This window comes from Sinohyriopsis cumingii, chromosome 9 (genome assembly GCF_028554795.1).
Source record: "Sinohyriopsis cumingii isolate HCF-2022 chromosome 9, ASM2855479v2, whole genome shotgun sequence".
NCBI lineage: Eukaryota > Metazoa > Mollusca > Bivalvia > Unionida > Unionidae > Sinohyriopsis > Sinohyriopsis cumingii.
The window spans coordinates 87,149,891-87,221,979 of NC_142969.1; the positions used below are offsets into that span (position 1 = coordinate 87,149,891).

At 35.4% G+C, this 72,089-nt stretch overlaps 1 long non-coding RNA gene across 5 annotated transcripts; it reads left to right on the forward strand.

The window, feature by feature from the left end:
* Positions 1-9,655: 9,655 nt before the first annotated feature.
* Positions 9,656-42,824, forward strand: LOC149792179 (uncharacterized). Of its 5 annotated transcripts, XR_016423504.1 has the most exons (10): positions 9,656-10,219; positions 17,133-17,231; positions 17,749-17,870; positions 22,773-22,887; positions 39,692-39,817; positions 40,163-40,252; positions 41,105-41,301; positions 41,802-41,959; positions 42,155-42,261; positions 42,714-42,824. It is a non-coding gene; the product is annotated as an uncharacterized LOC149792179 (long non-coding RNA). The 5 variants fall into 5 exon arrangements; XR_016423501.1 differs by lacking the exons at positions 9,656-10,219; positions 17,133-17,231 and having other exon boundaries at positions 40,136-40,252; XR_016423500.1 differs by lacking the exons at positions 9,656-10,219; positions 17,133-17,231.
* Positions 42,825-72,089: the final 29,265 nt, after the last annotated feature.

A 72,089-nucleotide genomic window follows, 5' to 3' on the forward strand; every position in this document is an offset into this window, starting at 1 on the left:
CCAAGGTCTGTCCCAATTAACCGAGATATTTCCTCCTCTACTTTATTTTTAATTTTAGAGGTTAAGTTTTCCCTTATCCAATTATATGTTTCCTTAGTTTCAATTCCCCAAAGTTCCTCATTTTCCCTATATTTACATAAAAGTTCCTTTATACTTCTAAAGGTCCTTGGTTTTTCTAGTCTTTTTACCAGTTTATTATTTTTGTAGATGTCACTTATGTTTTTCATGCTAAAACCAAACCCGTAAATGTATAAAGCTTCCTAAGGGGTTTTGGGTTGGATATTTACTTCTTTTACATTATAAATGAAATACTAGAGAGGAGGCCTAACTCGAATTGGGAGAAACACAAATAATTAAAGAAAGTGCAGACCCTGACTCGAATACAACCTGCCTCATTTTGAAAATAGACTTTAATGTGAGAAACGCCACACCATAGTCACTCACATAAAACAATAGGTTTTATTTTAATTTCAACTGGTAGTATACCGTTCATCTCGCCGGAATTCTAAATTGAAATTAATTCAAAAGCAACTAAATTTATACCAGGACAAACAAATAAATTTGAAAAGTCCATAGAAAAATATATATTAAGACAACAGGGACAAATTTGACATAGTATTGCTGTCCCTATACACAGACTATGTAGCATACACACACCATAGCATTGATACACATAGCATACACGGAACATAGGAAATCCTTGGCAAAGATCACTAAAAATCAAGGATATGAAATCTGAAAATGGGAATAAGACCCATGTTTCAGACTACTACCCTTTAGAAAACACTGGGACTAATTATAAACTAAACGTTTGATCAAAATTCCTTTTTTAAAACTTTAAACAAGCACACACATCTTGGGGTATACAAGAGTACATGAAAACACTTTATTTTTTGTGGTGGGGGGTGCATCTGTCTGGTGCGTCCCCCCCAAAAAAAAATAAATAAATAAATAATAATACTTTTGTAACCCATACTAGCGAAAGATTATCATTTGCAGTCACATTGTATGTTCTTTAAAATAATGATTTTTTTTTTTATTTGCGAGATATCGTCGTATAGTTAACCTGGATACAATATAATCTTGGTCCTTTTGCACCTTGTGACTTATCATGCGTGAATGGCAGGCGCCTTCAAGCAATCTGGTGATATTTTCGTTTCTTTTGCGATATTTTTTTTTATTTGACATTAGCGATACACACACAGTAAGGATGCATACGCATGCCGGCATCCGCTACATTTACGGAGTTCGTTGATATATTTTGTTCTCTAAATTTCGCATGATGAAAAAAGAAGGAATACATTATAACAATGCAAGGTTAGTTTCTTTTATTTTATTTTCAATCAAGTGTTTGTTTATTGTACCGTGCCGGGGTGGGGTGGGGGGTGGGGGCACAAATTCAACACAAAATTAGTTCCTTTCTTATCTGCATGGAATAATGGAGCAAATATGATTGACGATATTGACTAGTAATAACAAGCTTTCAATTTACACACACGAAGACAACTTGAAAAATAGAAACAAACAATAAAATTAACTGGTAACTTCGCACTTGTTCAAGGTTTTGTAGTTACAATGGGGGGGATTTTCTTTGCTATTCTTTGGTTAGGCATGACTATTTCGCAGAAATACAAACAAATCTTTTGAGATGAGCATAAAAGACAATCTCTTTTCCTCCATACATTTACGATGCTCTCAAAGGACCCACATATTTAGGTAAAATTATGACCGTTACCAGGCGTTACTGAGTTGAAAAGATGCCGAGTAAACTTACGAATTACGCCACGTACAATGTATAAACAACACTTGGCAACTTTTAATGATAAAAGTTGGTGTTTTTATTTATTTACTTTTTTATTTAGTTATCAGAACTCTTTCAGAATAACAATGTAATTGCCGATTATACAGCTCGCCTCTAAGAAGATTTTCGTAGTTTCCAACTGCCATGCATAAAATAAGTTTATGCCAAAGTGATCGTGACCTGCATAATGTTGGCCATTGTCACAGGGCATAACATTCATAAAACAATAAAGAGCATTCCTTTTTGTTCTATCAAAGCAGCGGAACCATAATGAGTTGATAAAACACAAGGATATTTGTTGTTGTTTTGCAAACCATTGCTAATAAAATCAGCTTCAGAAACTATTATTATTGTCCGCCCTAGAGGAAAGATTTTACAAGGTGGAAATCACTGACTGTCAGTATCCCTGGAATGACAACCAGTATGACAACTCTAACTAGTTTGTGCATCAGTAAATAATCTTGAGTAGCCACTGCACCTGAAATGCATGCAGTCCATTCATCGAATACCTCCTATTCATTTATTGTATAATACACATTTTACTTACTAAGAATACCCTATCACAGTATAAATGTTTAGTCATAAATCGGGAAAGTTTACAACTGGATATGCATATTTATTTCTATTTTAACCGTACTGTCATAAAAGTACTTCTGTGGAGGCTAGTGTGTATATGTCATGATGAAAGGTTATGTCATCAATAGTTTTCTTTCTTTGCTCTTTACAAAAAATCAAAATAATAAGACTTTCGTTCATCTTTTGTTAGATTTCATATTTTCTTGAGAAATTTTTTTAAAATGTATCTGGAAAGTAAACATAAAAAAATACGATAATTTAAAAAATGAAATTTGGGTCTCCATCTAAAGAATTTATATATTCTTAGTTACTACTCAGTAATTTTTAATTATTCATAAATGATTGTAAGAGAAATTAGTTTTACAATGTAAAAGTGCGAGTTTGCTCCGTTTACAGAAGGGTTTACTTGCTTTTCTCTTTGTATAATTCTCCCAGCTTTAAACTGCAGAGACAGAATATTACATAAGACAACGAATTTCAGTCTTAACCTAAAGCTCGATGCTGAAGAAGAGGTCACTAAATTACCGTTTCCATAGTTACACACTGATCAGATAGAGCAGTCTCCCGCAGGTATCATTCCCTATAGATGAATTAGAGGCCAAGTAAACTGCCTTCATTTCATGAGCTATACTAGTGTAGTATAGATGAAATAAGTTTTAAATTGCAAAAGTTGTCTCTTTTGTAACAAAGTTGTCTCTTTTGTAACAAAGTTGTCTCTTTTGTATGACCAAAGTGCAAATCAATAAAGGAATATGATGACATGTAAAATTACATGAACAACAATGAAGGATCTTTTACGAGAGTCGCAAAAGATTGAAACTATTTAATGAATTTCATAAATTTCATTTTAAATAATCTTAAATATAAGATTATGTTATGTGTATCACATGACAGAAATGATATTCAATAAAAAGCATAAAAATAGGTTACATAATTGACTTTAAATTACATTCGTCATTACACCTTCAATTCATATGTCGTCATGCCGGCATTTGCTGAGTTATTGGGTGTTATTAAACGTATCATATAGTTACGTATGATACTGGAAAATATCATATGGGTATATTAATCTTAAGAGGAGCCACATTGGCTCAGTGGTTAGCGTCTCAGACCTGCGACCGAAAGGATGCAGGTTCAACCCCTGCCATCGGATCAAATCCTCGACCTTATTGGAAAATAATGAGATAACAAGTACATTCTACAAAGACATGGAACCTATTACTTCCACTGAAACGTACGAAATGATCATCTAAATTTGCAAAAAGTGATCAGGAGAAGTGCGATCTGTTGAACTCGCAAGTTTGATATGTTACACGTTTAAAAAATTATGATAAACAGTTGCCGCATTTTGAAGTTAGAAATCAAACTTTTATTTCTGCGATCATTATATATAAACAAGAAATTATTGATGTAATAACTAGTCTTGACCTAAACAAAACCGCTGGAACCAATCCAATAAGTAATAAACTTGTACAAGTATAGTTGAAGAAATGTATGTTCCATTGCAAATACTTTTAAATAAATCACTCCCAGCCAGCGTGTTCCTAACATAGTGCAAGCTAGCGTATGACATACCGATGTATAAGAAAGGAGATAAAACACTACCGTCTAAATACAGACTAATTGTTGACTTCGGCTAAATTATATACACTATTCATAAGTCCAACCTTAGAATATACTTCTGGAGTCTGAGATAATTGCTCTATTGAAGATTCGGAAAGATCAGAATAAAGGGGGGAAAATCAGATGGAAGATGCACGGATCGTTCCAGATCTATACCCATTAATTCTTCTAGATAGTCTCTTTATGCGGAAACTGTTTGGTTTGCACAACGAAGGAAAAGGAAGAGATTATGCATTATGTATTCGATTATAAATACTCAAGTACCTAACTATTTAAGCGAACTTCTTCCACAAAGGAGATATGAGGCATCTAATTATCGTCTACGTTACTCTCAAAGTATCACACCAATCTCTACCAAACTTTATATTTTCACACGACCTTTTACCATATACGATTCGTCTTTAGAACTCTCTCCCTGATGCTATCCGAAATCCTCCAAATCTTTCTATTTTTAAGAAACGTTTCTCTAATTTAACTAACGGGTCATCACACAAGCAGAAAGACATCTTATTGTAGCTGGGTAGTCACGTCACTTTTCAATGATAAATCTAGACTTAACCAAGAAGTGTGTTGAAAGGTAGAGCGAAAGAGCTGGGATCTTTGGCATTAGGTAAGGGGCAATAGACAAAGTGCTCAACTTCTTCATTATCATAAGCACATGCACACGTGAAAGAGTTAACTAAATTCACCATGTAAAGGTCGGAATTCAGGAGACTACCTGCTTATCTAAGTTTAGTATGTAGGATATTAAGATGACATTTGTCAGTAGCATAATTTTAGCGTGATGACCCGTTAGTTGAATTAGAAAAACGTTTCTTAAAAACAGAAAGATTTGGAGGATGAGAAACCTATAAATTGATATCAAATGTGTTAACATCGGTGGTTCTTTACAATTGGCATGACTTATTTGATTATATACAAACCATCAAAAAACGGCAAGGGTAGAAGCGGGTGGCAAAGATATGAAGATCGGTAAGTCTCAAGCAATACCGAGACAAAAAAGGCAACTTTCAAGGTAGCATTTTCACACATTTATATTGACACGGGTCGTTTTAGACTAATGAGAAACCAATAAATGGATATCAAATATGTCCAAATCTTTGGGGTTTTTTTACGATTAACATGACATATTTAGCCTTATAGAAAACGATCATGTTGCAAGGATATAGGCGCACGGACAGAGAAATGAAGATGTACTTAAGATACATACACATAACTTTTACTGTTTTATTGCTTAAGTATATGCTTCATATCATTAGTATCAGCATCGAGATATGTGATACCATCGCAAAACATCAATGGTAGAGGCACGTAACAAGAATATAAGATTGGTAATAGTAAAGTCGCAAAGGATAATGGGCAAAATATATTAACTTTTCTAGGTTGCATTTTCACACATTTCTGTAGGCATAGATCAATTTAGACTGATGAGAAACCTATCAAATAATACCAGATTTGTCAAAATCTTTGTGTGCTTACGATTGGTATGACTTATTCGACTCTAAGATAAACGTTCGTGTTGTAAAGATCTAGGAGCACTAACATTCAAATGATTATCATCGAACTATATGGTACCATCTCAAAGCGGCAAGGGTAGAGGCACGTAGGTAGAATATGATGATCCGTTGATGATCCGTAATATCGCAAGCGACACCGAGTAAAAAATATCAACTTTTTTACTTGCATTTTCACACATTTATATATTTCACAGATCAATTTAGATTGATGAGAAACTTATCAATTGATATCAAATTCGTCTAAATCGCGTTTTTAAAAAAATTACTAATGTTGTAACTTATTTGCTTATATGGACAACGCACATTGAGAAAGACATTGAGCTGACATACAGACACATAAAGATGTACTTTATAAGATGCATACACATATTATATACTGTTGTATAGCTTTCCCTATATGCTTCAAATCTATACTATTAACATTGAAGTAGGTGGTACCGTGGCAAACGGCAATGGTTGATGGACGTATCAAGGATATGAAGATGGTTAAGTCGCAACCGATACCGAGCCAAGAATATAAACTTTTTTATTTTGCATTTTCGCACATTTATGTTGGCACAAATCGATTTAGACTGATGAGAAAATATCAACTGATATCAGATTTGTCTAAATCCGGGTTTATTTACTATTGTTATGACTTATTCACCTATATGGAAAACGATCGTATAGGAAGAGAGGGCGAAAGGACAGACAAATGAAGACGTACTTAATAAGATACATGCACATATTATTTACTGTTGTACAGCTGTAATTACATGCTTCAAATATATAGTATTAGCAACGAAATATGTGGTACGATCGCAAAACGGCAATGGTAGATTCACGTACCAAGGATATGAAGATCGGTAATGTCGCATCCAATATTCAGTAAAAAGAACAAAACGATTGATTTTGCATTTTCACACATGTCTATTGGCAGATCGACTTAGTCTCATGAGAAACCTATCAATTGATATCAAACTTGTCAACATCGCTGGTTGTTTGCGATTGCTATGACTTATTCGCCTATATGGAAAACGTTCGGATAGGAAGGCACTGTGCGCACGGAGAGACAAATGAAGACTTACTTAACAAGAAACATACACACATATTATTTACTGTTGTACAGCTTTCATTATATGCTTCAAATCTATAGTATTATCATCCAAGCATGCGCTATCATCGCAAAACGGGAAGGGTGGAAGCACGTAGCAAGGACACGAAGACAGGCAAAGTCGAAATCGATATCGAATAAACATATACCAATTTTTTAGTTTGCAATTTTACACATTTCAATTGGCAAATATCGATTTAGACTGATGGACAAAATATTAATTGATATTAAATTTTTCACCATCCGTGGTTGTTTATGATCGGCAGGACTTATTCGCCCATATGGACAATGTATCGTTCGGATCTTGGCGCACGGACAGACACATGAAGACGTACTTAATAAGATACACATAATATTTACTGTTGTATTGCTTTAATTATATGCTTCAAATCATTGGTATAAACATCGAAGTATGCGATGCCTTCGCAAAAGATCAAGGATAGAGGTACGTATCCAGTTTATGAAGATTGGTAACGTCGCAAAGGATACGGGGTAAAATATACCTACTTTTCTAGGTTGCATTTTCACACATTTCTATAGGCATAAGATCGATTTAGACTGATGAGAAACCTATCAATTAATATCAAATTTGTCAAAATCTTTGTTTGCTTACGATTGGTATGACTTATTCGCCTCTAAGGTAAACGTTCGTGTTGTAAAATGCTAGGCGCACAAAACAGACAAATGCTTATCATCGAATTATATGGTACCATCGCAATGCGGCAAGGGTAGAGGGCACGTAGGTAGGATATGATGATAGGTAATGTCGCAAGTGACACCGAGTGAAAAATATCAACCTTTTTACTTTGCATTTTCACACATTTATATTGGCACAGATCCATTTGGACTAAAGAGAAACCTATCAATTGATATCAAATTTGTCAACATCGGTGTTTGTTTATGATTGGTATGACTTTTTTGCCTATATGAAAAATACTCTTTGAGGAAGGCATTGGGCTCACGGACAGACACATGAAGACTTACTTAATAAGATGGATACACGTATTATATACTGTTGTATAGCTTTCCTTATATGCTTCAAATTTATAGTATTAGCGTTGAAGTATGTGGTACCGTGGCAAACGGCAATAGTAGAGCAAGTATCAAGGATATAGATCGGCAAGGTCTAAATCGAAACAGTAAAAAATACCAACTTTTTTATTTTGCATTTTCACACATTTCTATGGCACAAATCGATTTAGACTGATGCGAAACCTATCAATTGATATCAGATTTGTCAACATCGGAGTTTTAAAACTATTATTATGACTTTTTTGCCTGTATGAAAAAGTTCTTTGAGAAAGACATTGGGCGGACATACAGACACATAAAGATGCACTTTATAAGATGCATACACATATTATATATTGTTGTATAGCTTTCCTTATATGTTTGAGATCTATAATATTAAAATTGAAATATGTGGTACCGTGGCAAACTGCAATGGCAGAGGCACGTATCAAGGATATGAAGATCGTTAAAGTCGCAACCGATATCGAGTCAAACATACAAACTATTTTATTTTACATTTTCACACATTTCTGTTGGCACAGATCGATTTAGACTGATGAGAAACCTATCAATTGATATCAAATTTCTCTAAATCGGGGTTTATTTACTATTGTAATGACTTATTCACCTGTTTGTTAAACGATCGTATAGAAGACATTAGGAGAAAAGTCAGACAAATGAAGACGTACTTAATAAGATTCACGCACATAATATTTACTGATGTACAGCTTTATTTATATTCTTCAAATTTATAGTATTAGCATCGAAATATGTGGTACAATCGCAAAACGGCAATGGTAGTTTCACGTAGCAAAGGATATGAAGATCGGTAATTTTGCACGCGATATTCAGTAAAAAGAACAGTCTTTTTTATTTTGCTTTTTCACACATGTCTGTTGGCAGAGATCGACTTAGTCTCATGAGAAACGTATCAATTGATATCAAACTTGTCAACATCGCTGGTTGTTTGCGATTGGTATGACTTATTCACCTATATGGAAAATATTTGGTTAGGAAGGCACTAAACGCAAGGACGTACAAATCAAGACGTACTTCATAAGATGCATACACACATATTATTTACCGTTGTGCAGCTTTTATTATATGTTTCAGATTTATAGAATTAGCATCGTAAAAATGTGATACGATCGCAAAACGGGAATGGCAGATGGACGTAGCAAGGAATCGATGATCGGTAACGTTGCAAGCGATACTGAGTGAAAAATATTAACTTTTCTATTTTGCATTTTCACCCATTTATATTGGCACAGATCTATTTAGACTCATGAAAAACTTGTCAACTGATATCAAACGTATTAAAATCGTTCTTTGTTTGCGATTGGTATGACTTATTCGCCCATATGGAAAACGTTCGTATAGGTCAGATGTAGGCACACGGAAAGGCAGATAAAGACGTGCTTAATAAAATACATACACATATTTTATAATTATGTACAGCTTTAATTCTATGCTTCAGATCTATAGTATTAGCATGGAAGTATGTGCGACCATCGCAGAACGGGAACGCTGTATGAACGTAGCAAGGATATGAAGATCAGTAAAGTCGAACCCAATATTCAGTAAAAGTACACTTTTTTGTATTTTGCATGTTAACACGTGTCTATTGGCACAGATAGAGTTAGACTGATGAGAAACCTATATAATAATATGAAATTTGTCAAAATTGGTGTTTGTTTACTATTGGTATAACTTATTCGTTTATATCGAAACCGTTCGTATAGGAAGGCATTGGGCGCACGAACATATATATGAAGACTTACTTAATAAGATACATACACATATTATTTACTGTTATACAGCTTTAATTATATGTTTCAAATCTATAGTATTAGCATCCAATTATGTGCTACCATCCTAAACGGCAAGGATGGAAGCATCAAGGATACGAAGATCGGTAAAGTCGCAAGCGACAATGAGTCACAAATAGCAACTTTTTATTATTCATTTTCGCCATATTTTTTTATTGTGTGTGTGTGTGTGTGTGTGTGTGGCATAGATCCATTTAAACTGATGAGAAACCTATAAATTGATATCAAATATGTCGAAATCGGTGGTCGTTTACGATTGGTACAACTTATTTACCTATGTGGAACATGTTCGTGTAGGAAGGCATTTGGCGCACGGTAAGACAAATGAAGACGTACTTAATAAAATATATTAACATGTTATGCTGTTGTTTAGCTTTAATTTTATGCTTGAAATCAGTAGTGTCAGCATCGAAGTATGTTGTAAACTCCCCCTCCCCTTAGTACGCTACTGCAAGCACACTTTGTCAAATTCTAACAGGCACTAACTTTCTTGAAAATTATAATTATCAAAAAAATTCTGGATTCGTATATTATAACCTTATAATGCGCCTTCATTTTCCCTCAGGTAGGTCTCCAGGTCGAGTTGTCAAGAACAACAGGAACCAATATCGTACATTCTTTGTTAAGCGATCGCTCCGGTGGTGCAGTGTCTCTACAGAGCGTCCGCCTTGGATGCGAGAGGTCGCGGATTTAAACCCCGGCCGAATCATACTAAAGACTTGTAAAAATGGCACTAGCAGCTGCCTCTTTTGGCGCCCATCATTAAGAGGTTAGTGTTCGGATTGGTCGGACAGGTGTCAGGATAATGGGATTGGGTGGGACAAAATGCTGTATGTTTGTGGCATGATGCCACATTGCTACACATCATTATAAACTGTCACAATGCAGACATGGTAGCGATATGATTGCATTTTTTTAAAGCTAAGTAAAAAATTCCACACACACACACTTTACTAGGGTATTTGCTATTTAAAGAGATGGAATCTTGTTCATATTTCAACCGCTTTTTATTAATGATCATAGCTGTGACCAACATATACGATAATAATAATCCCGATGATGATGATGATGGTTGCTGTTCATGATTTGTTTTATTACTACTGCTCCATGGTTTTATTATATATCGAACTTGAAAACAGAAGCACTACCAGCAATAAAGTAACTTTGAAAACAAATCGCACTTAGTCGATATAAATAATATTGACATCAAAATGAACGTCAAATGCTCTTGTGCAAATGTATCGAAATGAACTATCACAAGCCGGGTTTTTATTTCATTTTTATAATTTTTTTTTTTTTTTTTTTTTTAATTTACATTTCTAAACCGAAATAAGTAGTACTTCAAGGCTCTGTCTATGGTATAAATATGTTCATGTACACTTTTCCATTGTAACTTTAAGTGTATAGACTGCAAATACGATGAAGCACAAATCGAGGACGTCGAGTGGTAACATTGGAACAATATTACTACTTCGGTCCAGAAGGATAGCGACCTATATATATATTCCTGCCCACTACCATGTAGGATGTATCAAACTGTATATTACTCAAGCGCTCTTTGTCGAGCGTGCTGGTGTGTGTGTAAATATAATAACTTTAACTGAAATATATACAATTAAATTATATTTAAAAGTGATGCGGCACCTGGGAGTAAAGCAAAAATGGAAGAAACAAACTTCCGGATCGCTAATATCAACAGCAAGGGGATATACAAAGCGAAAGCAGACAAAATAGCCAAAGAAACAAACTTTGAGATAATAATGATACAAGAAACACACTATGGAATTAAGCCAGAATTCAAAATTTTAGTAGAAGACAAACTTAACGCAATAAAGATATGCAACAATTTTACAAACAATGATATTAGAGTGGGTTGCAACAATAATATTTTTTAATAAAACAGGCAGTAAGCTAGTAAAGGTTTGAGGTGGGGGAATTTTTTTAAGGGACGGTTGCTACATGTTAAAATGTTGAATTGCCATATTATAAATGTGTACATGCCAGCTAATAAAAATAAGAAACTAATTTTAAAGAAAACTTACATACCTACCTACAACAATATTCGATGGAAAATCTAATCATAGGGGAAGATTTCAACTGGGTAGGGGACGAAATTGACAGAACGGCTGACCTAACAAGTGACAAAATATACCGAACTGAAATGGTAAATTTATTAAACAAACACAATTTACATGACATTCATAGTAAACTGAACATTTTAAGAAGAGAATTTACCTTTAACTATAAATAAAACCAGTCTAGCAGGTTTTATAAATTTTACGGGAATTTTTATGATCCATTAATATATATTAATGCTGCAATAACCAACCAAAAACTATCAGACCATTTCATGTTCACTATTGACCTAAAAATGAAAAAAAAAATAATAGAAAAATATGGGCCAAATAATAAAATAAAAAAAGAAATTGAAACCTTCAAAAATGAAGAAAATATTAATATAATAATTGATTGGGATGTTTTTGAAAAACATAATGAAAAGAATATATATTCAGTACTCAAATAGAGGGCGGAAAAACAGAAAAAAGACAAACACGAACTCAAATTTGAACTAAGCAAAACAACAAACGACGATGGAGAAAAAAAACGATTGACAGACAAAATTATAATCGTTGAAGAAGACGAAAATCAGGGGGGAATAATAAGGGCGGGAAAATTTATAGAGATCTACAACAAGGCAAAAAACTTATATAAACGAGAAGAATTTAGAAAAGGGGGTGATACAATTTTAAACAAAATCAAAATAAACAATGTAACCCATACTGTAAAAGAAGATATCCTAAATAATATTTCCCAATATTATAAAGAACTATACACCACACAGAACATATACTTCAGCACAATCGACAGCTACTTAAAAAATGTCGACTGTGAGATGACATCAACAGAACATAGAGACCAATGTGATGACGTCATCTCAGATGAAGAAATCACAAAAAGTATATCTACACTCACAACAATCGCCAGGGAACGATGGACTCACCGTGGAATTCTATCAAAAGTTCCACGGTGAACTGACCCCGATCTTAAACGCTTTGTATAACAATATATTTTTAAGTAAAAATAAAATGACTAAATCTATGAGGGAGGGAGTTATCACACTTATATACAAAGGGAAAGGGGATAGAGACGAGATTAAAAACTGGAGGCCCATATCACTTTTAAACACGGACTATAAGATTTTAAGTAGTATTTTAACAAATAGAGTAACGGGTAGGATAAACAAAATAATTATTGTAAATCAAACTTGTGGGGGAGGGATATACAAAACAAAATTTTAAACATTAAAACTATAATTAACTACATAAATGAAACATGTATGATGAGTGTTATGGTACTCTTCGACCAGGAGAAAGCTTTCGACCGATTTGAACAAAACTATATAAAGAATGTTTTTAAAAAATTTGGTTTCAGACCCAGTTTCTGAAATGGACCAAAATCCTACAAACTGGGATAATTTCATGTGTACAATTAAACGGGAAATGCACGAAATAATTTGAAATAAAACGATCAGTGAGACAAGGATGTCCACTATCAATGCTACAATACGTAATGGCAATAGAAATCCTAAGTCACACGATAAGAAACAACCCAGAAATACAAGCAGGGGCGTATTAACCATTAGGCAGACTAAGCACTTGCTTAGGGCACCAGGGCCAAAGGAGGCACCACAAAGTTGAGAAAAGGGTGAAAAGAAAAAAAAAAGCGAATGAAGATTTGTAAAAACAAATTGATAAAACTAGTGCCAATTGATCATAATGTTCTGTTTCTTGATCATGGTACACCCTAGGGTTATCTTCCCAGGTGTACGTTGAAAGGAGGGGGTCACCAAGATTTGTCAGTGCTTAGGGCACCAGTGAGCCTTAATCCGCCCCTGAATGCAAGGCATACAAATACCAAACCTAAAAAAGAATAAAAAATGCTCTAACATGCATATGATTGCACCAACTTTATAAGAGAGGGGAAATGCTATATGCATCTAGTAGAAGAATTTGAAAAATTTGGTAAAGCGTCGGGTTCCAAAATAAACCACAACAAGCACGAAATCTTAAAAATAGTTAACTGGAGGGGCAACCACCCTGGATTGCCCCCCCCCCCCCAACACACACACACACACCTACTGAGAGACACGGTAAAGGCTCTAAGGGTTTACTTTGGTAAAAAAGAAAAGAAGCTGTAGAAAACTATGAACATATTATCAACAAAATAAGAGAAAATATGAAAATCTGGCCATGGCGCCATTACGTATCATGGAGCGGGCCCAAGTGGCCAAGACTTATTTATACTCAAATATTAACTACATAATTAAATCCATATATACGGATAATACTATTTTAAACAAAACAGACAAGGAAATAATAGATTATATATGGAATCATAAAATGCATTATGTAAAAAAAGAGACATTATATAGGGCCAAAAGTAAAGGGGGCTTGGGGTTGCCGAGCCCCCTACTACTATAATTAACTAACATAATCAATAGATTAAAAAATTGCAATCAGACCCGGCTACAGCGTGGGAAGCACTGTACATCTACTGGTTCGGCTTCACCTTGAGAAACCGACCAGAGATATACAAAAATAACAAATTAATATAAAAAATTGAAGTGCCACGCAAATTTAAATATATAAGAGAACTAATTTTAAAATATAGAGACAAAACAGATTTATGGAAAATAGAAATAAGTAAAAGTGACGCTTGGATTAGAGAGGAGGTAACCAAAAATATAAAATGTAGATTAGAGCAGGACAACTGGGGGGTAAATTGGACAAACACTTGGAAAAATTGGTGAAAATAAGATCTGTCAAACACAAAGTATAATTTTTTAAATACCTGCACAACACCTGGCTAACAGACGAAGAAGCAATCAAACGTCGTATGCTCAGGATAATGCCGAAATGCCCTTTATGTAAAACAGCGAACTTCACCAAACTACATACGATTGCCCAATGTGAAAAAACTAAACATGATAGGATAAAGTTAATAATGGAAATTTGCAAAAAAAATATAAGTATAACAAAAATAACATTTTATTCATAGATGTAGACTACGAAAACAAAATCGTTCTAAAAATGTATAGACTATATAGTAACTACGATGATATCCTGTGAACAGGTGATACAGATTTTTAAATAGGATACGCCGTAAAAATAAGAATATTAACCACAATACGAACTCAGTACGTCTTACGACGAACAGATACTTACCGTCAGGCTGATATAACGCAATTTATGTTGGAATTGGGGGAGAGAGGAATAGGTATGACAGACCGAAGGGTCGCGTAGCGCAATTGCGAGCTGATGCCATACCCATACCCCCTCCTCGCACCCCACAACAGCCATATTTTAAAGAAAATTTCAAATTATATTTCAAATATTTCAAAGAAACCCATATAACTTTTTTTTTAAAAGAGAAAAGGGAAGAAAGGAAGAAAGAAAACAATAAAAGAATTTTGTAATTTATTTTTTTTTTCTTTCTATAAAAAATTTTTTTAAAGACATATATAGTAAGGGATACAGGGAAAATATAAGGGGGAAGTAAATAGCGATGACATCATGGGGCTAAGTCACATGGCGCTAAGCGAAGTGGACAGGCCCATCAAAAGTCTTTGAAAACACGCCATGTAGAACATAAACAGACAAAACAGAGACACAAATACATACTGTATAACACTTAGTTTAAAACCCTACTAACTTCTTCTATATCTTAAAATCCATACAGCTCCCGCACTGCATGGTTGACCACTGCACAATAATGTGGTCTCATACATACGTTTGGATCTTTCAATAAAGCATAATCAGATAAACTAAATGAAGGAAGCCTAACGCGACCCAGGAGAAACATATAAAGAATAAAGAAGCGTGAACCTTGGATCGAGCGTAACCTACCTATCAACATCTTTAAAACCTATTATGAGGAACGATCATATTATCACTCGAATAATAAAATGAGAAATTATTTTTTTTAAAACAAAATCTAAATAGTACACCATTCCATCGTCAAAATTAGAAAACCATAAAACAAATTAAAAGATACAATATAACATCATAAAGGAAGAAATACAACTGGGAAAGATAGTTGATCTATACTTGCTGTCTCAAACATAAAGAAAATATAGCATACATACAATATAGCACCATTACATATAGCAAACACTGAGACCTAGGCGACATATAGCAAAGGTCACAAAATATTTCAAGGGAAGGAACTTCGAGCAAGGTGAGGGAAACCAGACTCGGACGAACAACCCTTTAGATAACACTATGGAAACATAAATACCCCATCAAAATATCTACAAACTAAATTTTTTTATATAAAATTTTGTTTTAAATAAAACATACAACACATCTGAGGGGGAAAGACACAAACATAAAATACTTTTTAATTTTTTGGAAATGGGGGGGGCATATTTCCGGCGCCCCCCCCCCCAAAAAAAGTGTGTTTGTGTGTGCGTGTGTGTGTTACTATACCCATTACATTACTTGCAAAATATATATGGTGCTGACATTTTCGGCAAGAGGGAGACATACCGATATTCTGCATATAATTATTTTAATGTTTGTCAGAGCGAGAGTATTGGGGCCTGATCTGTTCAATATATTTCTCAACTGATATAGCGGGTATAATAGAGCCCCCCCCCCCCCCCGCCCGAGTTCGCCACAGAGCGCTCGTGTAATATACGGTTTAATACAAAATACATGATCGTGGGCAGGAATATACAAATTTTGGTCGATATACATGATCGTTGTTATCTATTCAAACGAGGGCCATGAAATACATTAGCAAATCCCTACAGTATTTAAGGCAGGCGATTACGAATTATTTAAACCACATTCTTCATCTGTCACAGATTTTATAATCATTTTGAAGTGGCTGCTTTATCTCGAGGAAAACGAGCGGTAAGTGTTATATAAAACAAAATCTTAATAGCAATTTGATCACTTTTGCGTCATTTTACAGTAAGAATAGTAACAAATAGAGGATAATTTCTTTTCCTACGTTAGGCCTAATACCTGGTATGTTTCTTAGTGTGATACACACACACAAAAACCAAAACAACACCAACAACATTTTAAAAAACCCACAAAAACGAGTGGCGCGCCGAAGCCACGGGCTAAAATGTTTTTTTAAATATTTATTTATAGTATCAATCACAAATTGAAATATATCCAGTATTAGCGTTGGAAAAGAAAGTTTTATTTTTGATATATTTTTTTTAAAATTATCTCATCCTAGCGAAACACTTTCTGCAAATGACCTTAATAAAGGAAAATAATAAATTAACCTAAACCACTTTGAATGTCGACCGTAACTTGTATTTACACGGCATCATGCGCGGAAGAAAATACCAACTGAACCGGGATTTCAGACAGCAGATGAACTTGATTCATTGAACTTCATGAGCACAATCAAACAAATGCAACAGTGAAAAAGTGGAACTATGAAAAATCGAGAATGTTAGATTTGCGGAGGATTTATTCCAAATTATTGTCTGCTAATAAAGGATTCATGTCAGTTGCTGTGTCAGGGATGCCCACACAGCACGCCGTCCAAATGTGAAGTTGCGTCGTGCTGAAAGACATAACACTGTGCCATAATTTATCTTATGTCATGTAAAGAAGCTGCTTAAATTATAGTATTTAAAATTTTCTTCATTATGTAAGAGCTCAAGAAATTAATTCTGGTTTGAAAGACAAGATGACGGTAAAACTCAGAAGACGTAGCTGTACAGTACCGTTGGTGTTTGAGACATCATAAAAAAGGTAACTGCGTTAACTTCGCTTTTTGTTTGGTAATATGTTGGAGATCATCTTTTGCAGATCTTCTTTGAGCTTGGAGTAGCTTTTACATTCTAAACATTTTTATTTGCACTTATCTGCTTAACATGTATTGCTGGGATATCATATAGAATATGAAGTCAGTATAATGGTACTATATTTTAAATATTTGAATGATAAATTACTGATAAATGATATAATGATAAACTACAAAATAAATAATTTGCCCATTATCCCAAATATGTTAATTAAAACAAACATTGAATGTAAATTCAGATATAATGAGCAGTTGTAAGAAGTCAGAAATAACATTTTATCAATTGAACCAGTTATGTGTTATCATCATCAATTGTAAAATAAACACATGGAGACAAGTATGCTTAAATTCTAAAATGAACACACACACACACACACACACACACACACACACATATGGTATTTTAATTTAATACAGAAAAGGTGACATTGATATATGCAGACCAATAATTTTTTTCTTTTTCAGATACAAATTAAAAAGCCTAATTCTGTGAGTTTCACCTACAACATTCATGATGGAAAAGGGCCACTAATTAAGAGCTGACATATGTGGAAGAAAAATACCATCCATGTTGAAAAGGGCTAGAGGTAATGTGAGAAAACATAATTTATCAATCTGAATTAACATTATTGTTGCTATTTTATCTCAACTGGTCAAAATTCTAAGTGGGTTTATGTAATGGTCCAGAGTGTGTTATTTATTTCACATCCCTTCTGTCTTTCAACAGTAAGAAATTAGCTACTTTGGAGTCCATAGTTCTGATCAATTTGTTTATATAAAACTTGGTTTTGGGCTTAAATCAACATCTTGGATAAATCTAACAATGAGCAAAATCCAATTTTTTTTTTTTTTTTTTTTTTTTTTTTTATTAACCCCGTAATAGGTTGACCACTGGGTCGGGGAACCATCCCAGGATCACCTTACAATCAAACATTTCTGGTTATCAGATAATCTAGGGATAATAAATATAATCTACAGAGAAAGTAAAAAAGAAAAACACACACACACACACACGCATATACACATGCATATGGCCAAAATCTAGGTGACATGGCTTTTGTGATATTACAGTATTTTGTTCCTGTTTACCCTCAAGTCAGAGACAAGTTAAATGTTCATTGTTGAGGTCCATTTTTGAAGAAATTGGTCCTCTTTTTTATTTACCTTGGCAGTGTAATTTTCAATGTTCTTATGCATTGCAACTATTTGCTTAAAAGCAAAAATAGAAGGATTTTTCATATTGAATCTGCAAGTATAAATATAATATTTTGCCAAAATAAGCAGAAAATTACCCAAACTGTCCAGTTGTTCACTTCCTAAAAATGTTTCTTTTTTGGACAGATGTACAATATTTGGGCAAAAAGGTGCAAAAACTTCATTAAAACGGTACCAAAACTGTGAAGTAATACTGCAGTCATAAAAGAGATGCTCAATACTTTCAGTTTCACTCTTACAGAAAGTACATTTGTTGTCATCAAATATGTTAATTCTTTTAAGAAAATCATTAGTAGCGATTATTCTATGGATTAATTTAAAGTTAAAAGAGATCAACTTGGTATCCTTGGTACAGCATTTTGCCCGGCTATATATATCAGACCACTCCTCACTACTTATATTTTTATTTAATACTTGCATCCAAGTTTCTTGCTTCGCAGTGTGTTGCCTTTTAGCTTCCTGTCAAAGATCTTTGTAAATAAACTTGAGTGAATCTTGTTTTCGCAAGTTCGTTATTTTATCATCCTGCTTATCAAAATTATTATGTACTAGGTGGTTTTTTATGGCATCTTTCCATGCTTTAGGAATTCAGCAAAATCCAAGTATATACACGAGGTGATCATGTATAAGATTAGTTGAGTTCTTTTAACCAACCTAAAAGCCATACTTCCACAATATAGACTAAAATCATTAAGTTGTCCTCGAAGTTTGATGAGTGTTAACCATTAATAATAATAAAGTGATCTTTCACCTGACTGAGCATGTTACCACCGCATGCAGTATTTATGCATATAGTGCAGTTTTTACTAAATTTAGAATACATGCTTATATAAATGAGATCTAGATTGAAGAAGTGAAGATGCATACAAATACACGAGGTTATAACCACTACTGCTGATTCAAGTTTGATCATACTTGGCCATTGGGCTTCTATAGTCAAGCTTCACAATGATGCTTATTATGAGTGTGATAAAGGTATGTTAATGAAGTGACCTTGCATCTGATTGGCAGAGTTTCTTACGACTTGCACAACAGTGTTTATGGTCAAATTTAGATCTGACTTGTTTAATTATTTGCTTGTATGTCTGAGGCTGTAAGCAAATTCTATGCAAATAATGTGGTGGTTCTACATCTCACTCGCCATTCTTGCTACTGCTCTTAAAACTATTTCTCATTAATTTTATCAGACTTGGTAAATAGATTTATCTCATCAAGATATAGCAAAGGAGCAATTTTGTAAAAAAAATATTCATTCATATTAAACTCAAATTCTGCATCTGATTGGTTGACCTTGCAAATACTATAAGGGCTCTATTTCTGACAAAAAGATTATTTTGATCTAATGTAGCAGAAATGCTTATATGATCAAAACATCTAACATATTTGATAACAGATAAGAAATAGTTTTTCATGTAAATTTGATAAACATTGATAAATCGGTTCATATCATTAAAAGCTTGGAAGAGTTTGATTACATGCGAGACCTTCACATATTAATCATGCTTTATTTAGAGAATTATTTTTGTCAGGATTTATTAAAATAGGTAAAATCAATATGGACTGGTTTTGTTATGTACAGCAACACTAGTTGTTTACTGAGTACTAAGGGAATTGGAGTAAGGCAAGGGTACATTGCAGTAGGTAACCTGGTTGACTTGATAACAGGATTGTAACACAAACATTTTTATCAGGAGTCTATCATACATACCATTGATTCACTGCAGATCCTGCCCCCATTAGTTACCTTTTAATACATAAAGCATTTGGGTTTTTTATGTCACAAATCCCATAGGGATTAAAATTAACATCATAGGTCTCACTGGATAATTTTGTATGTTGACATACACCTAATTTTTAAGGTAGAAGGCATGAACCTAATTATCACAAGCCTAGCATTTCTAAATTCACACATAAGCTAAATCTATAATGTGGTTTAGATTTACTTTGAGTTAGGCATGGAAATAGGTTGGCTTGTTAGTGACTGCCTGTCACAGTTAGATGAGCATTGGAGATCAAATGCTTGATCTGCAAATGAGCTGCTGACCTTTATGTGTGTCTGCTACAGAGGCAAATATAAAAAAATCTAGATGGTTGAGGGTTGATGAAAAAAGTATGCTAATTTGTTATAGTACTAGTGAACTTTATTCATGCATAAGCCACATACTGATTCTTTTAGCTGCCTTGTCACAGAAAAATATTGAAAATAGCTATTTCTTGTCAAAAATGAATGTAAAATTTAGGAGATGGTGGCAGTGATGGTTCAGTATAGAAATCAATAGCTGCATCAGGAATTAACCTGATTACTGCAGTCAAAATCTCACATGTATGCTTTCTACAAAAATCATTAGTTTGTTTTTGTTAGTATCTTCAGTGTAAAATTATTCTCATTTTTCTGTAATTGGTCATTGTCGGATGAAAATTCACCAGATAAACTGTCCAGTGAGACCATAAAATACACAATTAGAAAATAAAATAAATTTATTCTAGAAAGAAATATTGCATGCAACTCTGTGACACAAATGAAATTAATGAGAAAACACTTAAACAAATGGCTAACATTACTCATCTGGCTTATATAACTTAACAGTTGGCCATTTCACTGTGGAGTAGTCAGGTATATCTAGTATTGTAAGAACAGAGCCTAAACAGTAATCTCAAAACTTTTATCAGATCAATTGCATACTTAGGTTTGGAAAGTATTACATGGGAATTATGTTAATTTTTAAAGATCAAAATGTACCTGCATGTTTTGACCCTACCAGAACCAAACTAAAAGCTCAGATGTGTGCAGTGCTTTTTGCTCGTCACAACATAATTGGGATTATAACTGCTAACCCTACCCTCTAGCACACATTTAAGATCTTTAGAGTTTTTAAATACAGCCTTCTAATTATATAAGTTTCATTACATTGGTTAATAATTAGTCACATGTGATGACACTTGTAACTAATCAAACCACAGCCACTGAGGGCAGACTAAGCACTGATATTTATGTGGTACAGTGGCAATATACAGTCCGTCTGCTGCACATTTAGTTACCTGCCCATTAAACTGACAACACATGAAACAAACTGGACAATTCTGAAAGCCTTGAATTTGACTTTATTTATCTGTATGGTAGAACAGAACATGAGTTGAAAAGCTTTTAATGAAAGACCTTGATATCAAACCTAATAATAACTGCAGGAGTTATATTATGGATAATTAACCATTCTCTCAGTTTCAAACTGGGCATTCCATCCCATGGGGTTCTAAATGTAAACCAAGTGTAACTGATATCCTAATGAACTGTAAAGACCATAGCAGCACAACAGCAGGGGGCCAGATATGTCCAGATCCAGGAAATCATAGACCAGTTTCAAACTGATAATGAGCCACATAAAAATGACACATCTGCTAGAACTTATGTGATGAAGATAACTTAAACTGCATTATTATTAATCCTCCTCCTCCACATCATCATAATTGAGATGCATCATATGTTTTATTGTAAAATAGTTTATGCAACATAATTCAGTGAAGACCTTTACTGCCAATTTACCAGTGAACCATTTGTTTCAATGAACATATTTTATGTTGTAACAAGGAGCATCATTTAAACATTATGATACACTTATCATACCTGTATATGAAATCTTAATACTAACACTTATACTTGCAATACTACTACTAATAAAAACACCTGCATTGATAATTTGATTATGTTCAATTGGACTTGTATCTAAATGATCACCAGCTGTATGAAAAGACATATTTTAATATATAGATATTGGATGGAATACTAGTTACCACAATTGAATAGTCATATGATAAATGATATATTATTATTTTAAACAATTTATATTTGCAGTGAAACATACTTTTACATTATCTTCCCATAAATTTCATTTATAGAGCAGTATACTCTGCATTCATTAAATTACTGAAATGGTTAATAATACAACAACAAATACTGCAACTTCCAGAACCACAAAAATCAAAAGATATAAACAAAAACTTCCCTACATGTATCAACAGTTGTCACTTTATAGACAGAACCATGAAGATTTAGGACAGGATGTTAACAAATTAGGTATTCAAGTTAAAAAGAAAAAAATACCAAGTAAGCTTACTACCAAAAAAATCAAACATTAACAGTGAATTTTAGTACATTCCCAGGAAACAGAATATATAATTTTTCTTAACTTGATCTGATACATCTTAAATCTATAGAAAATGATTCATATTGTATGACTAAAATATTATGTAAACAAAAATTCCATCACTTTTTTCAGATGCAACATGCATACCCCAACCCATCCTTCTTGATCATAAAGTATACCAGCATTCCACTATAAGATGGGGAGCTGTAGTTGCTCAGTGGTTAGCTTTCTGGACCTGTGAAATAAGGTAGGTTCAAATTCTACCATCGGACCAACCTGGGTTAGCTACCATGGTGCGTCCTTGGGCAAGGCACTATACTTAAAGTGCCTTGGCACTAAATAACTTACTTGTGTTGCTTTACCATAAAAAGCCAAACCAAACACAAAACAACAACTTTAAAATATGAGTTGTGTCACTACTAAGTAAAGGAAAATCATACTGAAGAAATGTTTTTGTTAATACAATTTAATGGATCTAAAAATCTCTTTCTTCTGCAGGAGTTTAAAATGTTAAATTAAAAAGGTCATGGTACACATTGCTTTGTTCGTACACATCAGGCTCCGTATCCCATATCCAGCTAAAATTTTCAGTAGAGTCTGAATAAAAAATATTTTAATCTGGATGATAATATTCTTTCTCCATTCATATATTACACCAGCAAGATTGATCCAGATAAGATTACATTTTACTATAACACTGATGATGAGTATGCCTCATAACAACTGACAAATGTGGAGAGAATGGAGTTAAAATGAACTCTGATTTCTTTTCAGCCATAACACAAGATGATCATTTATTATGAAAAAACCTGAATAAAGTTGGAGTTCATAACCATGACAGTCTTGATATAATATAAATTCAATATATTATTGTTGTCTTGAGGTATAGTTCTGTATATTACAATCTCACACAAGATCAGGGTATATTTTAGTACCATACAGTTAATTCAGGATTGTATTAATACCTATTCTGGTGAATGAAAACTGAATAAGTTTTACTATTTTGGAACCAGTTACAATAAGGTTCACTACACAAGAGAAAATATGACTTTACTGTAATATCTAAAATGTAAAATCTGCAAACAGAATACTCGCTTGACTTTACACTTCAACTATATCATAATATTTATTTGAAATGAATTTATACAAATGGCATTAAATTGGGTTTCAGGCTGGTAATGACAATGGTCACACTGACTTAGACCCAGGGTGGGCAACCTTGTCACCAATTGCCACAAGTGGCAAATTGGCCATGTAAGTTTGGCTCAGTTGTGGCATCGTATGATGTTTTTCACTTCTCATTCGCCACACCTGTGGCTACATTGAAAAATAGTTTGCCCACCTCAGACTTAGACAACTAGTAAATTATGAAAGAAAAATGTCATTAAATTATGCTTTTCTGGATTGCTAGATTAATAAATTATTGTTGACTTGAAGTTAGAATATTATGTCAGTGAAGATAACACTCACATTGACTTTGACATTTTGAGCTTTTTGTGAAGACATTGGAATTATGTGTGTGAAGTGCTAGATTAAGTGTGTGTGTGTGATTTGGATTTGTTACATTACAAAAAAATGTAATGTAATTTAAAAAATTATTAGTTTAAAAAAACCTCAATCATATCATGGATTAAGTAATGATTAAATTGTATTGCAAAGATCAAATCAGCAAGGATAACACTCACAATGACTTGGGTATTCTATATCCCTAAGAACATTTTTGGACCTATACTGTATAAGAAATTGAATCATGTATTGCAGCATAAGAAAAATTTCTCAGGCATGGAATTAGAGTCTTAAATACAGAAAATCAGTACATACACGTGTTGGTATGTGAAGATAACACTCACTTGACAATATAGCCAAGTTCTTATAACAAATGATATAACTATATGTAGTTTGCTTGTAAAATAAGTTAGGAATGAATATTAATTATATAATTTAGAATAGAGAAAAGCACATTAAATTCCATCAATAAATATTTTGTGCTTAAATAAAATCTTAAACAAAAATGTACAAGTCCAAAATATTTTGTTTTAGTGCTATGTCTTACTACCCAAATAACGGCCATGTATATGTGTTCCAATGTCAATTGTCATCGGAATGAGTAGTCCAAGTTTCAGGAATAGCTCACACACTTGGCAGCCTATATTGACACTCTTCCACTAATTTATGTGTAATTAATATACTTACAGTGCTGTCTTTATCCTGGTGGAGTGAAAATATGACACTAGCAAATGGACACATTTTCATGTTCCATTGACATACATTTGAATTTGTTGCAATGCAATGGTAGTCGAGGTACGCCAAAGTTTGTTTAAGTAGGTTCATGTGGGGAATATGTTTCTTGAATGAAACAAAACATTGCTTACAGTTCCAATAGGCAAAACATATTTTTATTTGTTTCCTTAAAGAATAATGTTTCAGCTTAACCCGATTTTGGCATTCCTGACTTTCATCGCTTTCCAGCCAACTGAAATGTGGGCCAACAAAACTTGAAAACAGGTCCGGTTCTTTTGTGAAAATTTGAATTTATTAGAGAAAAGACATCAGGATAAGTGAAGTCTGACAAAAACATTATAACTTTACTTTGTAGAAATGCATTGTTATTGGTTACCAGTTGTGTGTGATATTTCAGAAAATTTGACTTTCATTACACTGTTAGTCGACATCAAAACGCTCCACACAGCACCCTTCGTTAGGCAGTAAGACCCATCAGCCCCCCAACAAATATATTGGGTGATGTGTCTTATGTTATCGGACTAGTCCAAAATATTGCTTAAAGTTTCTAAACTATATACAGAACAGTAAGAAACAACTTAAAGAAAATAAATAACTTTTAAAAAAGCTCATAGTAATTGCAATATTAGTTAGAAAGCTGCTGAGCTGTCTTCATACATGCAGCCCACAACACCTTATATACTTATGACATATTGCATAAAAACCCCAGCTTGTTAGAACCTTTAAACAAACATAGGACTTAGTATCGCAAAAGTACATTTAGTAAATCTGCACAATAATTATATTTAAAAAATTACCAACTTAATAGTTTACACATTAGTACCTAATGATTTTATAGCCAAGAAGAAAAAAAGTTGATTTCTAGTGGTACATGCCATGTTTACTGCTGCTGCTCATAGCAAGAGTTCGAAACCTGTGTTAAGCTATGCACTTTTACAGTATGATCGAGATACACCACATGACAAGATTAGTCAGAATGTGTTTGTATCAAGTGAAATAAAACAGAGAAAATCAAAACTTAAACACAGTGACATACAGAAACTTAATATTGGTATAAACACATTGAGAGTAGTGAAGTGGGACGATATAGCGTCAATGGGACTTACCATTAAAAACCACCCTGGGACGATATAGCGTCAATGGGAAATTTAACATTGTGGAAACCCCTGGGATGATATAGCATCAAGGGGAATTTAACATGGGAATATGGGACTGTTTAGCGTCAAGGGGAATTGAACAGGGTGGGACTGTATAGCGTCAAGGGGAATTTAACATGGGCAAAAAAAAAAAAAAATCTTGGGCCTGTTGAGCATCAAGGGGAAATGGAGCAGGGTCGGGACCCTATTTTAATAAGGTCCCGACCTGATGGGTCTATGGAAATGGAACAGGCGAAAATTGAAACAGGGAGGGGTCTCTATTTTTTATTTTTTTTAAAACAAAAAAAAAAAAATAAAAAAAGGGTAGGCAGTGAAAGTCAAGATCTTTTCGAGACCTATGAGTGGCCCTGAAAAGGGCCTTTGGGTTTATGTTAATATGCCCTTAACATAAAGGGCATCTGTGACTTCTTCTTGTCCTTAGGCTTCGCCTGACTGCAGGACCATAGACTAAAACTCTTTTGAGACATCCTTGCCTCTCCACATAGATCCTACGTATCCATAGGCTGGTATCTGTCCTATGGACAACTGTCCACTTGGATCGGACGTACATCGGTATGTCTGTCCTGAACATCATCGAAGACACAAGCGTAGAAGATTGAACGTTGGTCCACATGTTGAGGCGCCGAGAACAGGTGAAGGAATGTAGTGAACTACACTTATTTATAGGGAGAGGAAGGATTGAAACGGAGTTCACTGACCAATCCAAACACGCGTTACAAAATTCAGTCAGCCCACATCCAATCCGAAGAGAGCAGTCTGTGACGTCATGTGGTCTATATAGATTTGCTAGCACCTGTGTGCAGTCAATTCATGCGACAGTTTTTCAACATGACGGAAACTCAGAAAACGATAAATTGGGGTGCACCAGCTGTGGAGACTACCCAAGGGAAACCGGACTTACTTTCAGAAGAGGTGAATTGGGATTTTGTGGATTTTCTTACCTCGCAAGAATTTGTTCCGGAACCTTCGTCACCTTCTCCTTCATTACCACACGTGGAGAAATTTAGACAGAGACAGAAAGAAGAATTGGAGAAATTTATACAACAGCAAAAGGAAGCGGAACAAGCTTTTCTCCTACAGCAACAGCAGCAAAAAGAAGAGGTAAGAAAAAAAACAAGAAGAAGAAGAAGCAGCAGCAAAGAAACAAGGGTGTGAAAATCAAATGGTCACGGTACTGTTAGACATTTTAGCGGAGTTAAGAAGTCTGAAACAAATGTTATCAGATTTCTTTATTACGACCAAAGAGAATACGACCTTCCCGAGCTAAACACTCCAACCCTGTGACTAAGCCTCCCGTGCCACCCTTAGTGATTTCAACCAAATCATCATCATCAACACTACGCAGTCCAGAAGTAGGCCTTGGCCGTGGCAAAGGCTTAAGGCAGTTAAAGTTGATTGCTTAAACTCACCCCTACACCAAAAAAGGCCCTTTTCAGGGCCACCCACGTCTGTCGAAAAGAGATAGACTTTCAATTGCCAACATCCATTCAAGCTATAAAAAAAAAACATTTTACCTCTGTAGTACGTGTGTATGAGTGTGTGAGTGTAGGTTCTTATTTTAAAATCAAAACCCAAAGACACTTACCTTTTAATACCTAATTTATTCTTTTATAAATATTTACAATCCAATTCACAATTCACAACAGAGCACTTTAAAAAGTTCATAAACTTCTTCTGTCTCATTGTTCACTCTCTGAGTTTTTTGAATTTCTTCACCACCACAGTCTTTTCCTCCTATTCCTCCTCACTTTCTTCTCTTCTTCTTTTCTTCTCCTGTTTCTTTTTCTTCACCTGTTTTCTTCCTCTTCTTCCTCTGAAGAATCCCTCTCTTCTTCTGACTCCTTGTTTCTTTTTTGGGCAATCTGGAGACCAGTGTCCTTTTTCTTGACAATAATAACAGGTATCTTGACTTTTGTCTTTTCTAGCCCCTTTTTTTCTTTTTTGACGGTCTGGACACTCTGAAGACCAATGCCCTTTCTTCTGACAGATATAGCAAGTATCTTGACTTTTATCTTGAAAGGAAGGAGAGTAGTCCCTCGGCTGGTCTGAAGAGAATTTTTGGATGACCCCTCGCAAAGCTCTGATGAAACGTTCGATCTGGGTAGTCTCTTCCATCGTTGTGCTCGGTTTGAGAGTGAAATGAATAGTGAAAGGACAAGACACATACCCTTTTATATACGCTGGTCTGCTATGACCATAAATTAGTCCATGGTGTTTAAACTTTAGTCATTTGACTTTTTGCTATCAAGATGAAACGATCCAATTCATTTGAGAAGAAGGAAGAAGAAAGTAAGAGGCAGAAACGTGCTTTATCGCCTCGTACCAGGGCTGAAGTCTTGGCACAAATTCATGCCAGTGATTTTGAAGAGGACATGAGTGAACCAGAATCCAAACCCTCTAAACAAAGTTCACCACCCTTAGTCAACCGTGAAAAGTACTATTCCATTCAAGAGACGGAAGAGCATCCCTCTAGAAAATTTAGAACTACAGCTTACAAATACACGGTGAAGTTTAAAGATTTCAAGTCCGAAGTACTGTTAGAGAAAGCAGAAGGGTTCATCACCGAGATGTGGATTGAAATGCTCAGCATGTTTGGCCTCTCCACCCTGTCTGAGCGAAGGACAAGAACGAGTGCATTGTTCAACTGGTCTGCGCACGTTTGTCAGCCCTGCCTGTTACCAACAACATTTGAAGATGCAAGGTTCACAGAAGAAATGTGCTTGTCAGCTGCTGAGATTGTGTCCTACCTGTGGACAAGGCATACTTACCAATAATGCCAAGGCACACCTGTGTCGAGGAAAGAAAAAATGTCACATTTGCTGCCACATCGTGGACTTGGAACACGAATGCTATGTGCAAAAATACCAACCCCAACCAGAGAAAGAGATCGGTCACAAGAAGAAAGGCAATTTCATCTTTTTCGATTTTGAATGCATGCAAGAGAAAGGTATTCACATTCCTAATTTCTGCGTGGCTCATCGAGCGTGCGAGAAGTGCATTCAAGAACCTATTTTCAGTCATTGCCTTCACTGCAGCAAGATTTCTGGAGGACGTGAAAAAATCTTTCGAGGACCGAACACGCTAGCTGATTTCGCTCGATGGGTCTTACACCCCATCGACAAGACGTGGATCCAAGAGGACATCGAACGTTACGGAGATTGTCATCGTCATGCCACAGTGATGGCTCACAATTTCTCCGGATACGATGGACAGTTTCTTCACAGATACTATACAGAACATGGCACCGAACGTCCTAAAGTCACTTTGAATGGAGCCAAAATCATTTTCATGCAAGTGGGACAAGTACAGTTTAAAGATTCGATGAGTTACTTAGCCATGTCTTTGAGTCGAATGCCTAAAACGTTTGGAATGACAGAAATGGCTAAAGGGTGCTTTCCACACTTTTTCAATACGGAAGCCAATCAACACACCGTTCTACCCCATTTGCCTGAGGCTCACTATTACGACCCTGACAACATGCGTACCGAACAACGAGAAGCTTTCTACGCTTGGTACCAGGCTCACGCCTCTGACCCTTTCGACTTTCAGGAAGAAATGCTAAAGTATTGTCGTTCCGACGTGGACATTTTACGGCGTTGCTGTGGAAAATTTCGAGAACTGTTCATGGAACACGGAGGGGTCGATCCTTTCAAAGAAGCTTGCACCATTGCCAAAGCATGTTCCTTAGTGTACCGGCAATGATTCATGCCTGAAAACACCGTGGCTGTCATCAGTCCTCAAATGACCAACTATGTCAAACGTCAATACTCGGTCAAAGCCCTACGCTGGTTACATTACTTGTGCGACAAGGAAGACAAATGGATTCAGCATGCCCGCAACGGAGGGGGTGAAAAGACCATCAGAATGCATTCGGTCGATGGTTGGGACTTAGAAAACCCCAAGATTGTGTACGACTTTAAAGGTTGCTTATTTCACGGATGCCCCGTCTGTTACCCTGACCGTGGCACTAAAAATCAGTTTTTACAATGAACCATGGAAGACTTGTACCAGGCCACATGTCAGCAACGCCTAAAGCTAGAACAGGAAGGATACTAAGTGGTGGAAATGTGGGAACACGAGTACCATCACCGTTTGAAAACCGATCCCGAGTTTAAACACCTCGTGGAAAGTTACCAGTTCATGGACCCCCTGAACACGAGGGATAGTTTGTACGGAGGAAGGACCAATGCCACCAGTTTGCTGTACCAAGCCGACGAAGAGAAAGGAGAAGAAATCAAATACTTGGACGTGTGTTCACTGTATCCCTACGTGTGCAAATATTGTCGCTTTCCTGCAGGGCACCCACAATTGTTGACGGAACACATCGATTTGAAAAACATTCGACAATATGAAGGCTTGATCAAATGTAAAGTTTTGGCTCCCACTGACTTGTACCATCCCGTTCTACCTCACCATTGTCAAGACAAACTGATGTTTCCTTTGTGCCGTACTTGTGCTGAAACGTGCAACCAAGACCAGCCTTGTCAGCACACCCAGGAAGAACGGGCCTTGACGGGGACGTGGGTCAGCGTAGAATTGTTCAAAGCTCTGGACATGGGATACCAACTGTTAGAAGTGTATGAAATTTGTCACTTTCCCAAGACAGAACAATACAACAAGGGTGACCCCACTCAGAAAGGCATTTTGGCAGACTACGTGGATGCCTTTTTGAAACTAAAGCAAGAAGCCAGTGGTTATCCGTCCTGGTATCACACTCCCGAAGACCAAAAGACATTCAAAGAGAAATACTGGGCACAAGAAGGCATTACTTTAGATCACATCGAGAAAAACAAAGGCAGGCGATCGTTTGCCAAAGTGATGTTAAATTGCTTGTGGGGTAAAATGGCACAACGACCGTGTTTACCCAAGACAGAATATTTGACAGAACCTTCCTGCTACTTCCAGATGATTCACAACAAAACTAAATTCATCAAACACGTGGACGTCGTTCGCGAAGATTTGATCTTAGTCAATTACGAAGAAGATCTGGACTTTGTAGAAGCCGATCGTTTTGGAAATGTCATCATTGCAGCTTACGTGACAGCTCATGCTCGCTTAAAACTGTACGAAGCTTTAGAACTGTTAGGGGAACGCGTCCTGTACTTTGACACGGATAGTTGCATCTACATCGATCACCCGAGTCAACAGCACCTTAACATCGAAGGAGACCGTTTAGGAGCCTGGACAGACGAGCATTTTGACGACAAGATTCTAAGTTTCGCCAGTGGCGGTCTTAAAAATTACGGCTACGAATACCGGGACAAACAAGGAGAAGTGCACACGAAGTGTAAAGTGAAAGGATTGACTCTGAATTATCGTACCAGTCGAGTGGTGAACTTTGGCGTATTGAAAGAAGCTTTGCAGTCTAGAGAAGATGAACACTTTAAAGTGACCACCTATCAACCGAACAAGATTGTACGTTTACCCACTCACCACATCGTCAGTCGACCCTTGGAAAAAGTCTGTCAAATCGTGTATCAGAAGCGAGTGCGGCTTCCCAATCACTTTATATTGCCATATGGACATGTCGGTATAAAACATTGGTTGTAAGTGGATAGCCACTCACCAGAAGCATGACTACGCCACAGCAAGAATCAAGTGAGAAACCTGATGAGAACTCCAAGTTCAAACCCTACCATTTTCCAGTCTTCTTACCTGACTATTGTGATTGTGCCCGTCGATTGGACACATTTCAGAAATAGTTTACGGATAGGGAAGGATTACCTTCTTCGCATGTTTTAGCTAGAACAGGATTTGTCTACTTGGGACCTGAGTCAGGATTGGGATACGAAGTACAGTGTTTCGCTTGTGGACTGAAGTTACGAATGGATCTATGTATCTATAAAGGTTCAGCTATTCTGGAACACACTCGATGGTCTTTGCACTGCCCTTACCTTTCTATGGCCTTTCCACCCATTACACTACGGTACAATTATGACGGTACCTTAGAGACAGTACCTTCAAAAACTAGATATAAAAAAGGAACGATGTACAAGCTTGAGACTGCATTGTGACTAGTATAAAAAGGGGCTATGGTCAAGATCGATAGTTCATTGTGACTACCAAGACCAAGCGAACAAGATGAATCCTTTCAGAGAAACACAAAACAAGTTCAGAAAGGCACAATTCAAGTTTGGGGCTTCTGAAGTGGAATGTGATTGTGAGCCTTGCGATGGGAACGATGCTGTACGCTGTGACCTTAGCGATGCCGTAAAGCATCATGAGAACTTTGTTCTCACTACCCCTCTCATGGAAAGTGATGCTGTGCGTGTCAAACCTGAGGGATGTGAAAGCGATGCTGCTCGTCCTCTTGGACACTTTACTGGGTTTCATTTTAAATGTGGATGTTCACCTTCACGTCTACCCCCCTACGGATGTCATCCAGACTTGAGCAAACTCCTGTCCATGTCACCCAGCCCTCATCGAGACGAACCTGTGAAAGACGAATATTCGTTCCCTGTGTGTTTGTCGGAATACTGCGACTTTGAAAATCGTCTTCAATCATTCAAAGGAAAATGGCCTAAGTATCTGGGAGGACCGATCCCCAAAGAATTAGCCAGAGCCAGATTTTTCTACTTGCACGAAGGGGATAAAGTCAAGTGCTTCAGTTGCGGTGTGTCACTTCACCACTGGGAACCACAAGATTCGGCCTATCTAGAACATGCTCGTTGGTCACCGAATTGTCATTACTTACCCTTAGTGGGACCGAGACATTGAAGTAACTTACCATGTCGTTAAAGAAGAAACCAGATTGGTTAGGAGTCAAATGTTGGACATCATCGAGACCAGTATTTAAACTTCATTTCAAAAACGATATTGAATCATTACCTAAAGAACTGCAAGAGAAGATTTACAAGGAAGTTTGGCAGGGGCTTGCCAGAGTGAAATCTCAATGGATAACTGTAGAACTTTTATTCCGAGAAATTCACAAGAGATAAGTGAAAAAAGTCAACCAGTGTGTTAGATTTCTCTGGGTCAAGGGTGCATTCATACTATTATATCGCTTTAGACCGTTTACATCAAAAGAGTTCAATGAGATTCTTGAACGTTACCCTGAATGGCAGTGGTCTGAAATTACTCACTATGTGGATTACTTTTGCTCTAGGAGAAGATTGTGAATTGTACGTTTTAAGTGATGATCTTGGTAATATAAGATTTTAGTCTTAGGGGGATGTTTTCCTTCACGTCTGCGCTTTAACTATAAGAACCTACAGTATTCGTCATTCAGACCGTGTGATCGACGAGAGAATCTAATCCGAAACCGGCTAAGCAATGAAATTATCTAAATTACACTAATAAATACTTACATAAAATATATATATATCAAATTTGGACCAATGGCGAAGACAAGGATTCGGTCTCCCCGAACTCTCCATTTATGAGAGGCGAGTGTGATCGACGAGGGAATCTAATCCGAATCTAGCCAAAAGTATTACAAAATAAATACACTCACAAAACAAGTACCAAATTCTGAACAATAGAAAAACTCATTTTATCAAAACTAGCTCACTGACTGATAAAACTCTACAAACAAATATCATTAAATTAAAAAACACCTAGTTCAAATACCAGGAAGAAATATACAGGGGGTGGGTGGTGTGAAAAACAAAACAAACCTTCTCCACTTCTCCTAACTTAATACTCACCTAACACCCTAACTAACAGCTCCAAAAGTCTATCTTCTACATAGGTGACAGCTAAGACAAAAACTAGGTATAACCATATAGTCCCAAAATAGAACGTATAAGGTGGTCGCAAGAATAGACCATCAGTGATCCCCCGTATTAAGACCCAAAACTTACACATATAAGGTAGTCAAAAAAACCCAACGACTATCGGGCCCGGCGGCACAATGCTGCAAATATAACAAATATATAGAATACCACCCCAAAAATTACTTGTATAAGGTAGTCAAAAAAAAACAGTGACTATAGGGCCAGCAGCACAAGGCTGCAACCAAAATTTACAACTAGATAATTAGGACCCAAAAACAATTACTCAGTAAGATGGAAAAAACACCAACTCCATCCAGGGCCAGCAGCACAAGGCTGCAAAACCAATCGACAAATACTGTCACCTAAAAGCTGACATCGACCTCAATAGACTCTATCTCTCTTAAAAACAGCACAGAGTTTTTATGATTCAAAATTCCAAAGACGGAAATTTAGAACAAAAATACCCTGGATCGGAAAAACCCTGCTAACCTGTGGCAAGACAACTCCGCCCGAGCCTGACCACTTTCGCCCTTTGCGACGGACAGACATCAAAACACATACGTGCAGTGCACGCATCATAAATTAAAAATACGGACTAGATCGGGTCCAATCCCACTAGTCGCTAATCAATGCAAATGAATGACAGAGTGTGTGCTGGGTCCAATCCCACTCAAACAAAACATAGGCCTTACAATCAGATCGATGTGTACACAAAAGTACCTTGACCTGACGGCCCAATCAATTAGTGTTCTGTGAACACAGATATGCCTGGAGGAAGTGGCTCCATTCCTTCCTCCAAGGAGTAATCAGTTAGGTGCCTGTGGCATCATAAACCAGTGGTACATGCTCAATGCGAAGCGCACGCCACTATAATTCAACTCAACAACAACAACAATCGTTCAGACCATTCCACGGAATAAACAAAGAAGATGGAGGTGACAAAATTATTCAATCTATTAAGAGATATCTATTTTTGGATAATGGATGTTGAATATGTTGTAGGAAGAATAGAAAAGGAATGGAGTGATGGAAATAGGCAAGACTTGTTAACTATTCAAGTCAAAGGACTAAAGGTGGCCGGAGATCTCATCGCAGGGATGATAGAAGAAGAAGTCAACAAGTCAAGCGGATTTACTGACCCAACTTATGTCAGAGTGGGAAGTTTGAAGGAAGCACTGGACCATGTCATCCAAGTCGGGTGCTTCCTGGAAAAAGTATTGTATTGGATGGAGTGGTGATACGTAAAATGGGGGTTCGACCAGTTGACAAAAACGGAAGAAGTAATGAGGAAAGTGCTGACGGAAGAGGTAAAGAACATCAAAGAAAAGTGGTCTAAGTAAAGAAAAGAAGAAGAAAATAGAAAGAGAAAAAAAAGCTTTGAGAAACTCAACAATAACTGGATAAGAATACAGGAGAAATTCCGAGTGATAGGTCATCCTGACTGGATGCCTGAGTCAGAAATAAAGAAGAAGATGACAGGAATATTGGTAAAAGTTAGAAGATGGTTGAAGAAGTGGAAGAGTTAGAAGAAGAAGAAACCCAAAGGCCCTTTTCAGGGCCACTCATAGGTCTCGAAAAGATCTTGACTTTCATTGCCTACCCTTTTTTTTTTCTTTTTTTTTTTTGTTTTAAAAAAAATAAAAAATAGAGACCCCTCCCTGTTTCAATATTCGCCTGTTCCATTTCCATAGACCCATCAGGTCGGGACCTTATTAAAATAGGGTCCTGACCCTGTTCCATTTCCCCTTGATGCTCAACAGGCCCAAGATTTTTTTTTTTTTTTTTGCCCATGTTAAATTCCCCTTGACGCTGTACAGTCCCACCCTGTTCAATTCCCCTTGACGCTAAACAGTCCCATATTCCCATGTTAAATTCCCCTTGACGCTATATCGTCCCAAGGGTTTCCATAATGTTAAATTTCCCATTGACGCTATATCGTCCCAGGGTGGTTTTTAATGGTAAGTCCCATTGACGCTATATCATCCCACTTCACTACTATTGAGTATATATTTATAAATCTGAAATGGTTAATTAAAAATAGTTATTAGTCAAATTAACAAGGATGCCAGTTACTAGCTTTGATACTCTGTTTTTGTTAACTGAAAACATGTAGACTCAAGCCACATCTATAATGATAATTTCTGGCACTTTCAAGGCTGATATAGCCCTTTCATTAAAACCTGCAAACATTTTTGACAATTTTATCTGCACACATTGCTGTACATTTTATACACATCTGACTTGCCAGTATTTCTCCCAGCCATTGAGCTACCATTGGCAGAAGAGATCTTTTTGCGAAAAATATTTCCAAATCAAATCTTGTTTGGTTACTTGTAAATCGACATGGAATAGCACAACCCTAGCACAAATATTACTATCCCTACTTCGTGGAGACATTGAGGCTATGACATTGTAGCTACTCAACCTTCTGTCCTATGACCATTTTGAATTTTGCGCTAGATATGGCTGTTACCAAATACCGGTGTCTAAACAGTACATAGGTGCTTTCTGGAAAGATTTGCATGCAGTAAGATTGCACATCGGATCCACAATATTTCCATCAATATCAACACAGATTGGAGGGGGGCCTTTGAAATTGTTTCTACATATTTAAACAGGTTTTCAATGAATTGTTGCTTTTTGTTTTTATTAGCAGGTATTTATACATTTATAAAATGAGTGTCCTGTATCACAATATGTATCAATCTTCCTGCAAAAAAGTTTCCCTTGTTGTTTTGCTCCCAAGTTACTCCCATTTTAGTCTTGATAAAAGTAGCTACCCCTCCCCTTACATCTCCTTATAATCATTCACAATTATAACCCCATTTAATTTTTCCTCATATGAAGTTATTAGTTCTTTAGTCAACTTATTATGTGTTTCTTGTATGAAAATCATATCATAATTTGTCTTGTTGTTTAGTTTAATTATTTTTTCCCTATTTATTCAGTTTAAATTTGCTGAGGCTATATGGAAGTTTTTTATATCCATTTTCGCCTCTCCACCAGGTTGTCGCATTTTTGGTTATACATTAAGTATTATTAGTTTTAATTTAGAATTGAAATATCACCTAGGGGATCAAATAGTAATTTATTAGTCAACATGTAGACCCACTCCATGACCTTCTTGAATCTGTAACCCAGAAATTCCGATTAACTATGCATCTTTTAGAATCATACAATACATTATATAAAATATGGTAATGTATACCTTAAAACAATACTGCATTTTAATCCAAGTTTCCAATTTTGCAAGAAGTTGTCCCGCACATGCAAAATCATCTGCTACCCAATATGTAAACTTGTCGCCAGAACATAAATTCTCAAAAAATTCCCCAGCGTATAGTCTGTTTCTAAATTCTTTAGTAATTTTCCCCCATCAACAAGACGCAAACACATTGCATCCTATTTCATTGTTGTTTCTCTTCCACATAATAGCTTATTTTTTATAAAATGTTAAACTTTACTAATCTTTTTTCAAGATCACTTTAGTTTGCAAAAATATATCTTGTCATTTATTGGCATTCTACATTGAATTTTGTAAACTAGCTATAAACCTGACCTAATTACTCAACTTAACTGCTGACAGAAACAGTCTACAGTAAATGTATTTCATTTATATAGCTCGATGGATAAACATTACATCTTTTAAAGCTGTGCACAGAATAGGCCGACATATCACGAGTCAGGAAAACATGGGGGTGGTATCCCCTGTGTCCAAAATTAATATCATTTTGAATAGAATATTCTAGTGACAATTGCCTCTTTTCAAATGGTAAGCATTGCTTTTTTTATTTTCGTCAATCTGTCAAATTTGGTATGCATTTTGCTTTAATATTTGAGATGGAAACCTTAGGTGCATAGAAATGTCAGACAGCATTGTACATCATGGATGGTGTCCAACATACTTTTATGATCATAAAACAAAATCCCATTGTTTTAGTTATGGCCACTGATTTAAAAAATATTCATCCAAGCTAAATATAATAATAATAATAATGAGGACTTTGTATAGCGCCTAATCTTTAGAAGCTCTAAGCGCTTTGCAACATTAGACAACATAAAAACATACACAATGATATGATTACAAAAACAAACACCATGAAATTAGAAAACATAAAAAACATGCTGAGAATATTTAAGGTAGTTAACATTATTAAGTCATTAAGTTTGTTTTTGCAGTCAGAATAAGTAGTTTTGAGAGCACTCTTGAATGGGATCACTGCGTCTTTGTGTCTAAGTTCAGTGGGCAATTCATTCCATGTTGCTGGGCCCTGGTATGCAAAAGAATGCTGTCCATGTGACTCTGTTTTCATAGTGAGAATAATGATTATATGATTGTCGGAAGAGGAGTGTAAGTATCTTTCTTGTGTGTACACATAGGTGAGGTCGGATAGATATGTTGGACTAGAGTCTGTCAGTGAAACGTAGCACAGAGAACTAATGTTGTGTTTGATTCTGGATCGAATGGATAGCCAGTGTTGGGTACAGAGCAGCGGGGAGGTGTGCTCTGATTGTGGTACTCTAAGTATGATCCAAGCAGCTATGTTTTGAACTTTTTGAAGTCTCTGCAGTAGATATCAAGATGAACCAGACAGAATTGAGTTACCATAGTCCAGTCTTGAAAGTAGTAATGAACACACAAGTGTTTTAGTGGCATCAACTGAAAGATATCTGAGAATGGAGCTGATGCGTCTCAGCTCAAGATATGCAGCCTTGCATATGTTCATGACATGTTGGTGCAATGTGAGAGTACTGTCCAGAGTAACACCTAGGTTTTGTACTGATTGTGTGAATTTAATGTTGGTGTTGCTGATATTTATTGTGTGAGGTAAAGGACGTGAATGAGAAAGTCTTTGTGTTGTAATCAGAATGGCCTCAGTTTTATCATCATTCATCTGCAGCTTGTTACAAGTCATCCATGATTTCACATCAGAAATGCACATCTCTACACCTTGGATGGTAGCATCAACTTCAGTTGGGTGGCTAGATTTGTATACTTGGGTGTCATCAGTGTACAACTGGTGAGACACTGGATGATGATCTATGACACTTGAGAGCAGCTGAGTGTATAGAGTGTAGAGAACAGGTCCAAGAACAGACCCCTGTGCAACACCACAACATAGATCAACTGGGCTGGAGTGTAATCTATTTGCAGACACAATTTGTGTCCTGTGGCAAGGGCGATATGCAGATTGTACATTGCTAAAAAGACTGTTTGAATTCAGACAAGATGCAAGCTGGGATTGAACAACCTTTTGTAAGATTTTTTATATGAATTGGAGATTAGAAACCGGGCAGTAGTTCTTTAAATCCTTATGGTGTAGTGTTAGTTTCTTCAGCAGAGGTTTTACAATGGGAGTTTTGAAAAATGATGGAAATTATGCTGATGAGAGAGAGGTATTAATAACATCAGTTAGTGAAGGCAATACTGGATCTAAGCACTCAAGCAGCAGTAATGTTGGAATTGGATCAAGTTCACATGACTTTGGTGCACTCTAGGATGATTACTTAAAAATGCATTTATTGGTGGTGAGAGACTAAATACATGACTTGATACTTGTGTTTAGCATTAATTGGAAAGCTGAAGATTAGTAATCTTTTGACATACATATCTTAATTGTACCATTTAATTTACAAAATTCAATGTAATTTGCATTGGTAAAATGTGTAGCACAAGAAAAGTCATTATGAATCAGAGATAAATCATATCTTTGTTTTGTCTGGAGCTTGACTAATTTATTGCACATTTCTGTACACTATTTTGTCTTTAATCCAGGATTGTTCACTGCATTCGGATGCATTTCATGGTGAAAATTCACCAGCTGGATTTAAAAGTGGTGAATATTGCTAGCGATTGTTCTGCAAACCCTGTATGTCACAAGGAGTCAATGTATTCAAGGACTCATACAGTATTTACAAGTTCTCATTGACATTTCAGATGAAAATGAAGAACTGAAAAAAGATGAAAATCTCAAGTGGAAACCTTTCTGGTCAGCCATCTCATCCAAAACCTCCTGAAATGGAGAGTATTTTGCAGACTCCAAGATTTCCTCTTATCCTGCTGGTATGTTCTATTTAGTTTATCTGGTCTCTTTTTATTTTTTATCAATTGCTTTTATACCATGCCACAATTGGAAATTCTTTATCAAAAGTATGTATAAATTTCATCATTTTTCTGTCTGTTTAATAAGATGTGTTTAAGAGTACTTACTTACTCATGATGCTGTATATATGAGATTAGATGTTTTGTTAAAAAAGAATGCATTTTGTGATATATTGTATCACTGCTTTATATACAGTGGTCATTGCAACCAGTATGCATTTTGTTTACATGCCAAAAAATCCAGTCTGATTTCTTTGTTTCTTTTTTACTGCAATTAAGGAGTAGTGATAATCTTTATACTCTTAGCTGCATCCAGAAGGACAACACCATCACCATCCCCATCCACTCTGGAGTGGAGAATATAAAGATTTCTCTCTGCCAGTTCCTCTGCAAGTAGTAAGTATTGAGGATGGAAAAAAAATGTACATTATAGAATAATGAAACAAATACTACAGGTGTTGACTTTTATATAATCTCTTATTTCATTTACAGCTCTCTAAATACGAGTAGGTCAATTATACACTGTATTTATGAATTTAATTCTCATCTAAGGTAGTATAACTGTTTTATGTTTGACAAAATGTTGGGTAATTTGTGGCCATACACTAAAAACACATTTTGTAGCATTTAAAAATGCTTATGTTCAATGCACGTAAAACTCATTGGTTTGTTGTCACTTCAGTTGATAATAGTCTTCTCATCTTGTAGACATTTTGAATGTTAGTGTTCAATGCTAAGGTCATATACATTGATTCAACATCAAAATTTGTTTGCAAAATGGAAGATTATGACATGAAAGCACAAGCTCTTGTAGCTTAGATACTGTTATTTCAGAACATTGTGAGATGTTAATTAATTAAATTATAGGTCATAAAACATACTGTTCAAGACTTATTTGTGCAAATAAACAATGAATTGTTTTTCATTGATGTGTCGACTGTTCATCATTCCATTGGTTTTTTTTATTTTTCTTTCTGATGTATACCATTGTCTTGTGTAAGTCAGACGCCTAAACCATCTACATTGAATGCAGACTTTACAGACACCAGCAGTGAAACAACATATCCAGGGAATAAAAAAATAAAGGATTATGGGAAAAGTTTTCATATAAACTGTACAAAAACCATGTATTTCATTCCATAAATATATTTCATTGTTAAACCCATGTTCACTGTACAGATCTTTTTAAGGAGTTTATAATAATGATCTTGATCTTTCAAAACTAATTTCATCACAAATCTGTTACAGATTTCCAGTTCAATGTACTTATGAAACTGGACACAAATATTGAGAATTTGTTGGAGCAGCTGGCCCTCCAAGTTCATACACAAGGCCCAGACACAGAATATAGAGAAGAAATTCTTGCAATGCCATGTGATTCAGTGGAGGAACTAGAGGGCCTTTGCCAGAGGTCGGAGGAGAATCCCAAACTCTCCAAGAAGATGGTAAATTGGGGCTTTATTTTCTATTTAAAAAAACTGTTATAACCTTTATTTGCTGTTGTGAACCTCAATATGCATTATGCAAGTTCTGCAGTGCCTGTATAATTATTTTTGGGGGTGGGGTGAACATGTAGTGGTCGGCTGTTTTGTCTTACGGATGTAGGCCAAAACATGTTTAGAGATGAACATGTAACAGGTATTTTACTACATATACACTATTACATATTATGTGGCTACTTTAATTCAATCCTTGAGTGAATGTCATTTATGAAGTTAATAGATTCACGGTGGTTAATTTGGTTTATAATTGCTATTAGTACATTGTGTTGCATAGTTAATGTTATCAAATTTTTTTCATGTCAGAGAAATTAAATTTGCTTGCAAAACCATGGCAAAAAATAACTATATACAAGCATATTTTGTCACATCGATCATGAAATACTACTACTAATAATAATATCAAAATCAAAAAATAGTAATATTATTATTATTATTATTTTCAGATATGCTACTTGAGCTCCCTTGGCAGGTTTACAATTGGGGATAGTGTCTGCAGGATGATGAAAAAGCTTAAAACAAAAAGACTGGCCAGAGTATAGTCCAAAGGGACGTAAAGGGAAAAAAGCATTTCAAGAGCTTGTGATATGTCAGGTTTTGATAAGTAAGTATGGCTTGATTTAAATTGTGTTTTTCATGTGACTTGCCAGAGATTTTTAAATGAATTGATAAAGTAACTTGAGACCACATTTCAAAGTACATGTTTTAAAAATATTCCATTGATTATTGCTGGCATTTAGAAAAATGCAATGCATCCTTTGTTGTGAAACTTTTTTAAAACATTGTATTACTCTTGCAGAAGCCTGCTTGAAAACTAATGGCAAAGCAAAGGCAAATGGAATGGAAGAGACCATATCAGAGACCCTCAAATATGCACCCAACCAACGCAGAATGATAAAAAACAAGGTAATCCAAATGACTCTTATTTCATCAATATTGGATTCAGTTTCGTCTTTTAAAGCATAGTATTTGCAAAGCGGATGCATTTCTAAACTGATAACAAAATCAGCTTATCCTATTGCCCAGGACTATCAAAGCTAGAGTCCAGCTAACTACAATATGCATATATCTTGTCTGATCGGACAAGTGCCTCCATTTGGAATTTTTATTCACATGAAATATTTGGATGAAATAAATTCATCTTTGTGCAAATTGATTGCACCATCCACTTGCCAGAAATGATAAGTAAGTGCAAAGTTATCTTGTATCATGGCTTAACGATAGTAAGGGAAGCACAAGTGCAGTGAAGAAAATTTCATACATTTTTATAATGCTGATTAACATGACTTCTGCATATGTAACTAGTGCTGAGATGATATGACTTTATTTAAGCATTACAATTTTGTTTTAATTTGCAGGTGCCTGAGCAGAAGAAGTAATAGATAAACTTTGCAGTGGAGTTGGAGACTGATTCTGATTCATAATCTTAATTAAATCTAGAAAATAAACATTAAAGTCATATTAAAATATCTGTTGTATTGTTTCCTTCTTTCATTTTTCTCTTAAAAAACAAATGTCTGAACCTTTAGTCTGTAAATTCAGTGGATTCCTTATCAGCCCATCTACTTTTACTTTACACCATGCTACTTTAAAAAAAAAATGAATTATCCCCATTGGGGTAGGTCCCCCCAACCCCCCACCCTACTTTGTCAACTTACCTGCCACATTTAAATCTAATGGAAGGCCCTGCTGTAAAGCCTGTTAGTAAAACTACCCAACAAGAGGATTTCATACATTTGCAACTCCTAGGTGGATGGTAATGTTTTCATTTTTGTAATGTAGATTTGGACATTCTTGCCACCAGTATGGAATATGTGTTTCAGAAACACAAGCAGCTTTCATCAGATTTGCATATAGGTTTTATATGTTGTGAGTATGTTGTAGGAAGTTTTTTTAAATAACATCATATGAGATGATGCCAGTGGAAATGGCAGAAAAGTGTCTGTATTGTTCACCAACTACACCTTGTTCTTACAAAATGTGGCTGTTACACATTCCCATGATGATGTCACTGACAGCCATCAGTGAGGAATGCCCCAACAAGCATAATACAAATTGCTTCCATTGTAATTGTTACAATTCCATTCTGACCACTCCGGTGTCCTAGTGGTTAGAGCGTCCGCCTCAGAAGCGGGAGGTCATGGGTTCAAACCCCAGCCAAGTCATACCAAAGACTTACAAAAATGGTATTAACAGCTACCTCGCTAGACGCTCAGCATTAAGAGGTTAGTGTTAGGACTGATCGGCCTGGTGTCAGGATAATGTGACTGGGTGCAACATCATACTACATGTTTGCAGCATGATGCCCCAGTGCTATACATCACTATAAACTGCCACACTGCAGACATCGTAGCAATATGACTGAAAAATTATTCAAGCTACGTTAAAAATCCAATCACACACACACAATTCCATTCTACGATCCAGAACCAACACTAATTCCGTACTACAGTTCTTGCATTTCAATCCAATTTTGCTTTTGAAATGTAGTGCCACTCAATTCATAATGAACCCATTCATTTCAAACACTCGCAAATACATATTATTCCTGTCTACAACTGAAAAATATCTATATAAAAAAACGTGTAACTGTGTTTTATGCAAGGGCATGGAGATGCACAAAAACTTGCACCTGAAGCTTGAATAAATCCCTGACTGTGGATAAGACTTTACCCATCGATTACCCCAGCTTGGGGATAAATTCCGACCGTGGCGATTTATTATATATCCTATGACTGCTCCAGCTTGAGGGCAAAATCCAAGCACATCCCTAAAAAGATAACAAGTATAGCGGCTCTTTACCTTCTGTAAATGCCACTTGAGCTTCCTGATGCTGTTGTATCTGCCATTTGACAGAATCACGAATGTGGATATATTTCTTAATTGCCTCTAGTTGTTGAGTTAGTTTAGCTGTATGAAATTCCTTTGTGCAGACTCGCTCATTATTAATATTACAACAGTGATTTAATTACACATTACCTGTCAGCACACCGATGATAAGTCAGTTATTTTATAACACACCAACAAGCTTGCCCCTTGCACCCCCCCCCCCTTTTTTTTATTTGGGCACCTGTGGACATGAATCTGCAAGGCTCAAATTGTCATTTTTAATATAAGATCTCAACATTTTTAAGGCCTTAATTTTAAAGACATCCTTAAAACCCCCAAAAGGTTATCAACTGGATCACCAGCCTTCGTTTAGAGTAACAGCAAGTATATATATATATATATTTAGGTCTAAGGAAACACAATAAAAATGTTTGATTTAACAATGACATATTTGCCTCAGGTCTGTGATCCTGAAGTGAATATTAACTGTCCATTTATTTTCTTGGCTTTTCTTTACTAGGAAATTGATTATAGAGATTTCTGCGATGGTGAAGGCAATGTAAAAATTGGTTACTATAACATACTTTTTACGCCATGTTTGAAAAAATAAATCCAATGGAAAGGTTATAGTCTGAACATCTTCATTAAATTAAGTTAATATAGGGGAAAAAACTTTAAGAGTTCATAAATATTTTTCAGTGCTGAATAAAGATATAACATAACACTTTCTGCTGTGATTTTAATAGTTTCTGAGAGCATGAAAAATTTCTAGAACTATAATGTATAAATGTTTTCAAAAGATTATATTAATATGAGGGAAAAATCTGTTATGAAATAAACCGACAAGATCTTGTATGAATTCATGTTATCTTTAAATATGATATTTGTGTGAAAATATCTGGAAGAAAAAACAAGATGGTGCCACTCACACATACAATGTGGTTGCCACAGTAGCCATATTAAGAAACTTTTTATCGCTACTTCTGAATGGATAATTGTGTCAGCGTGTCAACATGTGTACAAAATACTTATGTTGATGTCTAGCAGGTCCTGAATGAGAATTATGGTGCTGTACAGACATCCTATAAGGCCACCAATGTGGCCATCCTGAAAATCTTGTTATAACTACTTCTCCTGAATGAATCGTCATATCAGTGAAAGACTTCTTATGTCTAGTTGGACGTAAATGAAAATAGTGCCAATCTAACCTCCAATATGGCTGTTTTAATGGGCATCTGGAAAACCCTTTCCTTGCTACTTCTCCTAGATGGCTGGTCATTTTGACATTGTGCTTTCACTAGATGACCTATTTGATGTCTTGTTGGCCGTAAATGGAACTATGCATATGGTTTTGATGTCTGGTTGGTCCTAAATGTGGTTTTTGCTGCTCATAAACTTCTAATGGTATTATAGTTGGTTCCTTAATGAAACTGCTGTACAAAATTAAAAGGCCTTCTGACTTTCTATCAAGTTGGATACAATTATCTTTACTAGCTAGGATTTCTTGATCCTCTTTTTTATACATCAACCCTTCGCATATGTAGTTAGCTAAAACAGTATTTTGAACAATTAATTGCCCTCTTGCAAATAAAATCCCAACTGCATGCTTTTACCAGTGTGAGAGCTCCTTATATAAGTAGCTAAGTATTCAGTAACTGAATTTCCACATCCACATGCATCAACTCAGAATTAAAAGTTGCAAAACATATACAAATTTGAAAATCTTGAGACGTGTCACTTTGCATGGTGGGTGTTATGATTTAAATGCAACAAGGAAATTGAATTAGGGTTAATTTCTTCAAGCTGTATTCAATCATGGGGCCCTGGATTATAGAATGGTCTAGGCATACACATCACTAATCAACTCTCTCTAGTCCAACCAATGTGTGTATATGGGAAAGCTTGCCAGTAGCGTTATGTGTGTTGATTTCTTCCAATAAATATGTTGGCTGCCATGTAAAGTCTATGATGTCCTGAAAAATGGTGTTAAGCTCCATACAAGCAAGCTAAACAATCAATGATATAATGGAACAGTAGACACCATTTTAGCTAAATATGCCAAGAATTGATTTAGAGACTTGGTTAGTGATGATGACTTAAAATTGGCAAGGGATTAAAAAAGATAAAAGAAATGACCTTTCATGGCACTGTAATATAACAAATGAGGAAAAACAAAAGTTTATTGCATTTGAACCTTTTGTTTTTTCACAGTTTCAATTTAAGTCATAAGGCCCCTTATTTTGCCTTACCAAACATATAGCAAGGTATTACCTCAAACCCTAGCACTAATAATGCCTCACAAGTAAGCAGTCTTTTATGAAGTCTCAGGTCTGAGTATATGTCTAGCAATACTTATGTCCAGTTTCTTTATAAAATTCTTTCTCACATGGTACAGTTTTCAGAGAGACACGATAAATTCAACAAGTGTGGTAATGAAGGGACAGACATTCTTTATTTATGCACACATCCCAAAGGGACATTGCTATGTTTGAATCAACACTGAACTGAAGAATGGAGCATCAGTTGCATCAATTAAAATATTGTGGCCCACACAAAATACTGCAAGGACTATAATCAATTTATGAGTGCAATGGGCATGAATTACTGTAGCAGACTGGAGGAAGTAATCCGAATTTATTAATATCTTGAAGCTAAATATAGTAAAGTTTTCATCTATAATCTGTGGAATCGTTTTTGCACACAGTTTGCAGGATTTGTCTTTGGGTCATCGTTTTTCTTTTTCTTCATCTTTCTAGCTTATGGTATCTTGATAAGTCTTATGGTGCCGTGCAACTGCACTTGATGATTACCACAACCAGTGACATTGTATCAAATCTTCTGGGATCAGATGATTCAATGCAAATTCCACATAACCTATCACCATCCTCATGTTTGCCATCTGACTTACTAAGTTATTTTGCCTAAATAATAATAAAAACAATCAGGTCTGATGTATTGATAGCGTTCTGAATGACCATAATATATTCTCTGTATCTACCCTAGAAAATCCTGAGTGGATCGCTGTTTGGTTTTAATAAACCAAAGTAATCCAATGAAAGGCATTTTACAGACACAAGTGTCTGTTTCCTGTATGCAGTGATTAAATGATAGTATTATGTCTTTATTTTTTTAAAACTGATGATACATATGATCACCTTCAATGTGCAATATTAGTTATGTTAATTAACGAGTGGGCAATATTTGAATTTCAAAGATAAAAGTGTATGCCATGATCACTTTAGTAGGATGATTTGTCAAGTGAGGTTATCTTTTCTGTTTGAATAAATATTGTTAACTAAACTATTTTCGCAAGTTATGACATAAGAATGATTCAAAGAAAGAAAATTCATTAAATTGAACATATAAAATGTAATACTGCAACAGAGTCTAGATGAACTATTTCTTCAGAGACACAATCCAGACTCTGTGGCAGCAAAATTATCAAATAGGACACAACTAAGAGACAATCACATTTTCAGTCACAATGGTTTGACAATTATCAATGGCTTGAATTCATTGACTGTGAAGGCAAAGTGATTTGCAGTTACTGCAAAAAAAGTTCCCAAACTGTCACAGATTTTAAATTCTACCAGTGGACTTGTAAGTGTAACTGACAAATTCAGGATTTAATCAAGCAAGTCTCATGATAGTATTATACCTAATAAAGCAAAATGTAGCACAGTATATTCATGACACTTAGGCCAGCATGTACAAAATATTCCTCAAGTTACAGTTGCTAGCACTCCACTAAGAAATGTCATTTTATAATAAATAAAAATGTAATGGAAAAAAAAATCGATAAAGTGATTGCACTCTTTAACATAGCCTACTACCTAACTCAATAATGAAAATGATTTGGTTCATTATATCTTTGTCTTTTATGGAATAAATGCATACATCTGATTGAATTTTAGGCAAGAGACTGAACTTTTGGGTTAAGTTAAAATGTATGTGGAACAAATGCATTTTCTAAAACTACTTGTATCAGTGTGCATTGTGACTTTTCTTTAAGATAACTCTAAATGGTACTGGGTATATATCATTTTCTTCAACTGCACACTGTTGTCTTCCATTTGATTTGATGACTTACAGCTATACTGTCTACACAGTAGGCCTCAGTATCAGGAAAAATTCTGTACAGCTGAAATAAGTTTTGCATTAGTACCTGAATCAGACAAAAAAGGTTGTGTTCTGGTGTGTGAATAGAAATGGCTAAAAGTAATATAGACAAAAGCCATAAGAGTACACAAGTTACATATGAAAACCACCAATTCACTTGCATGTGTGGCATACAAGTTCAAAGATTTGCTTTATGTTTATTTGTGTACACACATTGTTCAACTCCTAAGATATTTTAAGAGCTATTTCTCTATTGTATACATAATTCATTTACAAATGTGATTAGTGGGCCACACCGAAGGCCATACTATTAGTTCACTTGGCAATATGGTAACGTCAGCTGAAAAGCATAATCATCCATTAAAAGAGCATTATGATATGAACATTAGGTATTTAGAACATATAGATTTTTCTTTTCCAAATGGAGTCCAAGTAATTATTGCCCAGTCCAGGTATAATTTTGTACACAAGTAAAGAACAAAATAAGATAAATCTTCATTTATTTGCAATTGACAATACACTTCTTAATGAATATACACTTTTACATTTATTTTGTATCACTTGAATAAACAATAGTTCTTTCAGTTCATTTTAAACTTTTATTTTATATCACTTGAGTAAACAATATCTCTTTCGTTTCATTTAACACTTAGAAACAGGTTCTTCAAGTTACAATAATCAACTCTGGAAACAATAAACAAACTGGAACTTTTGACCTAATTATATTACATTTACTAGGGTTAAAACAATAAATTCCTTAACATAATAAATTAACAGTTCCAGTTAATCAAACACAAAATCATCTTTTATACAGGGTGTGAACTGTTAATATTTACAGGATAAAGCTTATAGTTTCCAAATTGATTGAAGCTTACATGTTGCAGTTGCTGGCACATATCTATTTCCAGCATGGTTTGCATACATTCCACCTTTAATAATTTTGTTACTTCCCCACCCCACCCCATTCAGTAACAAGTATCAAAAATCAGGCTCATTCTAAGGCAAAGTCTGTAACTTGTGTACCACAGTCATCAGAGTGACAAAGATGCAAAACTTTATGATGCCTGTCAAAGGAAGAAAACAGTTTGTTGTTTACCCAAGTTTTGAACCAGTTAACTTGAATTCTCAGACCATCAATTGCTACAGCCCCACTAATTACAATTGTTAGGGAATAATGAGAACTCACCTTCAGTTATCTGTGTATATATATAATTTTAATAACCAAGAATACCGGATGTCTGGGAACATTATAGCATTCAATGGTAACGTCAGAACTGAGATGAGAGAATTAACCAAGCATAGTACATGACATATATCCATAAACTATTGACTGGGAAAAATACTACAGAACACCATTTCTGCTGGCAGTAAGATGTTGAACCTATATGTCATAAATATCAGGTTGGACATCTAGGACCAGTAATATTCATAATGGGCAGTACCCACCCCCCACCCCCCAGGTGAGAAGGGCCTGATTTGTAATCTAAGCCACCCAACCTATCACAGCCTTTATAGTACTTGAAACAAATATTGAGTAATAGTAAAACAAACTCTGAAAGTTATTAAAACCAATTTGTTATATTTCCATAACTCTGCATAGTTAACTGTGCAAGCAGACTTAAACATATCAGTGTATGACAGTTAAATTGAGCTATAACATCGATTAACAGAAGCTACGAATTCATCAACAAGCAGTGAACAATCATCTTCACAATAAATGTCAAACATTAGCATCCATAAGCTGTCAAGACAAGTTGTTACACTGGATATATAATCATCCATTTATTTCAAACAAGCTGTGAAAAACGAATCTCACGTCCGCTATATGTACGCTGGCCATTGCAAAGGATGCTTTAATAGATTAATGTTTATCGTCGTGTCTTGACAACCATTTTGCGCGCGCACACCGGAAAGTCATGCTATATATTTGTTACTTGTGAACGTATTCGTGGGCAGTACGCTATATATTGTTCCCGGGGCCGTATTCGCGGGCAGAATGCTATATGTTTGTTCTTCGTGAACGTATTTTTGGGCAGTTACTTTGTTATCTTCAACCTAAAGGTCAAAACTGCCCATGAAATTTATATATCTGCCCACGAACCGAAAACATGAATAGGACTATAACATAAGTGTATATACTTATTTTCAACATATACATAATTACTATGTAAGAAATACAACCTATGTATATGTATTTTGATTTGAAATGTAAACTATATCATGTCCTTCCCGTAAACCCACTTTCGGGATGACTGCCCACAACGCACCTAAAACGTGTATATATATATATATATATATATATATATATATATATATATATATATATATATATATATATATATATATATATATATATATATATATATATATATCTGTATATCTGTCTGTATGTCTGTCTGTCTATCTATCTATCTATCTATCTATCTATCTATCAGTTTGTCTATTTATATATCTACCTTTCTGTATGTCTGTCGGTATGTCTGTTCGTTTGTATGCCTGTCAATCTATCTACCTATCTATCTATCTATCTATCTATCTATCTATCTATCTATCTATCTATCTATCTCTCTCTCTCTCTCTATCTATCTATCTACCTGTCTGTCTGTATGTTGGTACGTCTGTCCGTTTGTATGCCTGTCTATATATCTACATATTTATCTATATATGTGTCTATCTATCTATAAATACTTTGACGCAGTCACAGTTGGCTATTAAGCAACGGGTGGTGCGTGGTCACAGATAAAGAAAAGACGGAAGTGATATGACAGTCAGAATAGTAATGACAAGAAATGCAGAAATAAGTAAAATAGTGTCAGATAACGTTTACGTCCCTTCATACTCGAACCAATCGGTCTACCATAGCGGTGATGAAATATGGAAACTCAACCGGAATAGACTTGAAAATCACTAGGTCTTACTTGTAGCGGACTAGTTGATTAGAATGTGATTTTCGACGGACATTGTAGTCAGAGTGACCTGTGTAAATATGTTGTTGGCATGATTGAATTATCGTTGCTACTGTGTTTCACAACGTAAAACTCTTTCAGCCACGAGTTCGGGCATTTATTTTAGATGGGCTTTGCTTGCTTTCTTGATTGCTCCAGTATCGCTTTCAAACGTGAATCACTCTTGGATACTATTCCGAGAACTGAAATAATCATGATTTGCGTTTTAGATATGGAGTAAACTCAGACTTGAAATGGACATTGCTGCATTTCACAAACTTGCCAATAAACTTTAATATAAGTATTCTAATTCAAGACAATAATGTGCAAGCAACTATTGTATTCAGTAAGCCTCCTGCGTCTCTATTTTACCAATAGTTGAAAGACAAACTGGGCCTTTCCACATCGTGAACTTTACAAATGCAGTTAGCACAATTTGCTCACCCACAACAGCCTCCAGACTACGTACAACATCACACTAGTTATTACCATCCAACGGAGTAATATGAGAAATGGATGGTGTTTATTACCTGACCTATTTTCCTTTTAAATTTTGCTAATTAAGTGGCTCCAATGCATTAGCTCCATTGAGGACAGTGTACTGAATAAACGTGCTCCACTTAAGAGCCCATATTGAAGTTGTTTCTTTTTTGTTTGAAAACTACTAAAAACCGCGTGTTTGTTTCTCTAAACATGCATTTGGAGGAAGTAAAAGATCGTGTATTAGCGTGACACGTCGTATTATGGCAAGAATGACATCCCTTGTTATGCTACCTATAGTAAATATGAATTCAGCATTTTGTTTGTTGTTTAATCAGTCGTATCAAGAGCGTACTTTCTCAGCGTCTGATAATACTTTTTTCAATCAGGTGTGACAATAAGTGATTACGTTGCTGTTCGGTTTTATATAATGGTACTGCTATTGTTGCAACTAACGTTTTGCTAAATTTATGGGATATAGGCTTTCATATGGAATCAATTCATAGTTTATTAAAACAAATGTTTAGTTGCAAGGATCTCCACTAAACGGTACTGAAAAATGTGCGCAAGGGTATATTTGGTCCTAAGTTGTTCACCTCTAATATTCAGTATGGCCACTGCCTCAGCCGTAATGAAAATGTCTTTATGAGTCTCGTTTCTAAATAATTGGTTATATACTAAGTGTGACGGTTAGATGGTTATAAATTGCACAAATGTACAAAAAAATAGCATGGCTGCCAGTAGAGTGAATTTAATCTTGTTTTAATTAATCCTCCTGGAAACATGGTCTTTATATGATATGCAATTTTCACGGAAATTATTCTGTTGCTGTCTAACTGGTCTTGAAATAATATGCCAATCGAATGTTTTCTAGATTCTTCAGTTGACCAAACAATCTGTTTTAAATTTTTGATTGTAAATTGTTGGGGACAGTAGACCATCAGCCTCTTGGAGGGATTCGTGTTAGAATCACAGTAGAATTTGATAAAAAATGAACTGTGCATGAACTTAAATTAGAATTAATGAAAATATTGAAATAAATATATGTTCTTATACAGATGTTAACACGTGCTTTCAATTGCATCAATACGTGATAATCTTAATTTGGAAGGAATTTTAATTGTTTTAAAAAGGCTTCGCTTTCAAGTTCGGAGTGTAAATGTTGGATCATACACGAATGCTCATTACAGACCGAATTTATGACACGATTTAAATATTTCTATAATAACATTTTGCAGCAGTATATTATTTTTTTGAGGTGTTTCACAGCTTTTACTTGAAATGAGACAACGTTTTAATTCCGTACTTCACGTTTTAGAAAAAAAAAAACTATAATGGACAAAACTGTAGAATACTGACATGCAATAACTTTGAAACTCTTCTGGAGTCTCAGTAAAAGTTAGTATTGATGGCTATTATAACTGTTACATGCAGAATATTATATTGGTATTTACAATTTAAAATATGGACTTCACTGAACTAGACCCTCATTAAGTAAACACAATTGCTTCCTTCTTGTGTTGATGTTCATCTTTCCTTAAAAAATCATCAATTTGTTCACAACGATCATCGGCTAATATTGAAAATATATTTCGTCATGAGTAATAGCAATACACATTTAGATCTAAAGCTTAAATGACAATCTGGAAGGTTTTTCGTTCACTATCAGAACAAATACTAAATAGTCAAGAACATAGGCTGTCAGCTATTTGAATTAGTCCGATTGCTGTTTTGGATTGGCTGAAAGAAAGCAAATATATCATAATAGTGGATATTAACCTTAATAAATGGTTGGTCCATTCAAGATAACGACAATGACTTAAAGACTCTCAGGCTCAGGAAACGAAATGCATCATATGATGATGTAATTTACCTGTACTGAAATATACACGTTTATTGAGTAGAATTGACGAGGACTAGAGGTGCACGGTATTAACAGCATATCCATGGTACGTGTCAAGGTACTTTTTCACTGTACTGGTACTTAGGAAGGTCTTGTCAATAAGGAATGTTCGGAAATTCCTGAATCTTATCACGAATTTAATGATATTAACAGCAGGTTTTCGTTTTAAGATAATTTAAGGCATTATTAATTTTTTCAAAGCTGATGCATTTATCGCACATTATTTTGAACATTGCAAAGTATATCCATGTTTTAACACGTGTCACATATCTTAACTTGGAAGCCACATGGGATTTTGTGACAGGATCTCGTTTCATATTTAAACGTTTTGACAAATTTCGGATTAAAAATATCCACATGTCATTTTTTTCAAGCGTGTGTTAATGTGTACTGGACATGTACTCCTTTGTAAGGCAGGCTGCATAGCATCCTAAGATTTAAAGAACATCTATTGTGTTATGATTGCATTGTACTAAATTATTCAAATCCATTGAATGTTTTCGCATTTACTGATTCACTGTATTTCAGGTTACTGGCCATCTCTAATAAGTATGTTGAGTGTGTATTGGCATCTAACTCATGTTTCCTTGCCTATTTTATTAATATCAAATGTAATCCTTTGATGTCAGCAATTCCTAAATTCTCTAATGACATAACAATGTTTTTGTTTCTTATTTGTACAGGCTATCAGCTTTAATAACTGCTGCAATGTACTGATCATTTTATTTTCTTGGATGTGATTGTGTGCCTAAATCATATCAATTTCCTTGTAAATATTCTTGTTTTCTTCAAATTATAACACGACTGAAGAGCGAAATATCGATTATGTTGAGGTCTGTGTGCGTGCAGCTAATGGATACATAAGCATAGTGACTCAGCGGTTACAATCGTTATTACTTGAGACAGAGCAGGGATAGATTTTTAGACAGTTCCTTCATAAAATGGGATAAGCATACATATACAAATATGAGAGTAATCTTGTTCAAGCTATACACTTTATATTTCTTAGTATAATTCCCCTTTCTTACATTTATACATATTTACATTATTGATTTAAAAGGGAAATCCAGCATGGAATTGCATACGGTTATAGAGATAAAGAAGGTAGAAAACAACTGTCTCTGAAATTGTATAACTATCATTTCAACTATACAATTATAATTGCATACCATTTTTTGATTGGAATATTTTCAGAAACAGCCACAACGAGAAGAACAGCGAGTGTTGGTCCGAGACAGCTTAAAAGTAAGTTTGAGCACACACACACACACACACATTCTAAACATTTGTTTTGTTATTGTCCTCTGTTAATTCTCTTTTTAGTTCCCTTCCATCATGTCCCTGCATATCTGTATTTTATCAGAATAAATTAAACTAACCATACTTTATATTTTTCAGATTTGCCTGTGGATTTTCAATTAATATTTTCTATTGTTTGTTATCTTTCATCTGATCATGCGCTTATCTTTTTCTGTTTATTTCTGTTTATTGTTTCAAACCTTTGATTACAATGCATTTTTATTTTAACATATCAAGCACATTCTGGTCGGTGGTTCTTTCCGGGGTTTTCCGGGTTCTTCCTCCACCATTAATACTGGCCGCCATGTATAGCCTATCGTGCTGAAAAATGGCGTTAAACCCCACAACAACAACAACAACAACAAGCACATTCTACTTAATTTTCATCAATCTTGGTATGTGGATATGATCAGTACGAGTCTGAGACCACCGTGTCAAAAGTGGCCATCACAGAAGCCATTAGGAAAATCTTGATTTCGCTTCTCATGAACATATCAGCATACAGTCATATCGGCATATCAGCAGCATATGGTTTTGACAAAAATGTTTTTTTTTTATGATGTGTAGTTAAAGATAAATCGAAGCTGCACATTCTTTCTTCTTCATCAAGTCCACAATGGCGGTTTTTAAAATCTTATTATATTATTGTACTAATGAAATTATATGCCGATTGTACAACAAAAATAGTTGCCATGGAGATCATCTAAAACTCTTGCTAATAATTTTCCTGTTGAATGGTCCTGTTGACGGAGAGTTTCATGTAAACATTCTTTAGTCTTAGAATAGCATGGTGTTGATCCAATCTTTAATGTAACCCCCATTTGTCTGGGAATTTATAAGAGGCACACTATGTTTTCTGGAAGGTTATAGTAGTTCATTAACTGAGGCAGTGCTAATGTTTGTCAAATGATGTGTTTCTTCTGAAAACATCTTGAACTTTAAATGAATCTTTTGTGTTAATGACGTTGTTTGTATATTTTGACGACTTTACTACCTTTGATTTTAGTATGACTTTTTAACTGGTTCTTTACCATGATTATTTTGACTAAGTGTGCAGATGTACCTTTCATTGGATTTGGCAAGTCTTTTGCCTTTACGAGACCAGCCTTTTCTTTGCCAGACGTCTGTTGGTATAAATAACGTACATACATATATCTTTACATAAATCTGTGCATACATACATACATACATACATACATACATACATACATACATACATGCATACATACATACATACATACATACATGCATGCATGCATGCATGCTTGCATGCTTTCATGCATACATACATATACACATAAACGAGACCACACTTTTGGCCTATTGGTTAGAGAATCTGCCTCGAATACAGGAGGTCACGGGTTCGAACCACGGCCGAACCATACCAAAGACGTGTTCTATTTTGCTAACAGATGCCTTGCTAGATGCTCAGATTTAAGAGGTCAGTGTTAGGACTGGTCAGCCTGGTGTCAAGATAATGTGACTCTTTGGGAGTTCATGCTACATGTCTGTGCCATTATTCCCCAGTGCTAGACATTACTATAAACTGACACACTGCAGGCATCATATATATATATATATATATATATATATATATATATATATATATATATATATGTATATATATATATGTCTGAACAATTGTTAAAGATATGCTAAAAATCCAAATCACACTCATATACATTCATGCATACATACATACATACATACATACATACATACATACATACATACATACAACATTTGTAAAACGTAACAAAATTGATTATATAAAGTATGTCATAAAACGAAAATTTAAAAGAAATTTACATGTATTGTAATTTAATCCAAAATAATCCTAAATAAATTTATCACGTGTCCAAATTATCGTTTACCCGAATGAACGACATGTATTGAATGTGCATCATTGAATACAGCTGTAGTGTAAACAGTCTTGATGTATCACCATGACATTGTCCAGAATGTCACTGAATGAATCCACAATAGTCTCAAAATGCTGCTTTTATTGAGTCACATGCCATCTAAACACATTATCAAATGCATCTGCAGAATGTTATTAATACAATAACATTACTTAAAATATAAATCAGAAATTATAAACATCGTTCAACTATGCCCATATATACAAGTCCATGACTCTAATATAATTGTAAGTTGCACTACCTCCCACGTGACTTAAGATGCAACACCCACTTCATCATATTCACGTATGGCTTTTATAATGTCTCATGACTAAAGATCAGTGGGATTATGATTTGGCATTATATCCATGGTCTGTAATCACTGATTTGAGATCAGTCCAGAAGCTTCATTTCTGATAATTGTGTGATCAAATTTAACACAACAGATGAATACAAAGTTACCAGCGACAGTGATATTGCATATGAATGACAGTAAGTGAACACTGTACATACTACTCTTATACGATTATTACTTCAGTTATGAGTGTAAGACCAATTTTAATGTGTATGAGATCTTGCATATGATTGATTGAAGTTATGGATAGTCCAGAAGCCTTTTTTTCTGAGTAGATTATGATCATACATGGAATACGAGTTTTTATGATTATGGTCTATGGTGAGATCCATTATAAGTGATATCACTTATACTAATGTGGTATTTTAATGTGGTTATCTTGTATATTATTTTCTGACCTAGTGAATACTCTATATATCATATTCTGAACAGATTTAGATCAGAATTGCCATGTCAGATTTTATCCTCAGCATCTTTGATTATGAACAATGTTCATGCCTATTAATTATTATCAATTCAAATTATATGTTTGAAATATAACATGTACGATCGTAATTTTAGTTCCTCCATAGGTGGGGATGTCGATGGTTATGATTTCAGTGGCTGAGCTGTAAGGAGGTAAAGACAGAATCAATATTCTATGTTGAGTGTACAACATAATTTGGTATAGTAACAGTTTATTTTGTATACGATAATTTGAGCTTCTGGCTCCTACAGTTACCAAACTGTGGATGGCAGTAATGGAACATCTGGTTGATTTTGGTGTTAAATGTCAATGTCATTATTACAAATAGAACAAAAATGGTTTACTTTCATCACCATTAGTTCTACATGAGCAGATAGCTTGCACTTTGAATATGACACATATTTGTTAGTAGATTATTATTCTTTCCATTAATTTTCTTTAACACCGTCAGGTGGTTAAACGAGTGCTGGGCTTTTCAATCATTGTGTCAGGTAGTGTCCAAAGCCGAACTGTCATAAAGATCATACCAAAAAATGAGTAACTTTGCTTGACAACATACACATTCTTGCATAAATAAGGGTGACATATGTTTAAAAGCTAAACATGTAATGAAAACCGCAAGGAAAATTACTTCAAATTAGTGCATTCCCTCCAGACAAATTAACGTAAATAGGCATGATGTTATTACCTGCCTGTCATAAGAGGTAACGGAGACATCATTCATGGTGGCCTTGTAGACAGTATGCTGATCTCATGTATATAATGCTTCGGGTTCAAATCGTACCATCAGACTGACCCATATTGGATTTAGGATCATGCCTTTAGTTTGTTAACGCAATTCTACTCCAGCTGCCTATAATATAAGACTCTGCTTGTATGGATTTATACTATTACACGAAACCAAAGTAACGTAGTTGATTCCTATATGTGAATTGTTGGGTGCATTACAGACGTTCAATGATACAGGAAATGAATTGTTTAATTATTTTGTAATCTGTCTTGTATTCTAAGTACATGTATGCTTTCCTTTCAAGATCAACCTGAAAATAAATTTAATTCAGTAACTAAGCTAGGATTTATTCCAACAGAACTGGAATAATAAGTAAAGAAGACACTTCTACAGAATACATGACCAATTGTCATCAAGGGAAACGCAGGAGAAGGGAAACCAAATACAGCTATTTATCTAATAGACAATGAATGGTGTATAGATTGGCGAGTTGTGGTCATCGGTTCAGGATATTGGAAGGCTGTTGACACAGACTAGATAGATATTGTCTTGCTGGATTACATATGTGAACAATCTGACTTTGACCCAATCCGTCTGCAAAAAAGGCAAGATAATCTACCAACCATACAGGAACACGTGGATACTATAAAGTTGCATGCAATCATTACAACCAGAGTTGGCATATTGGCAAAGGCTTACACACATTTAGGGTCAATAATTTATTTTTGTCTGATGACTTCTGATTTACTCTGTCATCAGTCAAATTACAAGAATCAGAAAAGATGAAAATCTTGACTAACGAACTTCAGATATAAAAAGTAATGCATGATGAGGACAAGACATAATGCATTGCTGATTTTAATGGATTAATTTTCTCCAGTGCTATTCATATGTTGCAGGGGATAATGGCTTGTTAGTGCAGGGGATATATTTCTTCAAACAGCCTGACAAAATGTTTACTGCAAATAAAAGTAGATGTGAAGACCATATATTTCTTTGTCTTGCCTTTTTAGTTTTGGCTGGTGTCATATATGATAATTATGTCTCACCTGAAGCTATGACAGAGTGGGAACACATGATATTGATATAACTTTTGTCCCATCTCCGTATAAAAACGCATATGTAACATTATTAAGAGAGCCCTATAACATATTTGCTGGCTTGTATGTTAAACAGTATTAATCTTTCATCCAATGTTCCCATAATGCAGTGTATGAATTAGCAAGACTTCTCCTGGGGCAACATTCTCCAGAGATGGTTGTAAAACATTGTGAATCGCCATATTTAACTAAGAGAACATATGCTGCAGAAAGAGAGGACAACATGTATCATAGTGTGTTCATACCTGTCTCTTCATATGGACATCTGGTGGAAAGAATAATTCTTAAGTTTTGAAAGGAAGCATTACATTTGCACATTCAGCGCTTAAGCAACATCAATTTGTCATTGAACTGAAGAACCACTTAATTAAATGTTACATAATCAATGACTTTTTATTTTCTAAAAAATTATAGGCGTCTACAAAATGTATCAGATGGAATCTGTGGAAATTTCCTTCAAAATGTATTACAATGTGATGGAAACACTGCTAAGCTTGTTTATGACCAGTTTCTAGAATTCCTAATCTGCAGGCCTGATATTGATAGTTTTGACACTGCGTGCCAGAAGTACAGAGAAAAAAATGTCTACCAGAGTTAGCCCTCTACTACAGCCAACTTGACATAGCAGATAAACTGAATGATATGAATGACTGTATATCACCTATCAACCTGCTGTCAGACATGGACATTTAAACTGTTAAAATGACCCTTGATAGCTTAATAAGATCTAGATCATTGAATCGACAATATATGTATATATATGATGACATCACTTTGCAGAGCTTTTATGTCAGGGAGTCTAGGATTGGTGGAATGTTTATTGAAGGAGGGTATTCAGCTACACAGCAGTCGTGTAACATGTTTTGTACAGCAGGGTGATATAGATGCGTTAGTGTAACTGGTATAGACTATATCATATTAAATATTGCAATGGCTGGAATCATCTGCTTGAAAAAGGCAATCAGGAAGATCTATGGAAAAAAATATTGGATCTCTTTCATTTGGCCGTTTCTACAAAAGAAAATCCAGTTTTTCACAGCACCATGCCTTGCTTATAGGGACGAAAAGCTGTATATGGCTGAATAATTCTTGAAAGAAGGAGATGAAATGACAACGGAGATTTTGTATGGCTGTTTTAGGAATTGAATATTATGCAACTGTAACATGCAACTGTAACACAAGTTCTACAGTTTTTGAAAAACACCGACCAATGGAGCACGGAGTATGACTGTGTTTCAGATGTTCTAAAAATTGCTTACATAAATCATAATCATGATCTGTTTGAACTACTGATTCAGAAGGAATTCTCCATTACAATTTCCCTGATGTTGTTATAGGGATCGAGCGATCGATTACTGAGTTGTTAAAATATTTGAAACTTGATTTCAAATGGGACCCTAAATCTGAGTATTCATTACAAGCATTAAAAATGTTTTAATCAAACGATATATATTTGCATCTTACTGTCCGAGGAGGGAGTCATGCTTACAATGAACATTATAAATGATAATACACGTTGGGGGTGGGGGAAAGTCTCTTACCAAGGTAATATAACATTTTAGAGAATCAAGTACATGGGATCCCAAATTTGGCATTGCCTTGGAAACATTACATAACTCTTTCATAAGAGAAAATAATGAAATGTCTGAACAGCTGTTGCTGGATTGAGTCAAATTAGCATTGTCAGATCTAACAGATATCCTTCATTATGGATCAAGAGATACAATTATCAAAGCAATGCACCAGTTAAAAGAAAATGAAAAATGGGACGTCATGGTATTGTATTCATCTTAAACTTTAACAACTCTTGTACATCAACAAAAGTATGATGCTTGTTATATATTAATGCATGCTGTAGTTATAATATATATGGTTGATCATCAAGGTGTGATATATTCTAGTTCCACTGTTTTTGTTCAAAAAGCAATACAATAGTTCAAATACACTGGTATTTGGAATCCAAAGAGCAATTATGCATCAAAGCCATTAACTGAATCTGAGACAGAGGTTTTATGTTTGGGATCTAGTGATCCATGAAGGAATCTCTTTAACAATGAGGGGGATCTGTCTGATATTCTGCAGGGATCAGGAGTATTGGTCGAGTCTACAAAGAGGAAAATGTGGCATTTGAAAAACAGTAACAACTGGGATCTAACATTTGAACAGTTAATTACTGAATTAGAGTAGGCTTGTGATTTGCTGGTTCAGGAAGGGGTTTCATTATCAATGAAGATTCCGCCAGGTTTGATAGATACATCGAAAAGTTCTACAAGTTTCAGATCTTAATAGCCATCATTAGTTAATTCAATCACCATAGCAATACAACATTTGAAGGACGCTGATACTTGGAATCCCTAATCAGAATTTGCCAGGCAAGCTTTAGATAAAGCTTTTAGCTTTCAACATGATGATGTTTCTGTTCTATTGGTACAGGAAATCATCTCACCAACCATGAATATATTGCCTGCTTTTGCAGATAGGGGTTCAGGTGAATATTTCACAGCACATATGCAGCTAATGAAAATCTCATTGGGATTCTGATGCATTTGAATTGGCCTTTCATAAGTATGAAGTTTGTAATATTCTCATGAATAACAATTAATATTTTAAACAGTTTTGTGCAATGTTGATCTATTGAACCTGTTAAGAAAGCCATACAACATTTTAAAGACAAAATTCGTTGGGATCACTCATCTGATGATGCATCTTTAGCACAAAGGACAGCCTGTGAGGTAACATATTATGGTGGTAAAAATAAATGTGTTGGTACATATTTATTATTCCAGGATGGAGTCCGATTAGAAAGGAATGATCACGGAATATATTTATCCTATGAGTCCTTGGCAAAAGTTATTAATCTTCTGAAAGACATGGGTGATTGGGGTACCTATTTTAAGAACTCATCCTTCTTTTGCAATATGCTTATGTACGTAAATCTTACGATATATGTGAACTACTCATTCGAGAAGGACTGTCACTTGTAAAGAATAATCTGTTGCATTTAAAAAATCTCTAGGCCGTCATTAAATTCTGTTTCAAAAGTAGTACAGCATTTGAAAGACAAATGTAATTGGAATCATCATTGTGAAAGTGCATCCGGTGCTTTACAACTGGCTTATGCGAATGAGATGTATGCTGTTTGTGATCTGCTGGTTCAAGAAAGAATCTCACCTACGATGGATAATCTGCTTATTGTAATAAAGGTATCTTAGCCATCATAGAAGTCTGTTTTGTAAGTAGTACAACATTTGAAATACATAGGTAATTGGAATCCCCACTTTGAGAGTGCATATGTCGCCATAAATAGGCGTACATGTATCTAATCTATGATATTTGTGATCTACTGATTCAAGAAAGAATCGCACCTACAATGGTGAGTCTGACTCTAGTAGTACGTGACTTTTAGCTATCCTGGAAGTATGTTTCAAAAGTTGTAAACGATTTGAAAGACAAAGGTAATTGGGATCCACATTGTGAGAGTGCATATGCTCTTTTACAACAGGCTTATAGGTGTGAGTCGTATGATAAATATGATCAGCTGATTCCAAAAGAAATATTGCCTACAATGGAGATACTGCTCTACATAGTAAATGTCTCTTCACCATTCCTGCAGTCAGTTTCTAAAGTAGTCCTGCATTTGAAAGACAATGATGACTGGAATCCACAATGTGAGAGTGCATCTGCTGCATGTAAACAGGCTTATACGTGTGTAATGTATGATGATTGTGATCTGCTGAATCATGGAAGGATTCTCGTATACGGTTGATTTGCATAATCTGAGTGCACATCTGAAGTATTATTATTCGCGTTCTATTGACAAACGTTTCATCTTGTGATTTACTGATCTAAGAAAGGGTCTCATTCACAACGAATAACTGTTTGATATCATCTACGCATGTTTAATCTGATTTTGTCATGAAAGTTGTACAACATTTGAAAGACAAAAGTTAACTAGAGCCCAACATGTAACATTGCATCAGACGCATTACATATGTCAATGGGGGGTTCAAAGGGATGATACATTTAGTTTACTGATTCAGCGGGGATTCACATTTAAAGAATACATATATACAATATGATTTGTATATGTATATGCCGAGTGTGTACACTAATGAATGATGTAACTTAAAAAGAAATACAGAAATGCCCTTGTAGCTTCGTAAATTTTGAGATGACATTGTGTGTGAAGTGGGGTTGCACATTGTAACATAATGAATATAATTTAGAAGAATACTAAATTGTTTTGTGAACAAGCTGGATTACAAATCCATTTCTTGATATGCATGTGTTTTCCATTCATTTCCACTGGTAGGAAGGAATGCTGCTTTATTAACCCTTTAAACAATCCCATTTAAAGATCTTAATATTGAACGTTGACAGACTGTATTTCATTGTGCTTTTCACATAATGATGTTCTGCAAAATCTTTACTACCAGAACAAAAATGTGGGGGAAAAGAGGGATGTGGGTGTTGATACCTGCCTTCCTATTTTCGATGTATTGTGGATTTTCAATGATCATGGTTACACATTTGTCTTTGTTTATATTTATGCGATACTGTCTAAATAGGTTAATGGAGAATAATTTATCAATGAGTCATACACATTAACCCTGTGTTTTAAAGTGAAATGAATAACCCATGTAGCTGCACGCTGACAGTTCCTAATGTAAAATTAGCCTGATATTCCACTTCACTTTGTAAACAAAAATCTTTCACCATTCTAGTATGTTTATAAACATGACACTTTTGACTGAATTTTCATATCATTCCAAACTGATTCCTAAATGCCATTTGTAAACATTGGTACGTTAAGCCTTTATGTCTGGAGTTGGCATACTTCTTTTACTTCAATGAAATAATTTGTATCGATATGCCATAAGTGCTGAAGTATTACATGGTTATATGTTCCATTGTTTCCTCAGTATGTCTGTTTTCCAACCATTTGCCTATCACCAGTTTAGACTGATAGAACAAAATGTTTTTGCATAATAACTTATGTAAATAATAATTGCACAATCTGATAAGTGTCATTGTTAGCTAGTGAACATTAGAGGGACAAACCATGCATGATTTATCATGTAATAGTAATTGTAACAACTGATTATTGTCATTGTTAGCTAGTGAACATTGAAAAGACAAACCATGCAATGAACTTAGACACAAAGTCACAGTGATCACTTTCAAGAGGGCTCTCAAAACTCACTGATTTCGACTGCAAAAACAAATTTAAAGACCTAATAATGTTTCATACCTGTACTATTCTCAGCATGTTTTTCATTTTTTAATATTTTTCTAATTTCATGGTGCTTGTTTTTGTAATAATATTATTATGTATTTTATCTTATAGGTGTTGTCCAATGTTGTAAAACGCTTAGAGCTTCTAAAGATTATGCGCTATAGAAAGTCCTCATTATTATTAGTATTATTATTTATCATGTAGTAATAATTGTAACAACTGATAAATGTCATTTTTTGAGAAATGAACTTGGCAGAAATACTGTGTATGACTCATTATGCATTCACAATTAATATAATGTTTGCCAAGTGTAAATGTATACTTCTGAACGTGGAAGGGATTATGACCTGTTTAATAAGTATAAATGTTTCCCACTGAAAATATGGAGGTTACAAATCATGTATAGTTTTATCATATATGATTACACATGTTAAATATTTGTTAAGTGAAAAAGTAATGGACAAACCAAGTAGTATAGGATAGGTTAAGTTGTGTTTAAAACCGTTTTATCTAACAGACTTGAACAACGAAATGATATTGATGTCTACCGGTACCTTATCAGGGACCGACTATAAAAAATTCATAATTCTTACAGTGTTTCCTAAGTGATCATGGGAGATATAATCCATCTAAAATATAATAGGGTACTTTGTGTTTCAAACTCTGATTTGTTTCCTTTGCAGATTTTGTGTTTTTAACCTTTTGTTACTTACTATCATGGGAAAATTTACATATCTTTGAATTTGATCAATGTATTGAGCTTAAACTCGAGTTTAAAACTCAGAAAGTTGTAGCGGAATTTTGATGGATTCAAAATAATAAAACAACTACTCTTCCAATTAATCTTAGTAGATTTATTAGGTCATGCTGTCATCAGAATAGTGATACATAGGTTTTATATCAGGTTACATATCTCAGTTGTCTCACACTAGCCCAAGGTGGCCTAGTGGTCTAAAGTGCTTGCCTTTATTAAACACTATCATCTTATTTCTGTATGCATGGATTCGAGTCTCAGGCTTGGCAGATATGGATGTATGAGAAAGCTGCCAGTAGCTTTCAATGGGTTAGTGGTTCTTTTCAGTGTTTTCACTGAATCTGCTCAAAACATTAAGGAAACATTAGCTAGTTGTATGCGAACCAGATGGGGTAACCACATATGTCAGAGCATGGCCTTCGCGTACATGGGATTAACTATCGATCAGCTGGACCCAAATCATAATACTTCGCTCCGACACCAGACGTCCAGCAGACAACGGCACCCGATAGAGACCCCATGGCCGGAATGGGCAAACTACACAACATTTACGGGGATCTTAGTGATAGATCTGCCAGTCTAGCTGAGCAGCCGGCAACAAAATTATTATTGCACTCACTGCTTATACTCAAGGGGATGCTCGTGTCTTGCACAGATTAGACCTAGCGGTGTCGTCAAGGTCACCCGGCTTGACTTATCTTGAGCTTGAAGCCGAGCCCGACGAGAAATCGGCGTACAGTAAGGTTGATGGGTCATCAATAGTCACATGAGCTCTCACATAACCCCGATATTTCACACTTCCTAAAAGTCTGTGGCATACCGGATCAATCGGGAAATACTCTTACCTACTGATTATACCACCTGTTTACCCCTGGCACTTAAAAAAGTGTCCCCTTTTTGGACTCAGTAGAGGGTAGGAGAAAAAGGGTAACGAAACAACTAAAAAACAAAAAAGTGGAAAATCAAGACATAGAACAGTCAGCTAATGAAAAAACAAACCATTTCAGACTCTGACGATGAACCATGTGGCGAGGAATCTTTTCCTCGTTTCATGGACATCCAATGCAAAAATGAAGCTAAATCACTTGCGACTCAATTGCCATTTATAGTCGATAAGATTATACTTGGACTAGTCGGCAAACCCAAAACTGTTATAAAACTGAAATCAGGTGGTCTACTTGTAGAATGTGAAAGTAAAGCACAGAATGAGAATATAAATAATTAAGCCTTTCCTTGCCATTCCAGTATCTTGTTTCTCACAGACATCACTTAGTACAACAAAAGTCATCATTCGTTGCCGCGATTTGGCTGGAGTCAGCAACAATAAAAACTTCGAAATGATAAGAAATGAAGGTGTCACTGCAGCCCATATAATACATTTCAACGGTAACAACAACCCGCAGGACATCAAAATTATTATACTCTTCTTCAACAAAGCAACAGTACCCAAATTGGTCAATGTTGGATTTCTGAAAGTCATTGATAGATAGATAGATAGATAGATAGATAGATAGATAGATAGATAGATAGATAGATAGATAGATAGATAGATAGACAGACAGACAGATAGATATATAGATAGATAGATAGATAGATAGATAGATAGACAGACAGACAGATAGATAGATAGATAGATAGATAGATAGATAGATAGATAGATAGATAGATAGATAGATAGATAGATAGATAGATGGATAGATAGATAGATGGATAGATAGATAAACTTCGATGCTTCAACTGTAAAAGATACGTCCATCAAGAAGACAAATGCTCGAAAAGAAGGAAGTGGCCGATGTTGAGACCCTTCTCATCTGGAGAGCCACTCCGCATTGGATCAACTGTGGAAGTGAGCACCACGTAAGTTCAAAGGATTCTGACACCTGGAAACATTATAATGAAATACAGAGTTCTTCCTCCCGAGACATAAGTACATATATTTCACCGCGAAAGGCTTACAATAATTATATCAACTCCGCTACAAAGATCTATAAATAATAATACAATCATACAATGTAATTGCCGCTTACTTTAAACCATCTACAATGATATTCCTCTGTTTTAAAAAGAAAATGACCCTGCAGTACTCTGTCTGCAGATAACATTTTTAAAAGATATGGACAACATCAAACTTAAAACTACTCCCATTATAACACATATTCCAAAACAGGTGACAGGTCCTCTCCGATGTTGTAACCGATAGGGCTTCCCAGAGTTTCGTTCCCATGAACAAACATTCACAAGCCATTGATGTACGCGTCACACTACATCGAGTGTTTTCTTTTGTTTGATTTGTATACCTTTATACACCAACCTACTATCAAACGAATTCGACAACCTTGTTCAACAACTGCCCGCCCCATGTATTCTACACGGCTATTGTAATGCCCATTACATTGTATGGGGATCAAGCTGCATAAGCGACAGGTGCAAAAAGGTAGAAGATTTCATTAATAGACACGACTTGTGTTAATATAATACAATATCATCGGCATATTTACACCCAGAAACGGGTACATACACGTGTAACGATTTGACAATTTGTTCTCCTAAGCTACTTTTGGATTATAATTGAAACGACGCTGATGACCTTAACAGGAGAGACCATTTTCCAACCTTTCTTAAGAACATCAATGATATGATGGATGAAACAATTCCACTACGGGACATAAAGAGGACCGACTTGGCCTAGTATGAAACACTTTGTACTGATAGGCTCAACAGGGATACCTTTTTAAACGGCAATCACCGTATTCAGTGCGTCTTAATCGAGATTATCATACCTCACTGAACTGTAGAAGAACCACAAAAGCGTGGATAACCAAAAAATGTAAACACAAGTCTTACCGACATCTGAAAGTAAATAAGAACAATTTCAATTCCAAACGTGCCATAGCTAATATACTTGCAAATATTTTCTCTAAACATTCCACATAATCTAATTATTCAGAAGCCTTCCGAAGTTTACAAAACTAAAAAGAAAAGACACGGTTGAAATTCAAATCGGATAGCTCACAAAGTTAAAATCAACCTGTTCCACTGTATGAGCTTATGAAATCCTTGAACAAGGCCCATGATACATCGACTGGGCCTGGCAATATACATTACTAGTTTTTAAAGCACCTACCAGAACCATCATTAACTATTCTTTTGGAAATCTTGATTTATGGATTATTGGTAATATACCAAACAATTGAAAACACGCACCACTAATACCCACTTCCAAAGCCAGGTAAAGATAGTACAGATCCTACCAACTATCGACCAACTGCCTTGACGAATATTGAGTGACCTGCACAACCTTTTATTTAAGGCTATCTGCCCTTTATTATATCGAAATTTCTCTCAGACAGAGATTTCAAGGTACGAGTGGGCTCCACCCTTTCTGATATGTACGAGCAAGAGACTGGTGTTCCCCAGGGCAGTATTTTATATGTTACGCTTTTAGAGATCAACATTATTAGCATCACCAAGTGTTTAGTTCCTGGTGTGGATTGTTATCCATAGGTTGACGATTTCTTAAAATATAAACAAGATTCAAAATTGGGCCAGTGCCAACGTCTTCAACATTTCAAAGCTAAAATCAGTACACATGCATTTCTATAAGTTAGGAAAACACCATGACGAACCTAAACTCACGCTGGGCGGAACATCTATACCATCTGTTGAGGAAAACATTTCTAGGCAATATCTTCGACAAAAACTGACACTCATTCGGCAGTGTTTCAACCAAAATCTAAACCCTTTAACGAAAATAAACCAAACGCCATACATTCCTTTGGCATCCGAACACCATCCAGCCTTGACAGTATACAGTGTGATCTTTCTAAAATACAGAAAACATCTATCTCTGAAACGCCTTCCTGGTTACCTAATCAACCCCAAAATTACTTTTTACAGTACATGATGAAGACAAATCTGAGACAAACCATTATATAGTCCACAACTCCTATCATGAACTCCTCACCCAATTTAAAAACCTATACAATAATTTATACTGATGGTACAAAGGATGAGGAAATGGCTACTGCAACTTTTGTTAGTGGAAAAAACACAACATAAAAATCGCTTACCAAATGCTACATCGATATTCTCAGCCGAAATCAGAGAAATATACCTTGCTGTACAGTATAAAGAAAGCAAATATATTGTAAACGTTATCTCCGACTCCTTATCAGTACTTCAGTCACAACACAATATAATATTCGAAAACCAATGATTAACTAATATTCTCATGAAATATCCTGAGCTGAGTACCTCCCACAATTTAGTATGTTGTTGGTTACCCAGCCATATTGGCATTAAAGGGAATGAAAATGCAGATCGCGCTGCTAAAATGGCACTGTCCCAGGTAACATCTGATTTTAAAATACCGTATACTGATTGTAAACATAGTATCAAAGAGTCTTTGTGTCAGAAGTTGCAGGCATCGTGTAATGATGCAGCGAATAAGAAACTGTATGCAATGAAGCCAACCCTAGGATAATGGACTCCTTCAGACAGAACCATCCTTAGGGATGAGGTAGTCATTGCAAGAATTATAATTGGTCATACTTATATTATTCGATCCCACATGCTAAACAGAGAAGACCACCAGAATGCATTTTTTGCGTTGAACAATCCACTGCTAAGCACTTTATGATAGAGGGGTTTGGCCTCCAACCTATTCGTGATCAGTACTACAATGTGCATGACATGAAGGAACCTTTAGATACAATAAACGTACCTTTTATTTTGGAGCTTCTGAAAGAAGTTAAACATGTATTCTAAGATACAACTTGTTATCACCTTGAGTAGTATATGTGATGTCTATAACGTTTATCGTACTCAATACCATTTCATCTAAATCTTCTAAATAGCAACCAAGTGCTGATGCGTCTTTAAAATACAATCAGTCAATCAATCAATCAATCAATCATTAAATCAATACAATCGATCAATTAGTTAATAATATCAATCAATATATTAATATAATCAATCAATCAATCAATCAATCAATCAATCAATCAATCAATCAATCAATCAATCAATCAATCAATCAATCAATCAATCAATCAATCAATCAATCAATCAATCAATCAATGTTCAAATAGTCGTCATCTAAATCGAAAGCAGCGTACCTGGGCAGCATCTGAAGTAAAGACATAGTACGTTTTATCCTACTCCTAGGCCGAAAGATCTATCTTCTATGCTAGAATATGATCTGCCGCGTCCTTTCGTGTTGGCGCTTTCAAAATAGTCTAACTTGTTGAGTCCGTTTCCACCAAGAATTGGATTTCATCGGGAGAGTTCTTGTAACCCTTTGGATATTATAAGGCCACGGACTTGACGCCGGTTTGCCGTTTCGTTATGTGGGCCTTGCCGGCACATTCTCAACCCGCTTTACGTCCTCTTAATCAAATAAACATGATCACACCCGAATTATATGATTTCCACGTCAGTGGGGCAATCCATGCTGGATGACCATTTAAATATCGCTGTAGAGCCCGAGGAGGAAATAATGTAAGGATCTACCGCTTGTGCACGTGGTGGGAGTTTCCACTTGTTGCTGACCTTCATTACCGTTAGTGACACTTAGGGAACGGCATTTATGCATCAATATCCTAGAAAGGAAGGATGACATCAACAGCTTTTATTCATGTAAACATCAATCCAGGGGCAGAACGGTCCTCTTTCGATCTGAAAACACTGAGGTGGTGAACTATATCCTCAAACAGGTAGGTACCAGACCACTTGTCGGGTAATCGCATTTGGTATTTTATATTTGGGTGCAACAATCTCCATATTATCATTGAATTCATACACATTCTGACTATATCAGTGACTTTGCCGAGAATCAATCCGGAAGGGGCAATGTCATTCACACATAATGGCCCCTTCATCAATTGGTCGTCACTCGGATTCACACACTTCAAGGTCATTCAATGATCGACCGCTTATCGACGAGATAGAATCAACAGTTTCCCATCTTCGTCTCCACCGTTCAGCCGTCCAAGGGGGTTGTGGGTCTCTGTCATCTTACCAACGGTGCTACAATTACGGTGTCAGAACTACAAGATGACTCCAATAGTCCCTCTTTGGGGGCGCAAGCCATTTATCACCGATCTATTTTTCCAAACGATAATACACCCAGAAAGAGATTACGGCCATCTTCTTCTACATGCTTGACTTTGACCAGGAGAGCCTTGCGAGTCAGGTAATTCAAACCTACATTTGTGGAGAGAATCTCGAGAGAAACCACCTATATCACCCTTCTGCGTGCCAGTATCAATCATGTGGTCTTCTTTTCTCTGAATCTGATCTTGGAAGAAAAACAGTCGGACCATAATCGCCACCAAAGGCAACCGCATTATGCTATTGGACACATTTCGGCACAATGGCAACATATTTGGGTGGTATATAGACCTATCGGATATTTTAGACATTTTTTTTTTCTAATTGACAACTATCGCTTATTGGTCTTCAAAGGGATCCAATCGAGATTTTTAAGATGGATCGATTTGAACTCTTTCTACATTCTAGCCTACACATCCCTAAAGCTACTATCATACAGACCATGTTTGCCGATAGCTCTGGCCTCAACATACAGGGTAAGAGGGATGCATCCCAGTTTATGTTCA